The following is a 57,224-nucleotide window of genomic DNA, read 5'->3' on the forward strand; positions in this document are numbered from 1 at the left end:
TCACATGCACGCGCACATCACATTGAGCAGTTCATGTGAAGGCACTGAGACACTCACATGCACAGCAAAAGAAGGATATTTGAGTGGTTCCTTTCGCTGGGCAATTTTCCTTCCTAAATATACCAAAGGTTTCCTGATGAAGTGCTGCGAATGGCACCGAAACTAAAGCCATTTTCACAGCTAAGGATAAATCTGCGACTCAGTGTTGGTAAAAGAAGCGTCACATTTCTACTTAATGCATGAAATGGAGAAAAACTATAAAATTTATTTCAATGGTCGTTAAACCGTAAGGCACTTTACACAAATATTACGTAATCTGAATCCTAGTGGAAATATCAACACCGAGAGGGAGGTACACTTTGTCTTTAGGGTGCTGGATTCAGGTTAATCCCCCCACGGGTAATAATCTTCAGAATCTGCGAAAACAAAATAAGAGCATTGCGTTGATAATGGGAGAGGTGAGCTCAGAGCAGAAGAACAACTGGTTTAAGTACAGTAAAATCCCAGTGTCTAAATCATGTCTACGGCCCGATGCACACCAAAACCCGCTAGCAGATCCGCAAAATGCTAGCAGATTTTTAAACGCTTTTTTTTATTTTTCTGAGGCGTTTTGCTAGCGTTTTGTGGATTGCTGCTGCGGATTTCAGTGTAGTACATTTCATATATTGTTACAGTAAAGCTGTTACTGAACAGCTTCTGTAACAAAACCGCCTGGCAAACCGCTCTGATTTGCCGTTTTTCAGAGCGGTTTGCGTTTTTCCTATACTTAACATTGAGGCAGAAACGCATCCGCAATCCAAAAAATGCCTCACCCTGGGAGGATTTGTTTCTGCACAACGCCTCCCGCTTTGGTGTGAACCACCCCATTGAAATACATTACCCTAGCATATCCACAGCCGCAAGCGGCTGCAGAAAGGCTCAAAAAGCCGCTCGGTGTGCCCCAGCCCTGAATGTGCATGTTGGATAATTGGGGCTCTGTATATTTAACAAGCTGACACATCATTGCATTCCAGCGGATCTGGAGGTGTGCTTAGCTTACAGGGACAATAAAGGATGATTTGCATATTCAGCAGTGATGTATTATAGGAGACCTCATATGCTCACTACAACCTGAATAATCGCAAATACCTTCTGCTTGAAAGAAAACATCAAAACGCATCATCGCCGCTCGCAACCGCCGGCCCGGGGTCCCCGCCGGTGCAGAGTCCACTTCCTCTACTGCGCCTGCGCGGCTGTCAATCAAGTCCATATTGTCTGCAGTGTACTGCGCAGGCGCAGTCGTTTTGCGCCTGCGCTGTGTGCTGCAGACAACGTAGACTTGATTGACAGCAGCACTTGCGCAGGCGCAGTAGAGGATGACCTCGAGGTCGGCCTCTGCACCGGCGGGGACTCCGGGCCAGCGGCTGCGAGCGGAGCAGCAGCGTAGGACGTGTCGGCTGCAAGGGGCTGGAGGAAGCCCCGGGTAAGTATATCATCGGGTAGCACATTCTGATTGATGTTTCCTTCAAGAAGGCAAACTTTTGTTTTCCATGGCATTTTAGTAAGAGGGCTTTTTGGTCCATTGTAGCCCCTCACACACTCCTATGAATTCAGGTTCACCATGAGCTTGCTGGGTACTCTGTAACTCTAAGGACGCTTGCAGACATGGCAGAAACGCTTGCGGAACGGGAAACGCTGCGTTTTATGCAGCAATGTTAGTCTATGGGACGCAGAAGGACCAGCGTTGAACTTGCGATTTACAGTAAGTGTTCTGCAGATGCTTGTAGCGCAACGCAACATAATATGCAGGCTGGCTGCCAAAACGCACATAATGAAAGTCTATGGTAACGCATATCAATTGCGTTTTTCATACATTTTTAATTAAAAAGTAAAGATCTCTGATGCGTTTCTGCTTCCTGTTGTCTTCCTAGTGATTTGCATAAATGTAAAAAAAAAAAAACCAAGCAAAACGCATATGCGTTTTCCATTAGCGAACCGCAAACGCATTAAAATGCACGCAAAACGCATCTGCATTAAAAAAAAACCTCAAACGTACAATGCACCAAAACCGCAGTGAAATGCAAAAGAAAAATGCAAATGCACCTGCATAAAATACCAGATTTTCATATGTGAACCTAGCCTAAATCATTTTTGAAGGGAAATTCTTTCTATAAAAAGAAAAAAAGGTACTATTCCGTTAGCCGGGCGCAACCACCAGGTGGCGGTAATTACTATTCCCCCTCCAGGCCGTCATGGATAGTAGGGAATGATGTAACTCTGGTGGAGTTTTATCGCCACCTAGTGGATGCGCCCGGCTAACGGAAAAGAACCGAAAAAAATAACTCCATTGTACATCAATGCTAGAGCTTATGACCTGTTTTTGGAGTGACACTTATAGGCCAAATTCACACTTGAGTTAAAAAAAAACGGTCCATTCCCGGATCGGAAGGGAACGCATCGTAACGGATAAGAACGGAATTAAAGTTAACTTATGGATCTGTTCACATTCTTCCGTTCGAACGGATCTGTTCTGCACGATCCGCTGAACAGACCGCAAGTTTGCAGTTGCACCATTTTTTCCGGACCGCAGAGCCCAGCGGAACGGAAACAGACGCTGAAGTGCTGCATGATTCGGGCAATGAGAAAACAGAACGTTAATTAACATAGTAGCATCCGCGCTAGTAAAGCATCGTGGTAGGGACACCTCACTACCACGTGGCTATTATAAGCTGCGCCCATTGCTGCCACTAGCGCACGTAGCATGCAGGGAACTAACATAAAGGCTCTCTGATTTAATAGTGCAAGTAACAGGAGGTTGCTTGCGCTATTTCTTTTAATGAATCAACCCAATTGTGCTCACCCCTTTCTCCCTCATTTGATCGTATCTCTAACTCCCTCACATTGTTCCCTCCCCGTCCTCCCTCACTTGTGCCCGCCTCTTCCTGCCTCACAAAACTGCTCCCATTAAGTTGCTTACAGTTAGGGCCCGTTCAGATCACAAATGCGGATGGCCATGCACGCGGAACGCAACGCGTACGAACGCACGCCATCCGCGTTTGTGTGCGTTGCGTGGCTGATCCCATCACTGAAAAGTGAATGGGACAGCCGCGCGTTTTTTGCAAAATCTGCGTGCAGCATGCGTTCCCGGACCGCAGAGGTCCGGAACGCATGCAGTGTGAACATCAGACAGTGCACTCTACGCACTGTCTGATGTCGTGCATGTCGGCCTCCCGAACGCGTTTCCAAAATGCGGCTGGAAACGCGTGCAGTGTGAACGGGCCCTTAACCTCCTGAGTGTTACGCCGCTCAGGACGGTTTGTACGTTTTTGCCCCCAAGATTAATTTATTTGCTCTCATGGCAGTAAAAGCTTTAGCTAGCACTAGGCTAGCTAGTAAAGGTGCCCGGCACCCCCCGATCCAACCAGTTTATACATTACCCAGCCTGGATCCAGTGATCGGTGCAGCCTCCGGCACAGCTCCGGTCTTCACTATGGGGAGGATTGCACATGACGTCGCCGACGTCATGACGTCAATCGCAAACCCGATCCTCCCCATAGAGAGACCGGAGCTGTGCAGGGTGCAGGGAGGCTGCGCCATCGCTGGATCCAGACTGGGGAATGTATAATCGGGGGGAGCCCAGGTGACCCGGGGGGGGGGGGGGGGTGCCGGACACCTTTACTAGTTAGCCTAGTGCTAGCTAAAGCTTTTACTGCCATGAGAGCAAATAAATTAATTTTGGGGGACGTGTGAGGACAGAGGTTAAGGGGGCACTATGGCAAAACATTTTAAAATATGTGCAAACATAGACAAATAAGACAAATAAGAAGTATGTTTTTTCCAGAGTAAAATGAGCCATAAATCACTTTTCTCCTATGTTGCTGTCACTTACAGTAGGTAGTAGAAATCTATATATATTTTACACAGCATTCCTCTAGTTTTGGAAAGTTGTACTTGTGGAAAATACTCAGACTCTGGGGGTTAATTCATTTATCAGCATTCTTCTGCAATGCTGGGAATACACAATGCAATTTTTTCGGTCAATTTTCCGTCCAATCGATTGATTTCCCGCTCAATTCTCTTATCTTTTCTTATCTATTTCCTTTCAATCCTATGAGAAATCGATCAGAAAATAAGATCGGACATGTCGGAAATTATTGAACCATCTACAGTATCTGCCGAAAAAAAACATATGGTGTATTCCCAGCATAACACATGAATTTCCACACTGGTAGAAACTGATGCACAGAAACAAGGAATCCATTTTAAATCGATTGAAACTTAAAGGACAACTGTAAAAAGAGGGATATGGAGGCTGTCATATTTATTTCCTTTTAAGCAATACCAGTTGCCTGGCAGTCCAGCTGATCCTGTGCCTCTAATACTTTTACCCACAGCCCCTGAACAAGCATGCAGCAGATCGGATGTTTCTGACATTATTGTCAGATCTGACAAGATTAGCTGCATGCTTGTTTCTGGTGTTATTTAGACACTGCTGCAGCCAAATAGATCAGCAGGGCTGCCAGGCAACTGGTATTTTTTAAAAGGAAATAAATATGGCAGCCTACATATACTTCTCACTTCAGTTGTCCTTTAACAAAACAGCCCATTCCTGCACTGAAATTTTCCATCCTGACTTAGGCTATGTTCACATTATAAATCGCAAGCGCAATTTTTTTTTCAAGTGATTCCCAGCGTTTTCTGAGCGTTGAGCGATTTTGTGTAAGTGCTTTTGATGAGCGATTGAGATTTTCACTGTCCTGACGTCAGTCAGGAAGTGAACTCTTTGACCTGGAAAATAATAAATACAATAATGTATTTATTCTTAAAAGCGCTCAGGCAATTGCTATACAAAGCGCTTTTTCAAGCACTTAGCGATTTCCCTATACCTTCCATTGAGCCAAAGCACTCAGAAAATGGTACAGGCAGCGCTTTTGGAAGCGGAACGCAACAGCTCATATGTGAATACTCTCCTAGGGATATCATTGCACAAGCGCTTTTAGGGTTGAAACTCACTACAATACGCTATCGCTAATCGCAATCGCTAGCGTTTTGTATGAGCGGTTTGTAAGCGATTTCATGAGCTTTTTCGGTAGTGATTTTAAAAAGTGTAATCGATTTGCCAGCGGTTGTGTAGCGATTAGCGTTTTAAATTCTGATTGGTCCTTTCACTTTTAATTTTGTTACAGTGTGCAGTAATGTAAAAACGCTAGCAAAATCGTTCTGTGTAGGTTTTGACGAGCGACTATGCAGAAACGCTAACGCTAATCGCATGTCCTGCGTTTGCGATTTTGGTAATCGCAATCGCTCCAGTGGAATTTGGCCCATTCATTAACATTAGCTGAGCGTTTAGGGAAATCGCTAGCGGTTTGAATCGCTCCCTAAGTGCTCACAAAATCGCTCTTGTGGGTTCCAGCCCATGGGGCGATTTTCAAAATCGCCAGCACTTAAAAAAATACGGAAATGCTCATAGGGCTCGATTCACTAAAGTGTGATAATTGCTATCACAGCAGTTATCATGCGAGCTGCCGCATGCAAACCTCACGTGCATTTTTCACGTAAAAAGCGCACGTAATCGCGTGCAAACCTTCGCTTATCACGTAAAGTAACGCTGTTCACACACAAACCTTTGCGCACGGCAGCTCGCGTGATAACGGCTATAATAGCCGTTATCACATTTTAGTGAATTGAGCCCATAGAGTGAACAATCCCTTATCGAGAGTTTTTCGTTCATTTGGCCAATATCGATCATTTTTGATCAATCATTCAGCCAAAATGTGTATCAATTCTCCTATGATTTAACTCACAAATTAAATCAAAAGGTTGATTGCACACAGTCAGTGTATGGCTAGCTTTACTTGCTGGTGACAGTTTGCCAAAGTGCTGCACTTCCACTGTCCACCAGCAGGTGGCTGTCTCTCCTCCTTGACTGGCTTCTCTTTGCTTCATTTTCGGGCAGTGCCTAGCTCAGACTTGGGCAAACTCGGCCCTCCAGCTGTTACGGAACTACAAGTCCCACAATGCATTGAAGGAGTCGGACAGCCAAAGTCATAACTCATAAAGGCAAATGCATTGTGGGACTTGTAGTTCCATAACAGCTGGAGGGCCGAGTTTTCCCATGCCTGGCCCTAGCTTGTGACTTGTCCTGGCATTCCTGGCATTCCACCTCCCACCAGCAGATGTCCTCCAACAGACTGAAGCCCTATCATACACATGTTTGCCCCCAGTACGCAACTGGACTAAAGAGGACCTGTAATGACTCGTAGCAGAACATAAAAAAATAATAATATTCAAGATAACAGTTTTTACTTTAATTATCCTGTTTTCAGGATCAGGGATGCTTCTAGTAACTATTTATTGCGATATATTGCTATTTGAAAGGGGGGGGGGGTGCACATGGTTTTCCCAGTGGTGGCAGCATTTGGGGGGCTGTTTGAATCCTCACTCTCCCCCTCGCCCCACTTAGTGGTGTGTTCGCTCCCAGGACATGCATTTTGCACACTTGCAGCTGGGCATAATTTGGTTGGGGGGGGGGCAACTTGGACGGTCCCCACTGGGCTTTGGCCACGTTTGCATAGCTCCCAACTGTCCCTCTTTCACCCTCATTTGTCCCACTTTCAGGACTTTGTCCCTCTTTCTATGTAAATATATGTATTTCTCTACTAAAAATGTGTTTCACTCTAAACTTTATTCCCATCCTTTAAATTGATATATTACTAATTTTAAAATGTTAATATGAAGGAAAATGACCCAGGATAGAAAGGACCAGTGTGGTTTGAATTGTAAAACAACATATTTTTCTTAGGAAATCTTTATGGTATGGGTGACTAGGGGTGTGATGGGGCATGATCAGGGGTGTGGCAGGGGTGTGGCTTAAGTGTCCCTCTTTCTTATCTCATAAAGTTGGGAGGTATGGGGGTGTACTGTCTGCGTTTCTCTGCTTTCCTCTCCCCCAGGGGGCAGTTGCAGTGCTCCTGGGCAGTGTACATGCGTGGGGGGTGTCTGCACTGCCCCCCGTTTCTTGGGGGCATGAGGAGGCCTACACTACAGTGACCATATGTCCCGCTTTACCCGGGACAGGTCCCGCCTTCGGGGGGCGCTGTCCCAGGCTGCATGAGGTCCCGGGAAACGTCCTGCTTTTAGCAGCGGGACGTCCCGGCCTCAGGACTCTGGCCACCATACGGTATCTGTATGAACTGGCTGCGGCGTCTATAGACACCGTGCCAGTTCATTGCCCGCAGCCCCGCTCCAGCCTGCATAGTCTCCGGCAGGCAGAGCAGGGCTACGGGAAGATGGCTGCTGAAGCCTTGTACTGGAGACAATTTGTGTCTCCAGTACAGGGCTTCAGGCGCCATCTTGCTGTAGCCCTGCCCTGCCTGTCAGTGCGGGAGACTGCAGGAGGAGCAAGATGGTCCAGGGAGCAGCGCGCCAGAGGCCGGCCAGGAGCGAGAGGAGACTTATGTCAGGTGAGTAAATGCTTTGTTTTTTACCAGGTGAAATGCTGCCAAAATTGTGTTTATTTTGTGCTGACATGTTTCTCACATTGCGTTTATTTTATGCTGACATGTTTCTCACATTGCGTTTATTTTGTGCTGACGTTTCTCACATTGCGTTTATTTTGTGCTGACATGTTTCTCACATTGCGTTTATTTTGTGCTGACATGTTTCTCACATTGCGTTTATTTTGTGCTGAAATGTTTCTCACATTGCGTTTATTTTGTGCTGACATGTTGCTCACATTGCGTTTATTTTGTGCTGACATGTTTCTCACATTGCGTTTATTTTGTGCTGAAATGTTTCTCACATTGCGTTTATTTTGTGCTGACATGTATCTGACATTGCGTTTATTTTGTGCTGAAATGTTTCTCACATTGCGTTTATTTTGTGCTGACATGTTTCTCACATTGCGTTTATTTTGTGCTGAAATGTTTCTCACATTGCATTTATTTTGTGCTGACATGTTGCTCACATTGCATTTATTTTGTGCTGAAATGTTTCTCACATTGCGTTTATTTTGTGCTGACATGTTTCTCACATTGCGTTTATTTTGTGCTGAAATGTTTCTCACATTGCGTTTATTTTGTGCTGACATGTTTCTCACATTGAGTTTATTTTGTGCTGACATGTTGCTCACATTGCATTTATTTTGTGCTGACATGTTGCTCACATTGCATTTATTTTGTGCTGACATGTTGCTCACATTGCGTTTATTTTGTGCTGAAATGTTGCTCACATTGCGTTTATTTTGTGCTGAAATGTTGCTCACATTGCGTTTATTTTGTGCTGACATGTTGCTCACATTGCGTTTATTTTGTGCTGACATGTTGCACACATTACGTTTATTTTGTGCTGACATGTTGCCCATTGCGGTTATTTTGTGCTGACATGTTGCCCACATTGCGTTTATTTTCTGGTGTCTTGGGTAACTGTTGCTGCATTCATTATTTAATGGTCATAGTTGGCTGTTTGCTGCCTTGGGGTTACGGTATACTATTAGATAGCATCACACAGTTTCTGCACACCCATGATGCGAATCCTCCATGGCGTAAACACTGCTTTCCTATGCCTCACTGCTACATCATTATGCTAGCTCCGCCCATACAATGTCAAGGCCATGCCCATTTTTAGGTGCGGCGCAGCCCCCCCCCCCCCCATTTTTCGGTGCTGCAGCCCCCCATTTTTCGGCGCAGCGCGCTACACGCGCCACCCCCCCCCCCCCCTCCCGACTACTGCAGGATACAGCAGTTAGGTAGTTTTAGACCCTACATATTTTGGTAAGCAGATGCATTTTGCAAATTCTATGCCATGTTAATTAGTCAATAGGTAGGCAGTACATAAGTCAGGTGACGCCTGGTTTGAGCACACGCCCCTTTTTTCTTCTTGGTTTGCAGTATATTGCTATTAGACCCTCCCCACCTAGTGATGTTTACCCTATGGTATGATGTCACAAACAGGCTTGCTCAAATCAGAATTTGGGAGACACCCTGATAGTTCTATCCGGATATCTCCCAGTAAAGCTGTGCGGGGGGGGGGGGGGTGTCTCAATCTTACCTGTCTGACGTCTTCTTCAGTCCGTCCCTGGCGCCTCCCACGATGCGCCGCATGCGCCGGTCACGTAACTACAAACACTTCCTCCTTCCGGGTTGAAGGAGGAGGTGTTTGTAGTCACGTGACCGGCGAATGTGGCGCTTGAAGCGCATCGTGGGAGGAGCCAGGGACGGACTGAAGAAGACGTCAGACAGGTAAGATTGACACCCCCCCCCGCACAGCTTTACTGGGAGATATTCGGATAGAAATCTCCGGGTATCTCCTAACTTCGGATTTGAGCAAGCCTGGTCACAAAGCCTTCTGCCCCAGAGTACTCTGGGAGATCAGGTGATGTTCATGCTCAAAGGGCGGACAAAAGGAGGGACAGAGGTGGCACAAGGAGAGAGGAGGGGGCGCAGAGGGGTCCCAGAAGCATACGTGACACACGGTGCAGTTAATGGCCAGTAAATAAAAGCATTATGTAGAGTCCAGAGCCGGCGGCTCAGATGCACATGCCGCAGTCACCGGCTGCATCGCACGCTCCAAGCCACAGGAGCGTGATCACGACGAGAGGCGCACAGCACGCATGCACAGAAGACCGTGACTTGGCTAAGGGTCGCCGATGTTACGTACGGAACAGCGACATTGTGGAGGGCAGCAGAAACACATCACTGGAGCAAATAGACTTCTAGGGGCCGCAGGTAAGTAAAGATGCTTTTTTTCAGCCACCTCAGATATCTGTTAACTTAAAGAGAACCCGGGTCAGTGCAGCATGGGGGCAGATGGGTCTCAGAGGCATGTTCTCTGCCTCATGACATGCCTCTGTCCCCCCCACCGCTGCGCTATAGCCCCCCGAAATTAGCGATAACATTTGTTGCTATTTCGGAGGGTAATGGGAGGAGAGGGATTCCCTGCTCAGAATGCCCACTAGGGGCATTCCTGCAGGCTTTCCAGAGCTGCCATTGATCAGTTCTCTCTCCCTGGCCACGCCCCCTGCCGCTCCCCTGCCTCCTTGCATGCTGGGAAAGAATCTGTCTCTCCTTCCAGCATTGTGACCCCAGAGGTCACAAAAGTGAGAGTAACCTGGTGTAGGCCAACGGAGAGGCGGGAAGGGTGGCTACCTCAGGCTCTCTTTAAAAAGAAACTCCGACCAAGAATTGAACTTTATCCCAATCAGTAGCTGATACCCTCTTTTACATGAGAAATCTATTCCTTTTTCACAAACAGACCATCAGGGGGCGCTGTATGGCTGATATTGTGGTGAAACCCCTCCCATAAGAAGCTCTGAGTACCGAGGTACTTCTGGCAGTTTCCTGTCTGTGAACCCTGTTACATTGTGGGAAATAGCTGTTTACAGCTGTTTCCAACTGCCAAAAAAGCATTCAGCAGCTACATCACCTGCCAACAGTAAAAATGTCACCATGTAATAAATGTCAGAATGTAAATTAGGGATTTAAAAGATTTTACAATGGGCAAACACTGACTAAATCATTTATACATAATTATTGTAAAAATGAAGCACTTTTTTAATTACATTATTTTCACTGGAGTTCCTCTTTAAGAATGAACCTATAGTCGCTATCTCATTTGTAAACCAGAGACTATCTGCGTATGCTGCGTGTATATTGCGAGTTATGCTATTTACGAGTAAGAAGTTTTACGTCATTTGCGTTGCTCATGCAGAAGCTTGTGATCAGTTTGGTCAGGTGATAAATATGGAAGGCTCTGATTTGCTAGTCATGATCATGTGCTAAAGCAGGATATGATCACAGCCAATCAGAGCTTTGAAATCAGCTGATCAAACAAACCACATGCTTCTGCATGACTTCTCCTAGACATCAGTGGTGCTCACCGCAAGGTCGTGATCACGCTTACGCGTGGATTCATGACCATTTTGACGCATTCCGCCTCGGACACGCTAAGCCGTGAATAGATTTTCAACCACGAAAATCTGCTTCGGCTTCGCGTGAATGCGGACAGAAATCCGCATTCACGCTCGTGAAACCCGGTGCTGAAGTCGTGGTTTGCGGAAATGCGTCAAACTATGCGGAAGTGACACATTGCAGGCCAATCAGAGTGCCCCAGCCAGGCCCTAGCAACCAATCACAGGAGGGGAGCTATGCCCTCCCCTCCTGAATATAAAGCGGCGGCCATGATGGAAAAGCTCTGTCCTTGCTAGACTGTGGTGCTGAGAGGATTATCTCCAAGCCATTGTTGTTTGAGCAAGTGCATTTATTGTGTTAAAAACAAAGCGTTTTTTTGCTAACACTGCTCTTATACTGTACACAGTTAGCTAGTCAGTGAGTGATTGCTGTAGTTAGTTGTAGTCAGTGTAGTGTAGTGGGAGTGTGGAAGTCTAGTGATTATTTAACTGTGTGTAGTGCAGGCAGGTTCAGTGCTGCAGTGTAGTCAGTGTAGTGGGAGTGGGGATTATCTGTGTGTAGTGCAGGCAGGCAGGTTAGTGCAGCTGCAGTGTTCACTTGTATATTCCAGTGACAGTTATACACTTGTACTATTTGCAGGCAGCCAGTCACACCGCCGGCGCCGCCACTCTCTGCCAGCGCTGTTCATTCATTCTGTCAGTGACCTTGTGCCGTGCCCAGTGCCCACTGCTCGCTCGCTGGCATATAAGCATCTCATTACACACTTGTATATTATTTCATTGACAGTTATACACTTCACTTGTACTATTTGCAGGCAGCCAGTCACACCGCCGGCACCGCCACTCTCTGCCAGCGCTGTTCATTCATTCTGTCAATGACCTTGTGCCGTGCCCAGTGCCCACTGCTCGCTCGCTGGCATATAAGCATCTCATTACACAGTGTGACATCCTTGTGTGCCCACTGCATCCTTCCTAGTTGTATATCCAGTGCCCACTGCTGTGCCCACTGCATCCTTCAGTGACCTTGTACTGTGCCCACTGCATCCTTCAGTGACCTAGTTGTATATCCAGTGCCCACTGCTGTGCCCACTGCATCCTTCAGTGACCTTGTACTGTGCCCACTGCATCCTTCAGTGACCTAGTTGTATATCCAGTGCCCACTGCTGTGCCCACTGCATCCTTCAGTGACCTTGTACTGTGCCCACTGCATCCTTCAGTGACCTAGTTGTATATCCAGTGCCCACTGCTGTGCCCACTGCATCCTTCAGTGACCTTGTACTGTGCCCACTGCATCCTTCAGTGACCTAGTTGTATATCCAGTGCCCACTGCATCCTTCAGTGACCTTGTACTGTGCCCACTGCATCCTTCAGTGCCGTTGTACTGTGCCTGGTGCATCCTTCAGTGACCTTGTACTGTGCCCACTGCATCCAGTGATTCATTACTAGCTACATGTCTGGCAGGGTTTCGCGGGGTGAGAGGAAAGGGAGTTCAATTGCCTCAGCCACTTCTGGGACTGCTCCACGTCCAGGGAGAGGACGCCCAGCTGTACGTGGTCGTGATGCAGCAGAAAGGGGGGCAGCAAAGCCTGGGCCGAGTCAGCGGACGCCATTGTCCAAATATTTTAAAGTTTCTGGTCCCCGTGTGGTGGTTGAGCAAATGAAACCTGACGTACTCATGGACATCATGACTTCCTCCCCGACCTCTACTGTGAGCACCACTCCAAGCAGCAGCAGCAGCAGCAGCAGCCAACGTCCCACGCTTTTTGTGACATCCACCCCAGCACCCACTGGTCAGCAGCCCTCCCAGGATGACAGCGTTCTGTCCCTCAGTTCGGCATCTGGGAACCTGCTGATGCAAGAAGCTCAGGACTTACTGGAGACTGATGTGGCAGAGATTGAGATCGGGCCACAATCACAAGCGTTGTTGAGTTCTGGTGATGAAGAAGAGGGGTCTGTGTCTGGGGATGTAGGGACAGAAGAGGAGGCGGGGGAGTCAGAGGAAGAGCTGGATTATGATGATGCTGCTGCTGATGATGATGTTGTGGACCCTAACTATGCGCAGCCTGCTGAGTCCGTGGAAGAATGGTCAGAGCAGGATGACGAGTCACCTCGGCCTAGGCAAGGATATCGCCATATGTCAGGCAGGGGCAGGGGCATCGGCAGCAGTGGGCGTGGAGGAAGTAGACAGGACACTGCTTCAGCCGGCACCACCACCATGCAACCCCCGGCAACTACTACCACACATTGTTCCGCTGCACCCTCTGCTAGTGGGGGCCGCAGTAAATTAAAGTCACCAGTGTGGGATTGCTTTGACGAATGTACTGATGACAAAAGGTATGCAGTGTGCAGGTTATGCAGCAAAAGATTGAGCCGTGGGAAAAGTCTGAGCAAGATGGGTACCTCATCCCTCCAGGGCCACCTGAGAAGCCGCCACTGCCGCGAGTATGCGGAGTTTAAGAGGAAGCAGGCACTGCTGGCAGGGGTTCCTGAGAGCAGAAGGCCCACCAGCGCAGCAGCATCATCCCTCCCTCAGGGTCGTGAATCCCCCACAGCAGCAGCAGTAGTAGCACGCAAGCGCTCTTCCACCTCGGCTACTCAGGACACAGACATTGAGGCTGGCAGCCAGTGGTCGTCTCTCTCCTCTGTCTCCCCTGCATCCCAGCGTCGTCAGACCCTGCTGAGCGACACCTTTCAGGGTCTGACCAAGCCTCTGCCTCCAAGCCACAGGCGGATCTGCAAACTAAATGGCTTGCTGGCCCGGGCCATGGCATCACAGCTGCTTCCCTACTCCCTGGTGCAGGAGGGGAGCGCCATGCGGACGCTGCTCCAATTTGGCATCCCCGAGTGGCAAGTCCCCAGTCGCCACTATTTCAGCAGGAGCGCGATCCCAGCACTCCACAAGTTTGTGGTGGAAAACGTGGCCCGTTCCCTGGACTACTCTGTGGGCAAGCGGGTCCACGTGACCATGGACTCGTGGAGTAGCAGATTTGGGACCGGTCGCTACCTGTCCTTTACGGCCCACTGGGTGACACTGATGGAAGGGAGGGAGGACAAGAGCGCATCAGCCCAGCTAGTGGTGCCACCACGCGGGATCAGGGGGGATGCAGAAGGGTCCTGTCACGACACTCCCTCTGCACCCGGAAAGCAAGCCCGCCTCGGCAGCAGCAGCGCCAAGCCTCGGCACTGCTAAGCCCTTTTAAAATTGGTGACCCTGGGGAAGGAGAGACTTACGGCCACCAACGTCCTGGCCGCCCTCAGGAAGCAGGAGCGGAGGTGGCTGACCCCCAGAGGCCTGGAAGTGGGGTATGTGGCAGCCGATAACGGGGCCAACCTGGTGGCAGCAGTGCAGCAGGGAAACCTCCAGCACATCCCCTGCTTGGCCCACGTGCTCAATCTTGTGGTGCAGCACTTCTTGCGCACCTACCAGGGGATGAGCGAGCTGCTGCAGGATGCCCGGGCGGTGGTACGCTTTTTCCGCCTGTCAGCCACTGCCTCTGCACTCTTGTCCACCTTACAGCAGCAGTATGGAAGGCCACAACACCGGATGATCATCGACATGCCAGTTCGCTGGAATTCGACTCTGGCCATGTTGGAGCGGCTGTGACAGCACAGGCTGGCTCTTAGGGCCTACATGCTAGACCCAAGTGTCCCCAGCAACCAGCAAGTCCCCATGATTACTGCCACTCAGTGGACACTGATGCAGCAAGTATGCCTGGTGCTGAGTCCCTTCCTGGAGGCAACCAAGATGGTCAGTGAGGAGCGGGCCTCTGTGTGCCAGTGGGTGCCCTTGGTTTGTCTACTGGAGCAGGCAATGGACAATTTAATTGAGCGTGGGGATGAAGCCCTGAGGCAGTTGGAAGAACAGGAGCAGATGGCAGCACAGTCCAGCTCAGAGGAGGGCTCACAGCAGGTAGTGGAAGAGTTGGAGGTCCCTAACCTGAATGAGGAGGAGGAGCAGAGTGCAGCAGGCGTTGTACGTGGATGGCGGTTTGAGGAGGACAACGACATGGCACAGGAAGAGGAAAGGCATGCGTTATGGGACAATGGCGAGGACGAGGAAGATCTTGCTGGCAGGGCCCACTTGTTTCCCATGGCTGTGCACATGTTGCGCTGCCTTCGCAGGGACCCCCGGGTGATCCAGATGCGTTCAAGGGAGGACATCTGGATTACCTTGATGCTTGATCCCCGTCTGAAGGGGAAGCTGGGAGACTTAATGACGCCATCCACCACCGAGCAACGCACCGAGCAACGCACAAGGGAGTTGAAGGAGGCCCTTGTGCGCAGTCTACTGGAAGCATTCTCCAGCCTTCCACCCCCACTGTAACTGCTCTGCCAAGCAGGGTCGGACTGGGACCTTGGGGGCCCACCATAGAAATTTGAACTTGGGGCCCACACATCCCTAGAGATCACCCGAACCTCAGATTTTAGGTTCGCGAACTTCCGCAAAAGGTTTGGTTCGCGTGAAGTTTTGCGACCCGCAATAGACTTCAATGGGGATGCTAACTTTGAAAACTAGAAACATTTATGCTGGCCACAAAAGTGATGGAAAAGATGTTTCAAGGGGGATGAGTGGGTTAAATGCAAAAAGTCCCGGGGAAAAATCTGGATTTGACGCAAAGCAGCATTTTAAGGGCAGAAATCACACTGAATGCTAAATTGCAGGCCTAAAGTGCTTTCAAACATCTTGCCTGTGTATACATCAATCAGGGAGTGTAATTAGTGTACTGCTTCACACTGACACACCAAACTCACTGTGTAACGCACCGCAAACAGCTGTTTGTGTAGTGACGGCCGTGCTGGACTGGTGCGCAACATGGCCAGAGTGCAGGCCGTGGCGGTTTTCAAGCCCATATGGTCGCCGGGCTGTGGTAGCTCAATGATAGAACAACAGTGACTGTCCAGCTGATCAAATTTGGTCTGTCCACAATGAAGCAACGACCTTATTATCTTCTTGTATGTAGGTAGGCATAGGTAGGAGTCCCAGTAGTTAGCTAGGCATAGGTAGGAGTCCCAGTATAGGTAGGTAGGCATAGGTAGGTGTCCCAGTATAGGTAGGAAGGAATAGGTAGGTGTCCCAGTATAGGTAGATAGGCATAGGTAAGTGTCCCAGTATAGGTAGATAGACATAGGTAGGTGCCCCAGTAGTTAGCTAGGCATAGGTAGGAGTCCCAGTATAGGTAGGTAGGCATAGGTAGGTGTCCCAGTATAGGTAGATAGGCATAGGTAGGTGCCCCAGTAGTTAGCTAGGCATAGGTAGGTGTCCCAGTATAGGTAGGAAGGAATAGGTAGGTGTCCCAGTATAGGTAGATAGGCATAGGTAAGTGTCCCAGTATAGGTAGATAGACAGACATAGGTAGGTGCCCCAGTAGTTAGCTAGGCATAGGTAGGAGTCCTAGTATAGGTAGGTAGGTGCCCTAGTATAGGTAGGTAGGCATAGGTAGGTGTCCCCGTAGTTAGGTAGGCATAGGTTGGTGTCCCAGTATAGATAGTTAGGCAGGGCCTGGCTGGCACAGTAATAGCAATTATCAAGGTCCAGCTGCAACAGATAGGGTTGTATAATGCTGTGTCAGTGGGCAACACAAAAAAAAAAACAAAGCAAAAAACAACACATCAGGAGAACATTAGCTCTCAAAAGAGCTGTTGAGGGGTGCTATTTTAGCAATAACAATCAGCCAGGAGCAAGCTAATAAGTCTACAAGAGCCTAACTAATCTTTCCCTATGAGAGTCTGCCAGCAGCTGTCCCTTCACTAAATACTGCAGGTGCACGAGTGAGTGTAATAGCCAGCGCTACCTGCCTTTTATAAGGGGGGGGGGGGGGAGTGGCTCCAGGAGAGAGTGTAGCCTAATTGGCTACAATGTGCCTGCTGACTGTGATGTAGAGGGTCAAAGTTGACCCTAATGGCGCACCATGGGGGCAAACCGAACTTCCGCAAAAGTTCGCCTTCGCTGGCGGACGCGAACCACCGAAAGTTTGCCTGGAACCGTTCGAGCCATCTCTACACATCCCACGATTGTGGTGGGAAAAAAAAAGAGCGAGGCCATGCACCAGAAGGTGGGCGTGGTCATGAAGCTTCATGGACAGGACGAAATGTAAATAGCAGCGTTGTAATTCAGAGACACTGCTGCCCAGCATAACTTTGCATAGAGTCCCGCTCCTTTAATATAAAGTAATGTCCTATTTACCATACATATGACATTGATTAGATCGTGAGCTCCTCTGAGGACAGTCAGTGACATGACTATGTACTCTGTACAATGCTGCAGAAGATGTCAGTGCTATATAAATACATAATAATAATATGGTAGGACATTAGACGATTACTATGGTAGGATTAGAGTGTGAGCTCCTCTAAAGACAGTCAGTGACATGGCTATGTACTCTGTAATGTGCTGCAGAAGATGTCAGTGCTATATAAATACATAATAATAATATGGTAGGACATTAGACTATGACTATGGTAGGATTGGAGTGTGAGCTCCTCTGAGGACAGTCAGTGACATGACTATGTACTCTGTAATATGCTGCAGAAGATGTGTCAGTCCTATATAAATACATAATAATATGGTAGGACTTTATGCTCTATGACTATGGTAGGGAATAGATAGTGAGCTCCTCTGAGGACAGTCAGTGACATGACTATGTACTCTGTAAAGTGCTGCAGAAGATGTCAGTGCTATATAAATACATAATAATAATATGGTAGGACATTAGACTATGACTATGGTAGGATTGGAGTGTGAGCTCCTCTGAGGACAGTCAGTGACATGACTATGTACTCTGTAATATGCTGCAGAAGATGTGTCAGTCCTATATAAATACATAATAATATGGTAGGACTTTATGCTCTATGACTATGGTAGGGAATAGATAGTGAGCTCCTCTGAGGACAGTCAGTGACATGACTATGTACTATGTAAAGTGCTGCAGACGATGTCAGCGCTGTAAAAATACGTAATAATAATATGGTAGGACATAGAGTATGCCTAGAAAGGAAAATGAGCGAGGGAAGTGGAAAGGAGTGAGATTGGGGCACAAGCATAACAATTGCAACCAAAACTCCCGGCGGTCTCCATGGTTACCATGCTGAGTAGAGGCGGAGCGTTATACATTAACAGCTCTCTGGGTTCAGCAGGACAGGTCCTCTTCACTCCGCTTTGGTTTAGCTCATCGCTGCAGCGTACAGTCAATTACTATGTAGCTCTCGTTGACATGTGACATGTATAAAGAGCCACATGGTGATCGGCTGCACAGCATGGTGATGAGCTATACTGAAGAGGAGCGAAGAGGACCTGTCCTGCAGCCTGGAGAAGATAATGTACACGTTGTTGCTGCTCTAATGGGTGATAAGGGGAGGGGGGACACTGACATCTTGTATACCTTTTAATTGTTTTATTTTTTTGAGGGGGAGGGGGGGGATGGAGGTAATGGAAGCCACCATCATGTGGGTGGCAAACAGTAGCTTTTTTGCTGGGGGTGAGGGGGGCTGGAGAACTGTAGTAACATCCCTGGGTGGGGTTGAAGGGGGGAGAAGTGCACTATAGGAAAGAAGAGATGGAAGAGGGATTAGAGGAAAAAGGGGGGGAGGGGGGAAGAGAGAGAGAGAGAGAGCAGGGACAAGATGGGACAAGATGGACGGAGGGGAAAGGAAGAGAGGGGGAGAGAGAGTCTAAGCTGGAGGGAGAGGAAAAGATTGGGGGAAGGGAGAAAGGTACACTAAAGCAAAACTGCTAACAAAGCTAACAGCCTTCCTATACACCTTTACAATTTCCAGTGCTGCAGTGCAGGTGATCAACATCCTTGTTATCACACAAAAAGAATCTTCGTACAGGACATGAAGTTACAGCAGTGTGCCTGCATACCTTCTGTGCAGTACTGATTCAGGATGCCTGGTTCCAGAGCAGGAACACAAGCAGCTGTGAGGTCCTCCTGGCTCCCGGAGCTTCTGTGTCTCTGTGTGTGTTCATGTCCCGGGTGGAGGGGCGGAGCTGCTGCTTGGACACTTCACTTTCTCCTCTCCCCTGCCAGCCAAGCAAGTGTCTAATAACGGCAGGGAGAGAGAGCAGGGCTGTCACAGGCAGCAAGGAGCTCCAGCTGATAAGAGCATTCATATCAGGCAGAAGTTAGCTGTGCACAGGACAAACCGGGAATTGTCTGCACAGTTTAGCTACAAGCCTGCCTGGAGCTTTGAAGTTAGAATTAGTGTTGTCCGGATCATGAACGATTCGGATCTTTGATCCGAATCTATTTTATGAGTCGATCATCCGAATCATCAAAATGAGTGATTCGGATCGCAAAAGGGGCGGGGCCAGGAGCGACACGCCCCCTCTCAGCGGGCAGCGGGGTCCTGGAAGCAGGGATCGCTCTGTTGGAGGGGAGCCAGCCTTGCAGGGAGACAGGCAGGGGCGTAGCAATAGGGGGTGCAGAGGTAGCGACCGCATCGGGGCCCTTGGGCCAGAGGGGCCCCGAAGGGCTCTCCCTCAATTACAGTATTAGCTCTCTATTGGTCCAGTGCTTATAATAATCACTTCTATAGATACTTTGAATAGTAATAATGATTAACAGACTATTCCCCATCCCCTTTTTGCTCCTCAGACACTGTAGTTGCCTTTGGCAGGTTTTGGTGCGCCATATCAATTGTTATGTATAGAGTACTTGGGGGGCCCAGTTGTAGAAATTGCATCGGGGCCCACGGCTCCTTAGCTACGCCACTGGAGACAGGTAGATGAGAGAGAGGGGACATGGGTGCCACTGCCAGATATGTGTAGAGCACACATACTGGCTATAACGTGCTGCTTATTACAGGCTGTCTGTTCCGTAGTGCTGCACAGTGAACACATGGGAAGCTTTTGGCTCAGCACAGCTCAGTAACTTTGCAGACAGTGTGATTGAAAGGCAATATATAATCCTCCTGCACTGGGCACTAAACAGCTGCACTTATCTTCTGGGAATGCTTTCTTTCACTGTGCGACCTTTTCTTTCAAAGTGTACAGATGAACATATAGGTGAAATATATGTAAAGCATATGACTTCAGCATGTGGGTATTACGTGCAAACATTTCTGCTCTCTGCTCGTCCCTCCTCCCATCTCTGTCCACTCCCTGCCCTCTGTCCATCTTCTCCCCTTCTCTGTGTGTCCACTCCCTCCCCTTCTCCTGTCCACAGACCTGTCCTGCTGTTCATTTCACCCCCGAATGCTTCCGGTAGTAAAATGATCCGAGATTCGGATCAAAGATCCGGATCTCTTCAATGATCCGATTCGAATCATCCGGATCATTGAAAAGATCCGAACTTCCCATCTCCAGTTAGAATCATACCGCCCCAGGCTCCCAGCCCAGCATCACATGGGGGGGCGGAGCTACCATGGCACAGCAGCCTCTCAGCGTGAATGATTCAAACGCTGAGAGGAAAATCTTTGTGCTGCAGGCAGCTATTTGTGCACACCAGGCTGGAGGCAGGGCCCACCGGAGATGTGGAGGCGGGGACTACCGAGCAAATCCTCGGTACTTCGGTGGGTCAGTCCGAGGCTGCTGCCAAGCCAGCAAGAGGTGCCTGCCATTGCCATTAGCAGCACAACAACAACCACCAGCAGCAGCAGCAGCAACTGGCGCCCCGGAGTCCTGAAGAGCCTAAGCAAGATCCTGTATGCAGTGCAGCAGCCCAGAACAGAGGTGCCCGCCACAGCATCCACCACCAACCAGCACAAGCAACGACTGACCACCATGGTGTCTGACTATATGGGGTCATCCAGCGGGCTCAATGACACCGACAGCCCCGTGGACCCCTTGGAGTACTGGGTCAAGAGACTGGACATCTGGAGCGAGCTTTCCCAGTACGCCCTGGAACTCCTATCCTGCCCTCCTTCCAGTGTCCTCTTAGAGAGATGCTTTAGTGCGGCCGGTGGCGTGGTCACAGAGAAGCGCTCTCGGCTCTCCCACGCCTCTGTGGACAAACTCACCTTCCTGAAAATCAACCAGGCTTGGGTGGAAGGTGAGTTCCTGGCCCCTATTGTCGGACACAGGGGGACATGAAGTGGCTGCTGCATGTGCTGTTGTTAACTATGCCTGCCTTTATAAAGACAGTTACTACCTGCCTAGTGCCTACCTTGGTTAATTTTTTTGGTGTTATGGTACTACTACCAGTAAGTTGCCATGGTCCTCCTTCTGAGCTGCTGAACTGACCGCCCGCTTTGTCCTCCTGACTCAGTCGCTACTACACTCTGCGTTCACACTGCCCAGGTCACTGGGTGCATTTAATTTTTTGGCCAGCACTATGACACTGTGCTACTACTACTACCACCAGTATGTTGGCATGGTCCTTCTGTGCTGCTGAACTGACCGCCCGCATTGTCCTCCTCCTCCTGACTCAGTCGCTTCCACCAATGTACTCTGTCTGCGTTCACACTGCCCGGGTCACCGGGTGCATTTAATTTTTTGGCCAGCACTATGACACTGTGCTACTACTACTACCACCAGTATGTTGGCATGGTCCTTCTGTGCTGCTGCTGCTGAATTGACCGCCCGCATTGTCCTCCTCCTCCTGACTCAGTCGCTTCCCGCTGCTGCACTCTGCGTTCACACTGCCCGGGTCACCGGGTGTATTTAATTTTTTGGCCAGCACTATGACGCTGTGCTGCTACTACTACCACCAGTATGTTGCCATGATCCTTCTGTGCTGCTGCTGCTGAACTGAACGCCCGCTTTGTCCTCCTCCTCCTCCTGACTCAGTCGCTACCACGGTACCACCAATGCACTCTGTCTGCGTTATCACTGCCCGGGTCACCGGGTGCATTTAATTTTTTGGCCAGCACTATGACACTGTGCTACTACTACTACCACCAGTATGTTGGCATGGTCCTTCTGTGCTGCTGCTGCTGAACTGACCGCCCGCTTTGTCCTCCTCCTGACTCAGTCGCTACCACGGTACCACCAATGCACTCTGTCTGCGTTATCACTGCCCGGGTCACCGGGTGCATTTAATTTTTTGGCCAGCACTATGACACTGTGCTACTACTACTACCACCAGTATGTTGGCATGGTCCTTCTGTGCTGCTGCTGCTGCTGAACTGACCGCCCGCATTGTCCTCCTCCTCCTGACTCAGTCGCTTCCCGCTGCTGCACTCTGCGTTCACACTGCAAGGGTCACTGGGTGCATTTAATTTTTTGGCCAGCACTATGACACTGTGCTACTACTACTACCACCAGTATGTTGCCATGGTCCTTCTGTTCTGTGCTGCTGAACTGACCGCCCGCATTGTCCTCCTCCTGACTCAATCGCTTCCACCAATGTACTCTGTCTGCGTTCACACTGCCCGGGTGACCGGGTGCATTTAATTTTTTGGCCAGCACTATGACGCTGTGTGGCTACTACTACCACTAGTATGTTGCCATGGTCGTTCTGTGCTGCTGAACTTACCGCCCGCATTGTCCTCCTCCTGACTCAATCGCTTCCACCAATGTACTCTGTCTGCGTTCACACTGCCCGGGTCACCGGGTGCATTTAATTTTTTGGCCAGCACTATGACGCTGTGCTGCTACTACTACCACCAGTATGTTGCCATGGTCCTTCTGTGCTGCTGAATTGACCGCCCGCATTGTCCTCCTCCTGACTCACTCGCTTCCACCAATGTACTTTGTCTGCGTTCACACTGCCCGGGTCACCGGGTGCATTTAATTTTTTGGCCAGCACTATGACGCTGTGCTGCTACTACTACTACCAGTATGTTGCCGTGGTCCTTCTGTGCTGCTGAACTGACCGCCCGCATAGTCCTTCTCCTGACTCAGTCGCTACCACCACTGCACTCTGCGTTCACACTGCCCGTGTCCACTGACAACTCTGCTGCGATGTCATTGCTAATTGCTGCAAAAAAAAAAAAAAATTACAAAAACCTCTCTGGGGCCTTTTTGGCGTCAGCCACTCATCCTCCTCCAGCGGTACCTTCGCCGCCAAGTGCCATTGGAACTCGCCTTCACCTCTTTGATTGCTTAACGCGTATATCCCTTTTTAAAACCACGTATTACCAATTAATAGCCCCATTTACAGTGGTGATTTGTCTTTAAAAGCTATTAAAAAAAAAAATTTTGTTGAAGTTATGTTGCCCCGTATCACCTCGATAATCCATGCAATTTGGGGGATTGTAGCATGTATGGGGGCTTTGTTATTAACGTTAAAAGAAAATCCGCCTCCGGGCGGGAATCCACGCGTGATTACGCCATTCACGGCAGAAAATCCGCGTGGTTGCGTGGACGCGGACGAAAATCCGCATGCGGCGGGGCCGAATGCGGATTTTTTTTTTTGCAACCACGCGGATTGCCGAATTCGTGGATGAGGCACATCCGAGCATCCCTGCTAGACATGACCATCACTAGTCTGCACAAGTAGAGTTTAAAAGTCGTTAGGGAATACACCCCACTGATACCTGTCCAAGGAGTCCATGGTAGTAGCTGCTTTACGAAAAAAAGATGCTATCAGGTGAAGCAATACAGCATAGGTAGGGGGCGACCCTCTGGAAATAGGCCACACCCAATCAATAAGAAGAAGAAACGGGAGACCCTTACTGTGTGATGCGGCAGTTTGTGGCCGAAACATATCTTCCTGTATAGTGGATATTGCAGCGCACCACATTGTTGGTGAAATCCGACTCCAGCACTAGGTATTTGGGGTTCACAACGACCTACAAGACAAAACTCACACATTACATGTTCAAGGAGAATGTTTGCAGTTTAGCCCATACAATATCCCCCCCCCCCCCCCCCAACCACCACCTTTGAAGATTCTACAGCCAGGAACAACTAGGGGAGTTTTAGGGTTAGGCAAAATCGGGGGGTCTTTAGGGGGTCTGTAGTGTTAGACACCACTGGGGGGATCCTTAGTGTTAGGCACCAGTAGGAGGTCTTAGGGTTAGGCACCACTAGGGGGCTCTTAGGGTTAGTCACCACTAAGGGGGTGGTTAGGGTTAGGCACCACTAGCAGGGTATTAGGGTTAGGCACCACTAGGGGGCTCTTAGGGTTAGGCACCACTAGGGGGGTCTTAGGGTTAGGCACCACCGGGGGGATCCTTAGTGTTAGGCACCACTAGGGGGTCTTAGGGTTAGGCACCACTAGGGGAGTCTTAGGGTTAGGCACCACCGGGGGTCTTAGGATTAGGCACCACCAGGGGTGTCCTTAGTGTTATGCTGGATCCACACCATACAATTTTTCAGCCGATTTACATGCCCGATCGATTATTTCCCGCATGTCCGATCTGAGGGTCGATTTTATGACTGATTTCCATTTGTTTCTATGGAAATCGTTCATAAAAACGGTCATAAAATCGATCGATCCTCAGATCGGACATGCTGGAAATAATCGATCGGGCATGTAAATTGGCCGAACAATTGTATGGTGTGGCTCCACCATTAGGCGCCACCGGGGGGGGTCCTCAGTGTTAGGCACCAACGGGGGGTCTTAGAGTTAGGGACCACCAGGGGGGTCCTAGGGCCTCGTTCACTTTGCACACATTGCCGTCCAGATTTTGGCAACGGGTGCAGGAGGCAGATACGCACCAACATCAGAAGTGCATCGACTGCACTGTCTGATGTTCACACTGCATACGTTCCATACCAATGCGGTCCGGGAACGCATGCTACACGCATTTTTTCCCAAAGCGTGCGGCTGACTAATTCACTTTCAGTGAATGGGATCAGCCACGCAACACATGCAAACGCAGATGGCGTACATTCGTACGCGTTGCGTTCCGATCGCACGGCCACATGCATTTTTATAATGTGAACGAGGCCTTAGTGTTAGGCACCACTAGAGGGGTCCTTAGTGTTAGGCACCACTAGGGGAGTACTAAGTGTTAGGCACCACTAGGGGGGTCCTTAGTGTTAGGCACCACTAGGGGGGTCCTTAGTGTTAGGCACCACTAGAGGGGTCCTTAGTGTTAGGCACCACTAGGGGGGTCCTTAGTGTTAGGCACCACTAGAGGGGTCCTTAGTGTTAGGCACCACTAGGGGAGTACTAAGTGTTAGGCACCACTAGGGGGGTCCTTAGTGTTAGGCACCACTAGAGGGGTCCTTAGTGTTAGGCACCACTAGAGGGGTCCTTAGTGTAAGGCACCACTAGAGGGGTCCTTAGTGTTAGGCACCACTAGGGGGGTCCTTAGTGCTTAGTGTTAGGCACCACTAGGGGGGTCCTTAGTGTTAGGCACCACTAGAGGGGTCCTTAGTGTTAGGCACCACTAGGGGAGTACTAAGTGTTAGGCACCACTAGAGGGGTCCTTAGTGTTAGGCACCACTAGGGGAGTACTAAGTGTTAGGCACCACCAGGGGGGGGGGGGTCTTTAGTGTTAGGCACCACTAGGGAGGTCCATAGTGTTAGGCACCACTAGGGGGGTCCTCAGTGTTAGGCACCACTAGGGGGTCCTTAGTGTTAGGCACCACTAGGGGGGTCCTTAGTGTTAGGCACCACTAGGGGGGTCCTTAGTGTTAGGCACCACTAGGGGGGTACTTAGTGTTAGGCACCACTAGGGGGGTCCTTAGTGTTAGGCACCACTAGCGGGGTCCTTAGTGTTAGGCACCACTAGCGGGGTCCTTAGTGTTAGGCACCACTAGCGGGGTCCTTAGTGTTAGGCACCACCAGGGGGGTCCTTAGTGTTAGGCACCACCAGGGGGGTCCTTAGTGTTAGGCACCACCAGGGGGGTCCTTAGTGCTTAGTGTTAGGCACCACTAGGGGGGTCCTTAGTGTTAGGCACCACTAGGGGGGTCCTTAGTGTTAGGCACCACTAGCGGGGTCCTTCGTGTTAGGCACCACAAGGGAGGTCCTTAGTGTTAGGCACCACAAGGGAGGTCCTTAGTGTTAGGCACAACTAGGGGGGTCCTTAGTGTTAGGCACCACAAGGGAGGTCCTTAGTGTTAGGCACCACTAGAGGGGTCCTTAGTGTTAGGCACCACTAGGGGAGTACTAAGTGTTAGGCACCACCAGGGGGGGGGGGGGTCTTTAGTGTTAGGCACCACTAGGGAGGTCCATAGTGTTAGGCACCACTAGGGGGGTCCTCAGTGTTAGGCACCACTAGGGGGTCCTTAGTGTTAGGCACCACTAGGGGGGTCCTTAGTGTTAGGCACCACTAGGGGGGTCCTTAGTGTTAGGCACCACTAGGGGGGTACTTAGTGTTAGGCACCACTAGGGGGGTCCTTAGTGTTAGGCACCACTAGCGGGGTCCTTAGTGTTAGGCACCACTAGCGGGGTCCTTAGTGTTAGGCACCACCAGGGGGGTCCTTAGTGTTAGGCACCACCAGGGGGGTCCTTAGTGTTAGGCACCACCAGGGGGGTCCTTAGTGTTAGGCACCACCAGGGGGGTCCTTAGTGTTAGGCACCACCAGGGGGGTCCTTAGTGCTTAGTGTTAGGCACCACTAGGGGGGTCCTTAGTGTTAGGCACCACTAGGGGGGTCCTTAGTGTTAGGCACCACTAGCGGGGTCCTTCGTGTTAGGCACCACAAGGGAGGTCCTTAGTGTTAGGCACCACAAGGGAGGTCCTTAGTGTTAGGCACAACTAGGGGGGTCCTTAGTGTTAGGCACCACAAGGGAGGTCCTTAGTGTTAGGCACCACTAGAGGGGTCCTTAGTGTTAGGCACCACTAGGGGAGTACTAAGTGTTAGGCACCACTAGGGGAGTACTTAGTGTTAGGCACCACTAGGGGAGTCCTTAGTGTTAGGCACCACCAGGGGGGGGGGGGTCTTTAGTGTTAGGCACCACTAGGGAGGTCCATAGTGTTAGGCACCACTAGGGGGGTCCTCAGTGTTAGGCACCACTAGGGGGTCCTTAGTGTTAGGCACCACTAGGGGGGTCCTTAGTGTTAGGCACCACTAGGGGAGTCCTTAGTGTTAGGCACCACTAGGGGGGTCCTCAGTGTTAGGCACCACTAGGGGGGGTCCTCAGTGTTAGGCACCACCAGGGGAGTTTTAGGGTTAGGCAGTGCCAGTGTGGATCACTTAGTGTTAGGCATAGAGAGGGAGGACTAGTGTTAGGGCAAGGTTAGGTTAGAGCATAGTAAAATATTGGAAAGATTACCAATATCTTTCTATTGGAATTAACTATTACAAATATCGGTAATTTTACAAATCCAGCGCCTTTTTTCCTGGGTCCCTTTTTAGATGTAGACAGGAAGGCCTTGTGACAACCTCCAGTCATACCTTCCTCTCACCTCGGGGCTGTAATCCCCCTCCCTGCATTCCACCTCTGTGCTCCCATTGTCTTTTAAAGGCCCTAGTTTGTAATATATTTGGCTTCTGCTGAAGTATTTAATCGAATCAGAGCTCTAATCTATTAACCCTTTAGCAGTCAATTTATTTAGAGGCTTGCAGGTGCTCGAGGCCAATTTATTTTAGCACATTTTTTTTATCTCTTGTTACATTCTCTTACTTCTAATAAGTACTGCTGTATTGTGTATTTATGGTCACTTGTCACAAGGGGGCAGTGTGAGACAGTAACACAGGACCTCTGCTTTCAAGTACAGGTAGTCCCTGAATTACGAACGCCCGACTTACAAACGACCTGATGATACAGATGGCATGGATTCTGTGTTTCCATGGGAACAAGTAAAAAAAAATGTTTCAAATTGGACTTGTAATGTTTGAGAAAATCCTTTTTTAAAAAAATCAAAGAAAAAATGGCTTTTAAACTAATATAAACAGGTACAAAGGGCAGAGGTGACACAGAGGGGGACACTGGAGACACAGGGGGGCACAGAGAGGATGTACAGGGGACAGAGATGGCACAATGTTCCAACTTAAGAACAGATTCAGGTTAAGAACGAACCTACAGTCCCTATCTCGTTCGTTAACCGGGGACTACCTAGTACATACTGTTCAGGCGCTAGACCCGGCATGGGCAAACTTGGCCCTCCAGCTGTTACGGAACTACAAGTCCCACAATGTATTGCAGGAGCCTGACAGCCACAGTCATGACTCATAAAGGCAAATGCATTGTGGGACTTGTAGTTCCGTAACAGCTGGAGGGCCGAGTTTGTCCATGCCTGCGCTAGACAGTTGGGCACAGGGCGAACCGAAAGACAGCTCTCCCTGCTGCCGCTAAACTTCCCAGCGGCGTTAAATACTGTTCCCCCTCTGAGTTGTAGTAACTCAGAGGGAGTTGTGATTTGGGGTCTGGCGATTGCTGGATCACCGAATTACAGTTACGTGGGGCGCGTTACATAGCATTGCTGCTTCGGCGCTGAGTGCTGGGTGCCGAAATGAACTACTTTGCTGCTTTCAGATTCTCTATTTTCTGCTACAGAGAGAGAGAAAAGTATTCCAAGAATTTACAGCACAACTAGTTCTGCCAACTGATGTGAAAAAAGCAGTGCACTCATCCCAACTGAGATTCACTCACCTTGAGTATGTAGTTTCCTGGCTTTACATCTGTTATATCAATCCACTGACAGTCAATGTCCGCGTTGTACGTGTCATAACAGCCAGGACTTAAACCCTGAGTGAGAGACACAGATTGTCACCGAGTATAAAAAGAGGCGGGACAGGAAGAGGAAATAGACTTTTGGGAGGAAGGACAATTATGCTAAATATCTGTAGCGTCCTTACCTACCTCATCTGCAGGAGTAACTCACCTGAGTGTGCGAGGTGCAGGCATATCTCTTCAGGTTCCCAAAGTCACAGGTGGTGTCCTCCAAGCAAAAGCTGGCCTTGTGTCCCTCTGCTACCTTCCTCCCCGTCGTGGCATCCAGCAGGTCATAATGGCTGAACTCATCCATGCTGTGATAGTGCCTGTCATTCAAAGATTTTGTGTTAAAGCGGGCCTGCCAGCCATAAAATCAAATTGAATTTGTCCGCTGCTCTGTGTTTATTATGCGGTTTGCAACCTGGCCCTGCATTGCAAGTAATATAATCATAAATGTTTCTGCTGTAATAAATCTTCACTCAGGCAGCCTGGCTCTATTTGGTACATTGCCGAGGAGAGGGAAACTTGTTATCTCTCCTCCCACATTCCTGCTCTTCACTGATTGGCTGAGGGCTGTTCAGGGCTGGTTCACATTGGGGTGATTCGTCTGCGCTTTGCTGATCACTGGCAATCAGCAAAGCGCTGCTACAATGTATGCCTATGGATACATTCACACTGCAGCGGTTGCGATTTCGATGAATCGCAACTGCGCTGCATGCAGCGTTTTGGAGGCGATTGTGCTGTGATTCTCGTTCTATTGAACGGGAATCACAAGCGCAAAGCACGCAAGAATCACAAGATTTTTTGTAAAATCGTGATTGTGAGTCGAACACCATCGCGGGCTAACAGCGCTCTGAGCGCCGAGTGTGAACTAGCCCTTAGTGTGACTCAATACACCTCACCCCCTTCAGAAGCTGCTGAAATACAATCTATGCTGTGCTCATGTGTTTACAAAGCAAGCTAGATATGACAGTGCAGTTTCTAGGAGGAAAAAGAGTAAGGGAGGAAATGACATCAGGATTAGCTTCAGTCAGTGGCAGGAAAGATAGAACATGCCTGGATCAGTTTTCTCTTTATTTACTACGGTATTTAAAATTCACTGAAATCAAATCATGGACAGTACTATACACATGTTATGTAAGTAGAACACGTATTTATCTACCTATATATGTGTTTTTTTCCTGGGATAGTATGGCTGTCCATGCTGCTTTAAAGAGGAACTGTAGTGAAAAAACGTAATGAATAACATTTTTTTTTTTTGCAATTTTTATTTATAAATGATTTAGTCGGGGTTTGCCCATTGTAACATATTTCCTCACCCTGATTTACTTTCTGAAATTTATCACCGGTGACATCTTCACTCCTGTCATGGGCAGCTCTGTGGAATGTTTATTTTTGAGAGTTCTGAAGCCAGTGAAATTAATACCTGGTCTCCCAGAATGTTATGGGAGGAGAATTACGCATATCTAAATAGCCTAGGGTAAGCATCACTGGGAGGGTGGGGCTACAAGCCAATATACAGCAAAGTGTTTCTGATGCTGAAACCTGAATATTTACCATAAAAGAGGGTATCCTTAATGTATTTGCATTTGTAGCATATGACTGACTTTAAGAGACACTGAAGCGAAAAAAAATATATGATATTATGATTTGTATGTGTAGTACAGCTAAGAAATAAAACATTAATAATAGATACATCAGTCTAATCGTTTCCAGTACAGGAAGAGTTTAGAAACTCCAGTTGTTATCTCTATGCAAACAAGCAATTAAGCTCTCCGACTAAGTTAGTCGTGGAGAGGGCTGTTATCTGAATTTTATTATCTCAACTGTAAGTGAACGGTTTACTTTTTCTCTGCTAGAGGAGAGTTCATTAGTTCACAGACTGCTCTGAAAGACTCATTTTGAATGCTGAGTGTTGTGTAATCTGCACATATTATAGAATGATGCAATGTTAGAAAAAACACTATATACCTGAAAATAAAAGTATGAGAATATTTTCTTTGCTGCTAATCTTCTAGTAATTATTCATAGTACACAACCAATTCATTATATCATATTTTTTTTTCGCTTCAGTGTCTCTTTAAAGGATATATCTGGCAAACTGAAAAAAAAAGTTGCAATCACCTGGGGCTTCTTCCAGCCCCAGTCTGTTTGGTCCCTCGGCGCAGTTCCGCTCTGAGCCAGGCCTCCGCTCTTCCCTCTGTAAGATCGCGACCTGCGGCCGGGTCGGGATCTTCTGTGTATGCGTGGGTGGGCCACTCGCCTCTTGTGATCATGCTCCCATTGCTGGAAGCGTTTTGCGCTTGCGTAGTTACGAGCGAATTGAACTGCGCAAGTGCAGAGTGCTCCCAGTGACAGGTGTGTGATCACAAGAGGCCCACGCATGCGCAGAAGATCCAGAAAAAAACACCTTGAATGTTGTAATAACCAGGACAAATGGGCAAATAAGATGTGTTGGTTTTGTTTACAGTAACATTGGTTATTTTAAAACTATAGGGAATGGCATTGGAAAAATAATGTATAGTGCATTTTTTTTCCCATTGTTTTCCCTTTAAAATGTATAGAAAGTAAAGTGATTACTGAAAACAAATATCACCCCAAAAAGCCTAATTTGTGGCGGAAAAACAAGATATTGATCATTTCAGGGTGATAAGTAGTACTAAAGTTATTGGCAAATGGAAGGGAGGAGTGCTGAAATGTGAAAATTGCTCTGGTCCATAAGGGGAAAACCCCCTTAGTGTTGGACTGGTTAAACTCGGTAAATGACATTTTGCTGTGGTACACTATGCAGTATATACTCGAGTATAAGTCTAGAAATTTAGGTCTGTTTCACATCATAAAAGTATAGGGGTCGACTTATACATGAGTCATAGACAACACTGAGCATACTGAGTAATGTGTGCAGTAATAGTGACTTTCCCATTTGCAGCAATTTACCCTGTGGTAAGTAATACTTGGAGGAAAGGAAATACCAAGAAAACACAGGTCTGAAAGTCCTGCCCACAACAATTAACAAGGAAAGGGGCAGGGGGAAATACTGGGCTGCATAAAAGGGAGTGAATAATTGCAGCACTTGGGGCCATGGAAGACGTATTGGCTGCACTTAACCCTCCTGGCGGTAACCCCGACCTACACTCTCGGGGTAGCCGCCGCAGAGGATTTCTCTGCCCCGGGAAGTTTTTTTATAATAAAAAATGTTTTATCCACTGTAGCTAGCAGTTCGCTAGCTAGCATTGCCCCCCAAGTCCCTCCACTCTCTACCGATCCCCCCCCGATTGCCGCCGTTATACGTACCCCCCCCCCCCCCCGATCCCGCGATGGCGCAGCCTCTCCAATCAGCGCCAGGCTTCGCTATGGGGAGGATCGGGATTGTGCATGACGTCAGACGTCATGTCAGATCATCGCCATAGCGACGACTGAAGCACATTGAGGAGGCTGCGGCTCTCGCGGGATCGCGGCTAGGTAACGTATAGCGGCGGCAATCGGGGGGGATCAGAAGGATGCGGGGGGACTTAGGGAACAATGGTAGCTAGTCTAGTGCTAGCTACCAAGGATAAAACAATTTTATTTAAAAAAAATCTCTCCCACGGACGCAGCCTTAGAAACTGCGTACCGCCAGGAGGGTTAAAGGAGTTATCAGGCGTTTTTAAAGAAAATAAGTACTACTTACCCGGGGCTTCCTCCAGCCCGAAGCTCCCAGCATGTCCCTCACCGCAGCTCTCCCCGCAGCCGTTCGCCGCCACTGCCTCTCGGTCCCCGGCGATGACGTCAGGCTGACCTGGAGGTCGGCCTGTACTGCGCCTGCGCGAGCGGCGCTGTCAATCACCGCCACGTGGACCGGAGCGTACTGCGCAGGCACGAGGTGTCCTGCGCCTCCTGCTGCACTCATTCACAGACGTAATTGTGCTGGATTTTAAAATGTGTAATCGGAACTCGCTATATAGTAGCAGCAGTGTGCTGCAGCAAAATGTCAATTTTTTGGAGTTTGAAAAGCATTTTTTCTTTGATTTTTTTAAATCGTTTTTCTCAAAAACTAAAAGTTCTTTTTGAAAAAAAATGTTTTTTTTCCCCCACAGAATAAAAATGAGCATTTTTGGATAATTATGATTATGAACAAAATGTATTATGGTTGAATTTTCCAGAAATTTTACAGTATGGTTTTGCACCATAATTGCAAATTTCAATGCAAAACTACAATTGGGCAAAATTCAAAGCTGTTTATGTTGTATTTGATCAAATGAACATGTACCAGTATTGGTGATGTTTTCAAACTATACATCAATTGCATGTATCGGTACTTGTGTCCAGTATTGCTTGCGGATTTTCACTAAAGTCATTTTCGCATCGAAAAGCTATTTTCGATTCTGAGACAATATGGTCATAGAAAAAAAAAATTCTTTCCAATGCAAAAATACATGAAAAACGCAAAAAATCTTTATTCTTACCACGAAAATTCACAAACAGCACGAAAATTCTTGAAAAATTTGAAAGATCACAAACTTATTCTAAAATGATGTGCGATGGCATTTTCGCTCGAAAGTCGAATTTGACATTATTTTCGCGAAAATGAATGCGAACAGAATATTGTAATATTTGCTCATCACTGCTTGTGTTGCTGGTTATCCTGATTGTATGGGGTGTGGAACTGCTCTATGTACTATGTACAGCGCTACGGAAGGTGTTGGTGCTATATAAATAAGAAATAATAATAACAATACTCACTGATGGCAGCTGTGCCAGTCCCAGGCCTGGCGTGGGCGTGTGGGCAGAAAGTCAGCTGTTCCCTGATTCTTCACCCTCTGCGGGAATCGCAGCAGAACTCTCACATCGTAATCGGTTGTGTCTGCTTCGTAGGCGGAGCTGTGGAAACACAAAGGGCAGAAAAACTGTAAAATCATTTCTCTCTTTTTCACAGTTCTGTTTTATTTCTTTAGAATTTTTAGTAATTTTAAAGAAATGCTGAGCTTTAACTAGGCATATATACAGTACTTTCAGATCGCTCCTCAAAGTAAAACTTAACCAGTTCAGCCTTCAGTTGTTTTCACCTCCCATTCATTCGCCAATAACTTTATCACTACTTATCACAATGAATTGATCTATATCTTGTTTTTTCAGCCACCACATAGGCTTTCTCTGAGTGGTACCTTTTGCTAAGAATTATTAATTTTTTTTTTTAAATGCATTTAAATGGAAATATTAAGAAAGAAATGGAAACAATTCATTATTTCTCAGTTTTTGCCCAGTATAGCTTTAAAATAATACATGCTACCATAATTAAAACCCATGTATTTTATTTGCCCATTTGTCCTGGTTATTACACTATTTAAATTATGTCCCCATCACAATGTATAGTGCCAATATTTTATTTGGAAATAAAGGTGCGTTTTTTCAGTTTTGTGTCCATCACTATTTACAAGCTTATAATTTAAAAAATAATAGTAATATACCCTCTTGTCATGCATATTAAAAAAGTTCAGACGCTTAGGTAACTATTTTTTTATTTTTTTAATTGTAATTTTTTTTTTAATTAAAAATTTTATTTGGGTATTTTTGAGACCGTGTGGGAGGTAAACTGTTAATTTTAATGTAAGTGTATGTATATTTATTTTTTTAAAAAGTATTTGAGTGCTGCTTGCTGTAATTCACATTACAGCCTATGGCGGCGCCCAAATGTCCTTGGAAGTATTACTCACAGCTCGCCGCAACTCCTCGTGTCTCTCTCCAGTGACGCACATAGTAAGATAGTATGCCACTAGAGGGAGCCAAAAAGTAATCCCAAGAGCTGTGACATGGCTGAGTTTCCGGTGCGGTGAGGCGAGTAGCCCGTGTATAGGCTCTGCTCTTCTCTCTGCATCGGCGAGGCAAGGGAGGTGGGGCACTCGGGGGGCGTGGTCACAGGCGCGCTTTAGGGCTATAGGCCCAGAGGCTGGTGTCTTCTCCGGCTCTGCCTCGGCCTGGCTGGCTCTGCAGCCAAAATCAATTGAGAAAGGCCCTGGTTTCATATATTCAGAGCAGAATCATCCACCAGGCAACCTAGGCAGGTGCCTGGGGCCTAGCAGGTGTGAGGGGGCTTACTCTGATCTTTCTCTCCACTTCAGCTTACCAAATTGGCCACAAGGAGGTGGAAACTCTACTACCTTGCTTAGGGCCCAATTACTATGGCACTATGGCGAAAAATGTAAAGTATGTGCAAACAGAGACAAATAAGAAGTAAGTTTTTTCCAGAGTAAAATGAGCCATAAATTACTTTTCTCCTATGTTGCTGTCACTTACAGTAGGTAGTAGAAATCTAACAGAAGCAACAGGTTTTGGACTAGCCCATCTCTTCATGGGGGATTCTCAGCAAGGCTTTTATTCTTTATAAAGATATTCCCTAAAAAGAATATAAATAATGATGTTGGCCAGCTTCCCTGCTCGCTACACAGTTTTTTGGCAGTTGGACAGAGCAACTGCCATTTGCTAAGTGCTTTTGAAAATAAATCCCTGAGAATCCCCTATGAAGAGATGAACTAGTCCAAAACCTGTCGCCTTCTGTCATATTTCTACTACCTACTGTAAGTAAGTGACAGCAACATAGGAGAAAAGTAATTTATGGCTCATTTTACTCTGGAAAAAATGTAATTCTTATTTGTTTATGTTTGCACATTTTTTAAATGTTACAAGTTTTTCGTCATAGTGCCCCTTTAATCCATATCTGCATAGATTTATATGTTTTTATCAAATGAAACATCTGATCTGTTGAAAACATTGCACAGTGTATTTAAGCTTTTACTTTTCTTGAGTTTTGTAACGCTTGGATAACATGTAAATGACGACACATGTTTTAGTTTAAGTGAATGAATTTCACTGTATAAAAAAAACCACATTTGTTTTACATTTGCGAGATTTCTAAATCTGTGTCTGTCCGCGGCGGCCTAATAAGCGCTCCTTCCTTTCACACACTTACGTAGACTTTCAAGCGAAAATAAAGGCTCTCACGGTCACACAAACATTATTGAGACATTCCACATACCATTCGCAATAAGTCAGAGCGGCTCCAAAACACACACATTGACTCCATCTATGTCCTGATGAGATTCAGCCACTGGTCCCATCGAGGTCCCAAATACAGCTCACATTCTTTTGAAAGTAGAAAGAATTTCTTCCTGGTGAACAAGAAGCCAACCAGAATCCTAAATGGCTCCCACAAAAAATTCTTAAAAACATAGTGGCCCTGGATGGATTCATAACTTACACGAAACCATGTTGATTAGACTTTGAGAATACGTCCTTCTAGGTTATAGGTTCCTGCCATGGGCGGCGCTACACTCAGGGCTGGATTTAGGCCAAGGCCACCTAGGCCATGGCCTAGGGCACCACAGGAGCAAGGGCATCAAAGCAGCAGGCTAAACTGGCGCAGCATTTGCAAACTTGATCTTCACATTTGCAAGTGCTACAATGCAGGGAGATTAGGCGAGCGCCTGACAGCCACCTTGCTCTCTGTGCAGGTTTGCATTGTGGCTGGTGGCTATGGACTTGGGCAGCATTGGAGACGGAAAGGAAGAGGAAGCTTCTGCACTGGAGATGAGCGGAGAAATGAGTGACAAAGATGGCTGCTGCGGTTTGAAGGCAAACTGGCTACCTATACTGAAAGGGGGGAGTGGAAAAAGGAGGGATTAAGAGAGTCATCTGGCTACCTATACTGGAGGGAAAGGGGGGAGGGGTCATATGGCTACCTATACTGGAGCGAAGGTGGGAGGGGTTATCTCGCTACCTATACTGAAGGGGGGCGGCTGGTGACTGTGGCCTTGGGCGGTAAAAAGTACAAATCCGGCCCTGGCTACACTAAGGCACGCTGGGGCACTGGCCCCCCTCGGGAATCACTGTGCCCCTCCTCCCCGAGTTAAAGGGGCACTATGGCGAAAAATTGTAAAATTTAAAATATGTGCAAACATAGACAAATACGCAGTTGTGTGCAGTTGTGTCCGCTTTTCAGCATCTGTAACATTGATGTGTTACTGAAAAGCGGACACAACTGCGCACAACTGCGTTAGTGGACTCAGGCCCTAAGTGCTTTTGAAAATAAATAAATCCCTGAGAATCCCCCATGAAGAGATGGACTAATCCAAAACCTGTCGCTTCTGTCAACTTTACACTACCTACTGTAAGTGACAGCAACATAGGAGAAAAGTAATTTATGGCTCATTTTACTCTGGAAAAAAAGTACCTCTTATTTGTATGTTTGTACATATTTTAAATATTACAATATTTCGCCATAGTGCCCCTTTAAGCAAAAAATATCTAAAGCTTGCCATACGACCATCGATTTTGATCACCCAGATGGGGCCCGGCAGCCAGCCATCATGCCCCCTTTGTGTCTTTCCAAAAATGGCCAGATGGGCGGATGGAGATCCCATCACTGGAAAGCTCAGAGCAGGTGAGTGAAGCGGCTCCGTGCATCTAATTGTTTCTGAACCGTGTGATTCATGTTGCTTCATGGAAGAACGGCCCCTGACGATGGGAGCACGGTCATGAGAAACATATTGAACAAACTCCTGTCAGATACATTTAGAGCATACATGTCAAACTCCGGCCCGTGGTCCAAATCTGGCCCTCAGAGCCATTAAATTTGGCCCTCAAGTGGTTTCCCCACTTTGCATTATGTTTGGCCCACTCTAGATCATCACCAGGGAAGGTATATTGGAGGTGAAAAACCCTAGAACACCAGGGAAGCTATTTTGAAGGAGGTAGGGGGAAAGCAGTAAACCATGGGTCCTCAAACTAAGGCCCGCGGGCCAAATGCGGCCCCCTGAGGCTTTTTCACCGGCCCCCACTCTCAAAATCTATTACTTATAGATGCGGTCCACATATAGAATAGCAGTGCTGGCACCACCCATCCACATGGGTCCAATTGGACTGCAGGTCGTCGGCATACATCGGATTTGGTTAAATGGGAGACATAAGGGCTGCACATGTTAACAGGTAACAGTTTATACTACCTAGGCTCAATGTAATGTTTTCTACATTTTATGTATACTCCGCCTCCCCAGCAGTCTGAAGTATGTTGACCTGGCCCTTGACCGAAAAAGTTTGGGGACCCCTACACTAAACACTAGGGAACTGTGAAGGGGAGGGTGGGGCCTCTAGACACCAGGGAACTGTATAGGGGAGGGAGGACCACAAGAAACCAGGGAACTGGTATAGGGGTTGGAGGGGGAGCATTAGACACCAGGGAACTTTATAAGGGAGGAAGGTGGCCAGTAGACATTGAGGTTGGCCTGTGACTTGGTCCCAGTGTTCAATTTCGGCCCACTTTATATTTGAGTTTGACACCCCTGATGTAGAGGGACCCAGCGCTGGAAGGGTGGGATTCAGGAAAATCTGGGAAGTCTCTTGACCACCCAGAAGCTTACCACTACTTAGGTAAGTATCTAAGTTTTTGTTCCATTTTCACTTTAGGTACTCTTTAAAGTGGACCTAAATTAAAAATACAATATTTCAGAAATAAAATCTATTTTCTAAATTATAATAATAAATAGCAGCCTTTTTTCAGCTGCATGATGACAAATATAAAATATTTTACATTTATTGGAGGAACCCCTCCCTTCCTTTCTTATTGCCGGGACAGAATCCGGCAAACTGGTTAAGTAGATGGTGTCCAGCAAAGGAGGAATTGCTAATGGCTGCCACCTGTATAACACTAGTTATGCAAAGAGGAGGGTGAAAAGCATGCACTGAAATGCTCATAGGCTTGAAGGAGTGTTTATTTATCTTTGTATGTGTCAGAGTGGTGCAACTACCGGTAAATATTTTAAATAAAAAATATGTTTGGTTTGGGTGTGCTTTAAGGACCAGAGCCTTTTTTGTTTTTTTTCTTTGAATTTTCACAATCTGATTGTGGTGATTGGCACACAGTGATCACAGGCTCATGAGGAAATTAAATTGGCTCCTGATTGGTGTACGGAATGGTGGTGCGAGTGAGTTGTTTGTGTGCAACGTTTTTAATCTAGCATGTGTACAGATCTTTAGTTAAAGCATGCTTGAAGTGGAGGCTGACATATTTATTTCCTTTTAAACAATGCACATTGCCTGGCTGTCCTGCTCGAACACTGCAAATGCAGCGCGGGAGGTTTGGGCGCAGCCGGCGCCACCATAGACCGTAATAGGAATTATGGCTATATCGGCACACAGTCAGTAACATCGGTGCCGTCAGAAGACAGAGCTGAAGTTACTTTGAATACACTGTAATTCGGCCTCCAGCAATAGCTGGAAGCTGAATTACATCATTTCCCACCATCCACGTGGACCTGGAGGGGGGAATAATAATTAACGCCGCCAGGATTTGTGCAGCAGCAGGATAAGCCATATACCAGCTGTATCCTGCGCCCAAGTCTCCCGGTGGCGAATTGTCTCGGAAGCGTCCTGCTCATCCTCTCCCTGTGATACTTTTAGCCATAGACTCTGAGCAAGCATATGGCATATCAGGTGTGTCTGACTCTAGTCCGACTGGATTAGCTGCATGCTTGATTCAGTTGTGTGATTAATACACTACTGAAGATCCACAGGACAGCCAGGCAACTGGCATCGTTTAAAAGGCAGCCTCCATATTCCTCTCACTTTAGGTGTCCTTTAAGGAGCACATGTTGTCTGTAGTACTTTCTAAAATTCAGTGTTGAGATTAAACCGGAGTTTATCTTGAAACATTTTTAGTAATTGCTCAGGCCCGGATTTACATCACAGGAGCCTATAGGCACTGGAGATGGCCTGAACAGTTCGACCGCGAACTTATTCGCATGAACTTCGGTGGTTCGCGTTCGCGATTGAACGCAAACTTTATGGCGGGCGGTTCGACCCGCCTCCTATACTACATCATTAGGGTCAACTTTGACCCTGTACATCACAGTCAGCAGGCACATTGTAGCCAATCAGGAGGCCTCCTCCTGGAGGCCCTCCCCCCCTTATAAAAGGCAGGCAGCGTTAGGCATTGGACTCACTCGTGTGCCTGCAGTAATTAGAGAAGGGAGAGCTGCTGCAGAGAGAGCTATAGGGAAAGCTTAGTTAGGCTCTTGTAGGCTGGTTAGCTTGCTCCTTGCTGATTCTCATTGCTAAAAAAAAAAGCACCCCTCAACAGCTCTTTTGAGAGCTAATCTTGTTCTTGTGATCTATATTTTTTTTTGTGTCCCACTTGCATTATATACAGCCTTGTCAGTCAGTCGCAGATGGCCTTTGGCCCCTTAATTCCTACTGTGCCACTGGCAGGCCCAGCACATTCAGTACCTGTGTGTGTGACAGGCAGCTGCACATTTGTAATCCCATCCCAATCACTGCACTGGTCAGTGCACCCTACCTAACTACCTACGTGAGCGCATGCATTGTTAATACCACCAGTCATTGCACTTGTTCACGGTACGTGTGTGTGACAGGTACACATTTGTAATACCCATCTCTGCATATACCTACCTGTTGTTCAGTGCACCCACCTACCTATGTGAGCGCACGCAGTGTGATATTTATTACCACAGGTCACTGTACCTGTTCACGGTACGTGTGTGTGACAGGTGCACATTTGTAATACCTATCACTGCATATACTGTACCTACCTGTTGTTCAGTGCACCCACCTACCTACATGAGCGCACGCAGTGCAGGGATGCTCAAATCCGAATTCGGGAGATACCCAGATAGTTCTATCTGTATATCTCCCAGTAAAGCTTTGCGGGGGGGGGGGGGGGGGCGGCATTGGGCTCAATCTTACGTAAATGACGTCTTCTGCGGTCCGTATGCGTCGCCTCCCACGATGCACATTTGTAATCCCATCCCACTCACTGCACCTGTTCACTGGTCAGTACACCTACCTAACTCCCTTCGTGAGCGCACGCATTGTTAATACCACCAGTCATTGCACTTGTTCACGGTACGTGTGTGTGACAGGTGCACATTTGTAATACCCATCTCTGCATATACCTACCTGTTGTTCAGTGCACCCACCTACCTACGTGAGCGCACGCAGTGTGCTATTTAATACCACCAGTCATTGCACTTGTTCACGGTACGTGTGTGTGACAGGTGCACATTTGTAATACCCATCACTGCATATACATGCATGTCCACGCAGGCAAGGACAGGACGCTCCAGCAATCTCGTGGTGATGTCGGACATGAGGACATTCTTTAGTCCAACGCCTCACCTTAGCGCTTTCGGATCCACCTTCCACCAACGCCTGAACTGGCAGGTAGCCGACTACCTGGCCTTAAGTGTGGATGTAGGCAATGTGAGCAGCGATGAACCCTTGGACTACTGGGTGCGCAGGCTTGACCTGTGGCCTGAGCTGTCACAATTTGCCATCCAACTTCTGTCTTGTCCTGCCGCAAGCGTCCTGTCAGAAAGGACCTTCAGCGCAGCTGGAGGCATTGTCACTGAGAAGAGAAGTCGCCTAAGTCACAAAAATGTTCAGTACCTGACCTTTATCAAACTGAACGAGGCATGGATCCCGGAGGGCTACTGCCCGCCCGAAGACTAAGTCAGTCCCCGCACACAGCATCTCTGCCTGCACGCCGTGTGACTGCCTGCCCCATGATTAAGTCGCTCCCCCCACACAGCATCTCTGCCTGCAGGCCGCTTGACTGCCTTCTCCGCCACCACCAACAGGGTCCAGGACTCCAGGTGGATTCCTGAATTTTTAAGGCTGCTGCTAGCAGCGGCTGCTATAATAATTTTTCTGGTGCGTGTACATGCCTGCCTAATTTTTCTGGCTGCACTGCGGCTGCAACAACAAAACAAAAAGGCATGTACATGTGTCAATTCCCCTTCGTGATCGTTACCTTGCCGCGGTGAAGGGGCTTGCGTATCACAATGAAGCAATGACCGACGGCTATATGAGTGTCTTGGGGAGGGGGGGGAGGGGGCACACCCAAGATAATAAGGTTGTTGCTTCATTGTGGACAGACCAAATTCGATCAGCTGGACAGTCACTGTTGTTCTATCATTGAGCTACCACAGTCTGGCGACCATATGGACTTGAAAACCGCCATGGCCTGCACTCTCGCCACGGTGCGCACCAGTCCAGCATGGCCGTCACAACACAAACAGCTGTTTGCGGTGCGTTACACAGTGAATTTGGTCTGTCAGTGTGAAGCAGTACTCTAATTACACTCCCTGATTAATGTATACACATGCAAGATGTTTTAAAGCACTTTAGGCCTCCAATTTAGCATTCAATGTGATTTCTGTCCTTAAAACGCTGCTTTGCGTCAAATACAGATTTTCCCCGGGACTTTTAGCGTCTATCCCACTCATCCTTGCCCCCCTCCAGGTGTTAGACCCACACTTTAGTGGCCAGCATAAATGTTTGTAATGTTCAAAGTTCGCCTCCCCATTGAAGTCTATTGCGATTCACGGAAGTTCGACCGAACTTTTGCGGAAGTTCGCGTTCGAGGTTCACAAACTGAAAATCGGAGTTTCGAGCCATCTCTAATAGGCACAGATGTCCTGGCACCTTAGACTTTTCCCTCAGTGAACCTACAAGACCCCACCAAACTGCACCGCAAGTGTGCTGGCTGTCCCAACTGCCACCTCTCCCTTACTTCCCTTGTCTGTCATAACTACAGGTGCCCCTTAGCATTAGGTAACCAGAACTACCCTCAGTATTAAGTAGCTAGTGGTGCCCCCGACTGAAGGAAAAACTGGTCAGTGATATGCTGAGAGCTGGGTAAGTTACCTCTCATTTACTCTGCGCTCGGGACTCTGCATAGGAAAGGAGGGGAGTGAGCTGCCCCTCCATCATCAGGCAACTGTAGGCACGAGCCTACAGTGCCTTATGGCAAATCCAGCCCTGGTAATGCTGGGAATACACAGTTCGTTTCTGCCGTGCGTTTCTGCTCTCGATCGTTTTTGCCGCTCGATTGCAGCTCTGGATTGTTATCTTCCTCTCGTTTTTCTTATCTTTTTCCATTCACTTCTATCAGAAATCGAGCGGCAAAAGAATAGAAATGGAGATCGGACTTGTCAGAAAATATCTATCGAACCATCTAATCAGCTACAAAACGAACCGTGTATTCCCAGCATAAGAGTTTTAGCAAGAAGCCGTGCCTACCGTGTAATTGGACAATCCTTTGACTGCTGGGCTCTTCCTCACAGACACAGCAGCATGACTGTCGCATTTGACACCTATCTGACAATACTGACCTTGCCTTTCAGGTCACCACTGACTATGTTCACACCAATGCTCCAGAATCCACAGGTCAATAACACTCCACATCTAAAGGACCTGACCGGACCCCTCATTGTCTATCAGGCAGACCGCACTGTAAGCGCAAAGCAATAATAAGGAATGCTATTTATAGCACAACACAGCGCGGCGAAAGACCTACGGGAAACAATAAAACGAAAAATCCAGACTGAAAGAGAACCTGAACTGAAAAACAAAAGTCAAAATAACCACACACAGGTCATACTTACCTCCTCAAACTCTCTCTCCTCTCCTGCATCCCATTTGTCCACTGTGATCAATAGAATTCTCGGTCCTCCATTTTAAAAATGACCATTACCCCATAACAGCTTCCTGGTCAGCACACTGTTAAACTGTAATATCACCCACTTGAGCTATAGGGAAACATGGACATTACCTTGCACATTCAGTTGTAACTGACAGCTGCTGATATATAACTGACAGCGACTGGTATATTTCAGTTCTGAAGGTGAGGTGAGTATGTAATATTCATTTGCAGCTACGTCATGTGTTTATTTTAAATCATTTTCCTGGCTTCAGGTTCCCTTGAAGCCTCGCAGGACCAGCAGTCAGAGGATTGATATATTCCGGAATGCCGGGAGGTTTCCAAGTGAAAATAACGTAATGAATATGAATAAAATTGCCTTTTTTTTTTTTTTACAATATTCATTTATAAATTATTTTGTCGTAAAATCTACCTGATTTACTTTCTGAAATGTATCACTGGTGGCGACATCTTTAGTCCTGTCAGGGGCAGCTCTGCGGAATGTTTGTTTACTGAGAGTTCTGAAACTTGGTCTCTCAGAGTGCTCGGAGAGGAGAAATTTCCACATAGTTAAACAGCCTAGGCTTAAAGGGGTTCTGTGGGGTGGTACAAAACCCAAAAAGCGTCACTTACCTGGGCCTTCTACTGGCCCCCTGCAGCTATTGAGTTCCACGCCATCACTGAGTTCCACGCCGTCACCGCCGCCGGTGACTTGCTAATTATTCGTCTGACTAGACGAATAGTTCTGCGGCTGCGTGGCCGCGCGAGTCCTCGCTCCCGTTTACTGCGCAGACGCACTATTATTATTATTATTATTTATAGAGTGCCAACATCTTCCGCAGCGCTGTACAGAGTATATATAGTCTTGTCACTAACTGTCCCTCAGAGGAGCTCACAATCTAATCCCTACCATAGTCTTATGTCTATATTGTGTAGTGTATGCATTGTAGTCTAGGGCCAATTTTAGGGGGAAGCCAATTAACTTATCTGTATGTTTTGGGGATGTGGGAGGAAACCGGTGTGCCCGGAGGAAACCCATGCAGACACAGGGAGAAAATACAAACTCCTTGCAGATGTTTTCCTGGCTGGGATTCGAACAGGGGACCTAGCGCTGCAAGGCGAGAGCGCTAACCACTACACCACCATGCTGTCCACTAGAAGAAAACTTCGTACTGTGCCTGCACAGTAAGCTCCCGATGATGCCCGCGCAGCCGCAGTACTATTTGTCTAGTTAGATTAATAATTAGCAGGTCACCGGCGGCAGCGAACGGCGGAGGCTTCAGTGACGGCATGGAACATAATAGCTGCAGGGGGCCGGTAGAAGCCCCAGGTAAGTGACGCTTTTTGTCTTTTGTAACACCCCACAGAACCCCTTTAACCACTTGCCGACCGCGCACTCATACCGCGCGTCGGCAAAGTGGCAGCTGCAGGACCAGCGACGCAGTATTGCGTCGCCAGCTGCAGGCTGATTAATCAGGAAGCAGCCGCTCGCGCGAGCGGCTGCTTCCTGTCAATTCACGGCGGGGGGCTCCGTGAATAGCCTGCGGGCCGCCGATGGCAGCTCGCAGGCTAAATGTAAACACAAGCGGAAATAATCCGCTTTGTTTACATTGTACGGCGCTGCTGCGCAGCAGCGCCGTAAGGCAGATCGGCGATCCCCGGCAAATCAGCGGCCAGGGATCGCCGCCATGTGACAGTGGACAGCCTGTCACAGGTTGCACAGGACGGATAGCGTCCTGTGCAGCCCGGATCACTGGGGGGAGAGGTAGGAGAGGGAGGGGGAGGGAATGTAGCCGCGGAGGGGGGCTTTGAGGTGCCCCCCCCTCAACATGCCACCAGCAGGAGCGATCAGACCCCCCTGCACATCATCCCCATAGGGGGGAAAAAAGGGGGGCGATCTGATCGCTTTGCGTACCCGCTGATCTGTGCTGGGGGCTGCAGAGCCCACCCAGCACAGATCCCAACAAACAGCGCTGGTCCTTAAGGGGGGGTAAAGGGTGGGTCCTCAAGTGGTTAAAGCGAAACTGAAAAATGACTATAAGCAAAGTGTTTCACTTACCAGGGGCTTCCCCCAAGCCCCCTGCAGCCGTCCCTCCTGCTGCTCAGCCCTGGCCACGCCTATATCCTTCTTCGCACTGCCCTTCTATGTCAGAGAGGAACGCAAAGAAGAAGGATATGCGTGGCCTGGGTTGCGCAGTTGCCATTGACTTACAAGTCGGCGGTAACGAAACTGCACCGCTGCGGGAGAAAGGAGGATCGTAGAGGACCAGCGTGGGACGGGATGGCTGCAGCGGGCTTGCAGTAGCCCCAGGTAAGTGAAACACTTTGCTTATAGTCATTCTTCAGCTTCGCTTTAACATCATTGGGCAAGAAAGGATTACTATGAAATGGGGCACTGGGCAAGATAGCAGTTTTTGCCTCCCGCTGACAGTCACCTGGCTTTTTAGTAAGATTTGGAGGGGGCTAGCATCCACAAGGCCCCAAATTCTCCAGTATCTAGTCAACTGACAACTGCCTAGGTGTGTCTTGTGGAGGATCTGGCTCTGTCATTAGGAGGGAGGGACTACATACCAATATACAGTAATAGAGGAATAGGAAGTGTTTCTGATGCGGAAACCAGGAAAAGTGGGTATCCTGAATAATGTTCTACAGTCAACTATATGTCACTACAGGGTCTCTTTAAGAGGTATAATGAATAATAAAATAGTTATACTGTTCTGGGTGACAGATTATTAGCAAAATTTGTTTTTTATAAAACAACTGTCTGAAAATAAAATTGATTGTTAAAGAGAACCTCAAGTAAAAAGAAAAAATTACATAAAATTTTTGTTCTTCCCTAAATTGTAATCAAATCTCGAAAGGTAGCCATACATCAAGCGATGATCACAGTTAAAGGGAAAGAGGCACCCTGGTATATATAAAGTGGATTAAAACCAGTTTAAAAATCGAAAAAGGTGAGGTGGCTTACCTCAATAACGAAATTCTTGTAGGAACAAAGAATTTTATTTAGCACAGGCAATGCGTTTCGTGGTTCTCAGCCCGCTTCCTCAAGGAATTAGAAGAAAAACCAATAGCAATGGGAGCCTCCCTTTGCATTGGTTTTTCTTCTGGCCAAGCAGGTCTCCAGATTTAAACCCTATTGATCATCTGTGGGGCATCCACAAATGGGAGGTGGAAGAGCATAAGGTCTCTAACATCCACCAGGTTCACCATGGAAGGGTGGGAGATGATTCCAGTGGCAACCTGTGACACTCTAGTGACCTCCATGCCCAAGAGAATTAAAGGATACCCGAAGTGACATGGGTATGCACAGTGCCTAGCACACAAATAACTAGGCTGTGTTCCTTTTTTTCTTTCTCTGTCTGAAAGAGTTAACTATCAGGTATGTAAGTGGCTGACTCAGTCTTGACTCAGACAGGAAGTGACTACAGTGTGACCCTCACTGATAAGAAATTCCAGCTATAAAACACTTTCCTAGCAGAAAATGGCTTCTGAGAGCAAGAAAGAGATAAAGAGGGGAATTTCTTATCAGTGAGGACTGAGTCAGCCACTTACATACCTGATATTTAACTCTTTCAGGCAAAGAAAGAAAAAAAGGAACACAGCATAGTTATTTGTGTGCTAGGCACTGTACATACACATGTCTATCTCATCTTGTCACATGTCACTTCGGGTATCCTTTAAGGCAGTGCTGGAAAATAATTTGCACAGAATTTTGACATTTTCGCTTAGGGGTGTACTCACTTTTGTTACCAGCGGTTAAAACATTGATGGCTATTTGTTGAGATATTTTGATTGGACAACAAATGTACACTGTTATACAAGCTGTACACTGATTACTTTACATTGAATCAAAATTTCACATCTTCGTTATTGTCCCATGAAAAGATAGAATAAAATATTTACTAATATGTAAGAGATGTGCTGACTTTTGTGAGATACTGCAAATGACGGAGTAATAACTGAACAGGTAAGGGGATTACAAAGAGATAAATTATATTATATAACAATATACTGTAATTACACACCCCCTAACTTTTGGAGTTGAGAAAGAGGGACACTTAAGCCACGCCCCTGCCACACCCCTATCACAACCCTAATCACGTATACCATAAAGATTTCATAATAAAAATATGTTGTTTTATAATTCAAACCACGCTGGTCCTTTCTATCCTGGTTCATTTTCCTTCATATTAACATTTTAAAATTAGTAATATATCAATTTAAAGGATGGGAATAAAATTTAGAGTTAATCAAACACATTTTTTAGTAGAGAAATATATATATATTTACATACAAAGAGGGACAAAGTCCTAAAAGAGGGACAAATGAGAAAGAAAGAGGGACAGGGCTCCCAAAGAGGGACTGTCCCTCCAAAAGAGGGACAGTTGGGAGCTATGTAATTATATAACAGTATATTTATTTTTACGATATTCATCATTTCTTTGTTTACATATGAGTTTGGAAGTGTTTAGTTCGAAGTTCTCAATCAATGATTTACCCTTCAAAAGCATAGAACGATAACTATGTTACGAAATTTGTATGTCTGGCCAAAGTTTCTCTCTCGTTACTCAAACCAGCTTTCAGCAACCTAACAGTGCAGAATATACAGTATGGTCACCAGTCAGGCGTCCGTAAGCTTTTATCACACCAGCGGGAACAGACGCCGTACCTCCATTTCTGCAATCAGTGGCGTAGCTACAATACATGGAGTTCCCCAGCTGAACTTTGAGGAGGACCTCCAGTGTTCATACCCCTTTTCTTGTGGCCATCATGGTCTTCACACCCATAACAAGTGTAGCCACAAAATCACCTGATCTGAACTTGGGGCCACCCAGTACTCTGGGCGGGCTGATCCCCTCTAGTTACTTCCCTGTCTGCAATGTTAGTGCAGCATTAGTGTCCTGTCTAGTTTGTATGATAATTTCCCAAATTAGAACATAACATGGGACACCATGTTCCTGTAAACTCAAGGTCCAACCATTGCAGCTGTGCAGACCTCGACCTTGATGCTGTGCGTTTCCTCAACCAATGACTCTGCAATGTCTATCCATGCCCATGTGTCCCTCTGCAGTGCTTTCCATGCATGTCAACCCCAAGTCTAAAGATGGTCTTCTAAGTCCCACCTTCATCTGTGGAGGGCATTTTACAGGATTTCATTATTCATTATGGCACCACTTCCATTAAAGCGTCTCTTTTAAGGTGCTCCCTATATACAATGTTTACATGACTGTGCCCTCATAACAGTGCTCCTTCATAATAGTGTTGTCAGGCGTGCGGAGCTTACCTCCGCCGCGGCGATCAACAGCGCAGCTGCAACTTCCGGTTCGCCTGGACGCGCTGTCAGCAGTGACGTCAGTGGCTCGTCTTCGCAGCGGCAGATAGAGGGTGGATGCACACGCTGTGCGCGTCGCACTTCTTATGCCCTTAGTAAGCATGTCAGCTGACAGCCGGTCAGCTGACATGCAGGGCAGCATCTCCAGCTCCTGTTTGGGGGAGTGGCTTACCTGCTGTCTCGGGCTTCTTAAGCCCTGTGTTGCCACTCTCTCGTTGTCTGTTGTAGCTAACACTTCGCAGTGGAAGCTTCAGACCTTAGTCAGATCTGTGTGTGCTTGAACCGGCAGGACCCCGGGGATTTCACACTTAGCTCAGGAATAAATATATTATTGTGATTGTATTATTGACCTCTGCCTTGCCTCTTACTACTCTTCTGCCTAACGATTCTGCACCTTTGCCTATCTGATCTGTTGGCGACCTCAGCCTGAATACTCACAACTCTTTTGCCTAACGATTCTGTACCTTTGTCTATCTGATCTGTTGCTGACCTCTGCCTGAATAAACACTCTGATTTGCCAAATGATTTTGTACCTTATCTGTCAGATCTGTTAACGACCCTGCCTGTTGACCATTCTTTACATCTGAACCAGTGACAGTAGCGCCCTCTACTGTCACTGTCTGTACTAATTATTGTTTGTCTGTCTGCTAGTGCCCTCATACACTAGCAGATCGTTACAAGTGTCCACCTTATTATACCCCTTTTATTGTGCTACTTTCCAATTAAGTTTGTGGCACGTGCTCCCCCTCCTCTCCCCATTATAGTTGCTCTAGAATCATTGTCCCCCCATTATAGTTCTTCCACAATCATATTCCTCCCTTTACAGTTCCTCCTCCACAATCATGGCCCCCCCATAATAGTTCCTCCACAATCATGGTCCCCCCCATTATAGTTCATCCACAATTATGGTGCCCCCATTATAGTCTCTCCACAATCAGGCCCCCCCCCCCCATTATAGTTCCTCCTCCACAATCATGGTCCTCCTATAATAGTCCCTCCACAATCATGGTCCCCACCACCCCCCATTATAGTTCCTCCACAATCATGCCCCCCCCCCCCCATTCTAGTTCATCCACAATCATGATCCTCCCATTTTAGTTCCTGCACAATCATGCCCCCCCCCCCTTTTCTAGTTCATCCACAATCATGGTCCTCCCATTATAGTTTATCCACAATCATGGTCCCCCCATTATAGTTCCTCCACAATCATGGTCCCCTTTATAGTATAGGTGTGGCTGGATAGTGTAATGGTTAAGGGCTCTGCCTCTGACACAGGAGACCTGGGTTCGAATCTCGGCTCTTCCTGTTCAGTAAGCCAGCACCTATTCAGTAGGAAACCTTGGGCAAGTCTCCTTAACACTGCTACTCCCTATAGAGCGCGCCCTAGTGGCTGAAGCTCTGGCGCTTTGAGTCCGCCAGGAGAAAAGCGCGATATGTTATTTGTCTTGTCTTAGTAGTTCCTCCACAATCATGGTCCCCCCGTTATAATACTTCCCAATTATCATACCCTCTTTAAAGCAACCCCCCCCATTGATGTGCTGCACCGCCATCTGTTATCCCCATTATGGTGTCCTTCAATTAAAATTCCTTCCACATGACACTATCCCATATTTGCAAAATGCTATTTTCTGTGTGAAAATGACTTTGGCCAGTACTTGCGAGTAAAAATGTTGTCCATAAGTGTGAAATTCCATGAATAATCTAATGTGGAGGATGGTGTAATGGTTAATGGCTCTGCCTGCCACAGACACAGGCAATCAGGGTTCAAATCCTGTTCAGTAAGGTGCACCTATTCAGTGAGGAGACCTTGGGCAAGACTCCCTAACACCACTACTGCCTGTAGAGCGCCTCCTGGTGGCTGCAGCTCTGGTGATTTGAGTACACCAGGAGAAAAGCACAATATAAATGTTATTTGTCTTATCTAATGATTGTTTTGGCACCGAACCCAGCAAGATGCAAAGTCTATTCTGCGTTACCATCCTCTCACCGCTGTAAGATAGTTGTTATTTTTATACAGTATATTTAAGTTTTTGTCATTTGCAGTCCTTATAGTACTGAAGTATTTTTATGCTGGTGCTTTATAAATAAAACAGAAGTTTGCCGTCTTAAAACAGAAGGTATTTGGGATAATTCAGGTTGGAGTGAGCATATGATGTCTCCCACAATGCATGACTGCTGAATATGCAAATCATCCTTTGTTGCCCCTGTAAGCTAGCCACACCTCCAGGACCGCTGAAATGCAATGATGTGTCAGCTTGTTAACAGTACAGAGCCACACTAATCCAACATGCATACAGACTGTTTGGATTGGTTGATCCTCATCAGTGCATCGCATGAAACATATGGAGTAAGGCCTGGTGCACACCAAAAACCGCTAGCAGATCCGCAAAATGCTATCAGATTTTGAAACGCTTTTCCTTCTTTTTCTGTAGCGTTTCAGCTAGCGTTTTGCGGTTTTGTGAAGCGTTTTTGGTGTAGTAGATTTCATGTATTGTTACAGTAAAGCTGTAACTGAACAGCTACTGTAACAAAAAACGCCTGGCAAACCGCTCTGAAGTGCCGTTTTTCAGAGTGGTTTGCGTTTTTCCTATACTTAACATTGAGGCAGAAACGCATCCGCAATCCAAAATCTGCAGCAGCCCGGGAGTATGCGTTTCTGCAAAACGCCTCCCGCTCTGGTGTGCACCAGCCCATTGAAATACATTACCCAAGCGTATCCGCAGCCGCAAGCGGATCGCAAAACGCAGCCGAACCGCTCTGGTGTGCACTAGGCCTTAAAGATTGCCCAGCAAGCCCACGGTGAACTAGGACTCCTAGGGGTTTGAAGGGGGCAACAAAGGACCAAAAAGCCCTCTTATTAAAATTTTTGCAAAACAAAAGTTTGCCTTCTTAAAGAGGAACTCCAATGAAAATAATGTAATAAAAAAAAGTGCTTCATTTTTACAATATGTATTATGTTGTGTATACAAATTATGTATAAATGATTTAGTCAGTGTTTGCCCATTGTAAAATCTTTTAAATCCCTAATTTACAATCTGACATTTATTACATGGTGACATTTTTACTGTTGGCAGGTGATGTAGCTGCTGCATGCATTTTTGGCAGTTGGAAACAGCTGTTAACAGCTATTTCCCACAATGCAGCAGGGTTCACAGACAGGAAACTGCCAAGAGTACCACGGTACTCAGAATTTCTTTGTGGGAGGGGTTTCACCTCAATATCAGCCATACAGCGCCCCCTGATGGTCTGTTTGTGAAAAGGAATAGATTTCTCATGTAAAAGGGGGTATCAGCTACTGATTGGGATAAAGTTCAATTCTTGGTCGGAGTTTCTCTTTAAAATAGAAGGTATATGCAAAGGATGATTTGCATACTCAGCAGTGATGCATTGTGGGCGACATCATATGCTCACTCTAACCTGAATTATCACAAATACTTTCTGTTTTAAGACCGCAAACTCTTGCTTTGCTTAACATTTTAGTAAGAGGGCTTTTTGGTCCTTTTTAGCTCCTTACACACTGCTAGGAGTACTGGTTCACCATGAGCTTGCTGGGTAGTCTGTAACGCTTTATAAATAAAAGTATAGCAGTAATAAGAAGTTTGTGCTTTAGAAGTTCCTACCTGGCCAGACATCGCTCCTCCGCCGCGCAGCGTAGCGAGTACAGATGGGCGCGCTGGATGTACGTCGCAGCCTGGACATAGCTTGGATCAGGTACCAAATCAGGAAGTCCTAAAATAGAAACAAGTTTCAGGAAGACACTGGTACCATGCCAAGAACATCACAAAAATAATACAAGAAATACTGAGGGTATTATTATTATTATTTAGTATTTATATATCATGGACACGGTCTGCAGCACTGCACAAAGTACATAGTCATGTTACTGACTGTCCTCAGAGGAGCTCACAATCTAATCCCTATCAGTCATAATCTAATGTCCTACCATAATAATATTGTGTATTTATATAGCACTGACATCTTCTGCAGCACGTTACAGAGTACATAGTCATGTCACTGACTGCCCTCAGAGGAGTTCACAATCTAATCCTACCATAGTCATAGTCTAATGTCCTACCATATTACTATCATGTATTTATATAGCACTGACATCTTCTGCAGCACTTTACAGAGTACATAGTCATGTCACTGACTGTCCTCAGGAGCTCACACTCTAATCCTACCATAGTCATAGTCTAATGTCCTACCATATTATTATTATGTATTTATACAGCACTGACATCTTCTGCAGCACATTACAGAGTACATAGTCATGTCACTGACTGTCCTCAGAGGAGCTCACACTCTAATCCTACCATAGTCATAGTCTAATGTCCTACCATATTATTATTATGTATTTATACAGCACTGACATCTTCTGCAGCACATTACAGAGTACATAGTCATGTCACTGACTGTCCTCAGAGGAGCTCACACTGTAATCCTACCATAGTCATAGTGTAATGTCCTACCATATTATTATTATGTATATAGCACTGACATCTTCTGCAGCACTTTACAGAGTACATAGTCATGTCACTGACTGTCCTCAGAGGAGCTCACAATCAGGGGCGTAACTACAGGTGAGCAGCCCCTGCAATCACAGGGGGGCCCAGAGCAGTGAGTAGTCCCCAAATGCTACTTCACTCTCTCCAATAAAGGAGTCCATCCTTCACATCAGGTGTTTTGTGGCTGCACTTGTTATGGGTGTGAAGATCACGATGGCTACACTTGTTTTATGACCCTTGCAAGACAGGGGGTCACCAAGGGGAGGCAAGGGAAGGGGTGGAAACATTAGGGAGGCTCCATCGAAGGTTTGATGGGGATCCCGTGATCTGTAGTTACGCCCCTGGTCACAATCTAATCCCTACCATAGTCACATGTCTATGTATGTATCATGTAGTGTATGTATTGCAGTCTAGAGTCAATTTAGGGGGAAGCCTTATATTAAACTATACTAATATACATTAAACAATGTTTTCCCTATACGGAAACATCTAGAGTTTGTTTTCCCCCATAGGAAACATCTAGAGTTTGTGAAACAAATACATGTAGCTGTACCACCAACAATAGTTGTGTGTCCATTACTAGTTGTTAGATCAAAATGGTTCACCAATCATTCTCAAACTCACCTCTCCCAGTCTGACCGTTTCTGAAAACGCTCCCAACACTGCTCCTTCCTTGTTGAACTCCTTGCGTCTCACTTCCGCCGCTTGGGACACTGGGTACTCGGCTTTGTGGCTGAAAATAACTTGGCTGTTGTGCTCCGTAGAACCCGCCTCCATCCCCCTGACTCGCCCCACCACCGTAAGGGGGTAACCTTGGGTCACTTCCGGCAGTCCCTGCACCTGGTCGGACTGGATCACTTTCTACTGCAACGTCACCACCTTGAAACAGGCTGTGGGCAAAGCGACGGTCAAGTCCATCCTGTGGCACTACTGGGTTGGGAGCTGCTGGCTGCTGAGGGAGGATATTAGGGGGAACCCCAAAGTAAGGGGGCTGGGCATAAGGTGGGTTAGGCTCCTCGTAGAAATCCTCATAGCCTCCTCCCCAAGGTGGCTGTGGGGCGAAGCCACCTCCACCCCTGCTATAGGTATAGGTTTCATCATAGCCTTGAGCGTAAAAATCAGTTTGTGGTATAAAAGGAGGCTGCGGTCTTGGAAAAACTGGTTGTCCTACTGAATTCTGGGTGGAAGACTGCCTTATTCTACTCCCTCCTCCACCTCCACCACCGGCGGAAGGGACAATACGACTCGTCCTTGACGTTTCACTCCCCCCTTGCCAGTTGTCCGGCACCTGTCCAAAGCCAAATGGGTGGCGTGTGTTGCCTCTCACCGTCTGCGATCCAGTCCGGGGTAAAGTGGGCGCCTGACGGCGGCGGTCCACACCACCTCCGCGACTCCCGTCCAACATTATTCTTGTACCTCCTGCGCCTTCCCCCGCCGGCTGGTACTCAGAGCCGGAGTTCAGTAGCCGGTATCGTCTCCCGCTGTCTTCCCACTGGATCACCTGGCCCCAGCCGGCCCCATCCTGCCCCCAAGACAAAGAAAGTCCCGACAAACACAGACACAGTTGCGCTATCCAGGCCATACCGGCGTCTTCTTCCCTCTGCTAAAGCGTAGAATTTGGCAAGGCAAGTGTCGGGATAAAGGTCTGCCACCAGGCGAGACGTATTACTTGCTTGGCAATGTTTCTAGGTCAGGCTCATTGCAGATCACGAGTCGAGGTGACAGATGAACAGGTCCGTTGACTGGAAGCACTGAATGAACTAGAGGGTCTTCAGATTCTAGGAACGAGCTCCCCACAAGTTTCAGGCAGGAGAAAGAGGACTCGAAGGCTGGTGGTCTTGGAGGTGGACTAGATGGACAGCTAGCTGCAGGTTATAGGCAGAGAGTGAGGCGGTGAGGTGTGGATTCCAGTCAGGCAGTGCTCTGCTGTTCAGCGTAGGAAGCGGTTACATGCTTTGTTCAGCCTCGCTAGGTTCATGCCTGTGTGTAACTTTCGATGTTCCACAGTCCAGCCCAGTCCCTTCTCTGTTGTTGTCAGCCCTTCTTTTGCTCCATCACTCTTCTTCTCTATCCATTTCTCCCCTGACTTCCTGTTTGTCTCCCCCACTTTCCCCTCTCTCCACCCTCCTTTTTTTTCCTCCTCTCTGCCCCTCCAAAACAAACCTTCCTTCTCCTGACTGAACTTTGCTGTTCCCTCTCTCAGGTCTCACACTGGCCAGCTCTTTCTTCCTTGTAACAGAATTGTCCTTGTTCCAAGACTCTCATTGCTTCTCCCCCTCCCTGGTCCCTTCGCCTTGCCTTATTCCCCCAAGAGCAGCGTTAGCCTATTGCCAGCGATCCGGCCCCCCTGCAGTGGGACCCTCAGTGACGCAGGGATTCTTCATGTTATTTATCAGAAAACACCCTTTAAAGGGGGAGAGGAACATGATGTCATCTAATGCTAATGTTTTCCACATTATAGAAAGTACGAGATAAAACCCCAAGGAACATGTGTTGTAGGTTTCGGATAGTATGGGAAATGGGGATAGAAACTTTGATTTTCTTTCCTTTTTATCGTCGTCTGTCACAGCAGGTGGATTCAGGACACACTATGGATGAGTTCGGAAGAAGTGTGCAGGAAATGATTGGCATAGCTCCCAACTGTCCCTCTTTCGGAGGGACAGTCCCTCTTTGGGAGCCAAATTCCTCTGTCCCTCTTTCTTCCTCATTTTTCCTTCTTTTAGGACTGATGTACAGATCTGTGTTAATGTATGTATTGTTCAACAAAAAATCTATTTAACCTTTAAACAGCCAATTTATTTAGAGGCTTGCATATGCTCCAGGCCAATTTATTTTAGCACCTTTCTTTTTTTTATTTCTTTATTTGTTACGTTTCCCTGCTATTAATTAGTACTGCTGTAATGTGTATTTATGGCCACTTGTCACTAGGGGGCAGTGTGAGACAATAACAGAGAACTTCTGTTTTCAGTTTCTATATTTTCCGCTAGTAGAGACATCAAAACATTCCAAGAATGCACAACGAGTTCTGCCGCATGAGGTCAAAAGCATTGCACTTACCTTAAATAAGATAACTCTATTGAAGCAACTGATGGCTTAACTGACTCTAAATTTTATTCCCATCAATTAAATTGATATATTTCTAATTTTAAAATAAAGAAAACATACTGATGATGTAGAGGAACATTGTCGTTTAAAAGATAAAACTAAATATTTTGATTCTGAATTATTTGGGATACGCGTGGTGAGGGGTGTGGTGGGGGTCTGGTTAGAGGCATGGCATGGGGCGTGTCTTAAAGTGTCCCTCTTTCTTATCTGAAAAAGTTGGGAGGTATGCTGATCGGTATGCAGCATTTGGTTAGGGCAGGGGTCTGCAACCTTTAAGAATGAAAGAGCCACTTGGACCCGTTTCCGAAAAGAGAAAAAAAACTGGGAGCCGCAAAACCATTAGAAAACAGATATGTCCCCAATATGCACAAATCGTTAGCAGATATGACCCCAATATGCACAAATCGTTAGCAGATATGACCCCAATATGCAGATATGACCCCAATATGCACAAATCGTTAGCAGATATGACCCCAATATGCACAAATCGTTAGCAGATATGACCCCAATATGCACAAATCGTTAGCAGATATGTCCCCAATATGCACAAATCGTTAGCAGATATGACCCCAATATGCACAAATCGTTAGCAGATATGTCCCCAATATGCACAAATCGTTAGCAGATATGTCCCCAATATGCACAAATCGTTAGCAGATATGTCCCCAATATGCACAAATCGTTAGCAGATATGACCCCAATATGCACAAATCGTTAGCAGATATGACCCCAATATGCAGATATGTCCCCAATATGCACAAATCATTAGCAGATATGACCCCAATATGCACAAATCGTTAGCAGATATGACCCCAATGTGCACAAATCGTTAGCAGATATGACCCCAATATGCACAAATCGTTAGCAGATATGACCCCAATATGCACAAATCGTTAGCAGATATGACCCCAATATGCAGATATGTCCCCAATATGCACAAATCATTAGCAGATATGACCCCAATATGCAGATATGACCCCAATATGCACAAATCGTTAGCAGATATGACCCCAATGTGCACAAATCGTTAGCAGATATGACCCCAATATGCACAAATCGTTAGCAGATATGTCCCCAATATGCACAAATCGTTAGCAGATATGTCCCCAATATGCACAAATCGTTAGCAGATATGACCCCGATATGCACAAATCCTTCAGCAGAAATGACCCCAATATGCACAAATCCTTCAGCAGATCTGAAAAGAAAACCCCATTTACTCACCTAGTAAGAAGACCTCCTGTCACGATCTCCTCCTGTCCCGACCTCCGGTCCCGACCTCCTTGTGGCGCGCAACTCCGTCGGCTCCTCTTCACGTCCTGCCTGCACTACACTGCAGGGCTACGGGAAAATGGCCGCCCGAAGCCCTGCACTGGTCCGGCGGCCTCTCTGATAGGCTGCCGGCCAGCGGCAGCACACGTGACGTCACACGCGCAAACGTCACACGCGCGCCGCAACCACTGACACCCACTACCGGTGTAGTGTCAGAA

The 57,224-nt window shown here is 47.3% G+C and overlaps 2 protein-coding genes across 2 annotated transcripts; one reads left to right on the forward strand and one right to left on the reverse strand.

The window, feature by feature from the left end:
- Positions 1-245: 245 nt before the first annotated feature.
- Positions 246-54,901, reverse strand: LOC137532064 (lysyl oxidase homolog 1-like). Its single transcript, XM_068252195.1, has 7 exons — positions 53,254-54,901; positions 51,745-51,853; positions 33,042-33,179; positions 28,489-28,645; positions 28,257-28,352; positions 23,442-23,557; positions 246-416 (listed from the first exon to the last, which is right to left on the reverse strand). The coding sequence occupies exons 1-7, from the start codon at positions 54,209-54,211 to the stop codon at positions 410-412; spliced, it is 1,581 nt and encodes a 526-aa protein (XP_068108296.1). The 5' UTR covers positions 54,212-54,901; the 3' UTR covers positions 246-409.
- On the forward strand, positions 20,303-27,459 carry LOC137532065 (zinc finger BED domain-containing protein 6-like). The gene is made up of 2 exons (XM_068252196.1): positions 20,303-20,874; positions 27,382-27,459. Exons 1-2 carry the CDS (start codon positions 20,355-20,357, stop codon positions 27,390-27,392), a joined length of 531 nt encoding a protein of 176 aa, XP_068108297.1. The 5' UTR covers positions 20,303-20,354; the 3' UTR covers positions 27,393-27,459.
- Positions 54,902-57,224: the final 2,323 nt, after the last annotated feature.

Source organism: Hyperolius riggenbachi, chromosome 9, assembly GCF_040937935.1.
Source record: "Hyperolius riggenbachi isolate aHypRig1 chromosome 9, aHypRig1.pri, whole genome shotgun sequence".
In the NCBI taxonomy this organism is placed as follows: domain Eukaryota; kingdom Metazoa; phylum Chordata; class Amphibia; order Anura; family Hyperoliidae; genus Hyperolius; species Hyperolius riggenbachi.

Excerpts from the sequence above, each read along its gene's own strand:
- LOC137532065 (XM_068252196.1), top strand. The coding sequence starts at position 20,355 with ATGTGGAGGCGGGGACTACCGAGCAAATCCTCGGTACTTCGGTGGGTC.
- LOC137532064 (XM_068252195.1), bottom strand. The coding sequence starts at position 54,211 with ATGGCCTGGATAGCGCAACTGTGTCTGTGTTTGTCGGGACTTTCTTTG. Across the intron at positions 51,854-53,253 it reads AAACGGTCAGACTGGGAGAG|GACTTCCTGATTTGGTACCT; the intron begins GTGAGTTTGAGA and ends TTTCTATTTTAG. Across the intron at positions 28,646-33,041 it reads GACTGGCACAGCTGCCATCA|GCACTATCACAGCATGGATG; the intron begins GTGAGTATTGTT and ends TTTGAATGACAG.